The 62,895-nt window shown below is 50.5% G+C and overlaps 1 protein-coding gene across 1 annotated transcript; it reads right to left on the reverse strand.

Moving 5' to 3' along the window:
* Nucleotides 1–39,986: 39,986 nt before the first annotated feature.
* Nucleotides 39,987–59,162, reverse strand: CYP26B1 (cytochrome P450 family 26 subfamily B member 1). The gene is made up of 6 exons (XM_081157317.1): nt 58,669–59,162; nt 54,999–55,223; nt 46,076–46,351; nt 45,674–45,829; nt 43,847–44,131; nt 39,987–43,446 (listed from the first exon to the last, which is right to left on the reverse strand). The coding sequence occupies exons 1-6, from the start codon at nt 58,870–58,872 to the stop codon at nt 43,054–43,056; spliced, it is 1,539 nt and encodes a 512-aa protein (XP_081013443.1). The 5' UTR covers nt 58,873–59,162; the 3' UTR covers nt 39,987–43,053.
* Between the last annotated feature and the right edge of the window lie 3,733 nt (nt 59,163–62,895).

A 62,895-nucleotide genomic window follows, 5' to 3' on the forward strand; every position in this document is an offset into this window, starting at 1 on the left:
TGAAGGAGTTTCCCACAGCTGGAGAGTCCCCGGCACGTGGCCGGGCTGCGGGAGAGGGAGGCGCAGGCAGCCACCCGAAGCAGGCCTGGAGGAGAGTGAGGTCTTGGGAGGGGGGCTGGGGGGAGTTTCTGTTTAGATGGAAAATTGTCAGAAAACCCAGAGCTTCGGTTCCAGTTCAGACCGGCTTATTGGTTTGTTCTCTTTCAAGACGCTGTCTTTGTTTATAAAGAGCATTTGTATTTGTTTCCATTTGGGATTCAGCAGATGAGTGGAGTGAATTCCAGGGTCCGCTTCACGGATCAGTTCCACTTGAACACACGCACATTCCACCCTCAGACTGTGCTGTCTCCTGTCTGTCTGCTCCCCTGGCAGCCCCACGATGGAGGGTGCCCTGAGCAGCCAGGAGACAGGGCTGCCCCCACAGGAGCATCAAGCCGTAAAATACCACAGACACCATTATGGAAACTGCCAACGTGCCCAGCTCATGCATCACTATTTAAATCCACCGTAGCACCATGCAGTAGGCACAAATTAGCGCTATTTTACCAATGGAAACAGAAGTTCAGGGAGGCTAAAAGCATGCCCACAGCTGCTCCTGGACACATGCAGAGTGAGGATCTGAATGCAGGAACCAAGCATTCTGGCTCCAGCGCCTGTCCCAGACCATCAGGTAATACTTATTCTACACGAGGCCTTGATGCCCACAGAGGGATGTGGCCCCAAGGGCCTTGTCCGCCCTTGAAAGTGGATGTGGGCTAAGAGTCAAGAGGGACCTGCATCCCCAGAGCTGGGTGACCTGTGGTGCCCTGTCCAGGAGGTGGCTTGCCTGGGGCTGCCCCAATGAAGGCTTTTCCTAGGCAGGCCTGAAACACAGGAGCAGCCAGAATTCTAAGGAGGGATCATCTTCTTTCGTCCCCCAAGTCAGGACAGCTGCAGAGACATGGGACTTAGGCAAGCCCCAGGTTATAGAGGCAGAGGGTGGGACCCAGGGCCACCACAGCCCTGGAAGGACATCTCACCTGCCAACAGTTCCTTCTCAACACCTCCTCATGAGGACTCTGCTCAGGAGCTCCAGCAAACCCCCCGGGGCTGCCCAGTCTACTGTCCCCCAAGCCCATGTTTCATCCAGAGTGTGCCTTGGGGATGAAAGAAGACCCAGTCTTGGGGAAGGAAGCCATGTTCATGGACATAACTTGCGTGCTCCAGAAATGCCAAGGTCAGAGCGAGAATCAATAAAGTGGCAACACGAAACAGCCAGCCCAAGTACTGGAAAGCAAGGCTACTGGGCAAGTTGTAAGCTATGCTGGATCCCACTAACTCCCCACCAAGCCAGGAAACCTGCCTGGAGGAAGTCACCTTTTGGGTGGTGTGGGTAATCCCCAGCAACGCTGGGCTCTATTCCCAGAGGCCCCTAGCTCCCAACAACACGGCAGCTCACCAGGAGCCCCCTCGAGCCCCTGAAGCCCACACTGACGGGTAGGCAGAGGAAGAAGAAAGGTCATCCTCAGGAGCTGTGCCGCCTCTAAGCCTTCAGTTCTGCAGTCTCCTGCCCGACTACAACCTCACTCCCACCCTGCTCTTTACTCAGCAGCTGACCTTGGCTAATGCAAAGGGAAATGAGGCGTAGGGCCAGACGCCCGACTTCCTGCCTCTCTGGGGAGAGCAGCACAGGAAAGGGGCACACAACAGCATCCACCTGTGCTTCAGGTCCACTCTCACAGCTTGGCTGCCTCCGTCATCTGTCATCCTCTCTCCTCTACCTTCCACCGTGCCTCTGCTTCTGACTCTCACCCCACAGCCAGCAAACATACTCAGATCTCCTTTGGAAAGACTTTCCCTCCTCCCAAGCCCCTTCCTTCTACCCTAAATCTCTCCGCTTCCTTTCAAACATCTTGGAAGAATGATCCACACTAAATGCCTGCTGGTCCTCACTGCCCAGCCGCTTTTAGCCCCCAGCTCTCTCCTCTGTGCCCTGCCCTCACTGGGAAAGCAGCCTTGGCCTCATAGTCTCCTATCCTGCCTCCTCTCCCTCCATCAGAGCTTTCCACTCTGGCGCTCTGCCCTGATTCTTGGCCACTCCTCAATCCACTGGCCCTCTTGAATGTTATCTGCTCCCCAACATCCCCTTGTCATTCCCCTTCCCTCTTCCTCCCCACCAGGCCCTGGGTCACCTCATCTAATTGTACAGCATTAGCTTTCTATCCATGTCAACAGTTCCCAGTCCTAGAGCCACCCGCCCCCTTTCTACCACACAGGAGTTTTCAAGGGCCTGCCAGACCCCAGTGCCACCTGACAGCTCCAAAGGGGCACTCAACTGTCCCAACCAACTCATCTTTCTCCCAAGATCTACCCTTTCCCAATCGCCTACACAACTTCACCACACACTCAGCAGTTGTCCTTTACTCCCTTCTCTCCCTCACCTCTCACACCCAGTAGGATACCAAGACTAATTGAGTCTACCTCCCAAATGCCTCTCTAACCCATCTCTTCTTCCCATGCCAGGGCCAGTGCTCCAGCTCAGGGTATATCACCTCTTTCCTAGGTTATAGCAGCAGCCTCCTTCATTGCTCAGGATTCCGCAGGCTATCTGGTACAGGGTGTCCAGTAGAGACCTTAACTAAGTAGGATGTTGAATACTGGTTCTTTCATTTACCAGTTGTGTGGACTTGGGCATTCTCTGTGCCCAAGTCACTTCAATGCTCTGTGTACCCATTTCTTCATCTGTAAGGTTTAGGTAATAACCTACATGCATTACCTGTATAGATAATAATACATGCAGTGATTCTTTCATTTCCCCATGAGGTTATGATGAGAAATTTAAGAATCAGTGCATGCAGATGTGTTGGGACAACACATTAAATGTTAGCCACCTCTATCCACAGGAGGCAGCCAAAAGGCAAACAACCCCAGGACTGATATTAGGGCTCAGGGTCAGCCTCACTTTGATTCTCATGGCTTATTCCTATAACATGTAAGAGAACTGCCATGGATCCATCACCTCCTCACAAGACAAGTCTATATGTAAATAAGACATTTTCTTCCTCAGTTTTCTCTTTGTCAGGGAGGATTTTTTCCCCTGGAAACCACTTTCCCCAAGGGTATTCCCTTGGATTCCATTGGTGAATTCAGGTCATATAGCCATACCTAGCTTCGAAGGAAGCTGGGAAAGCAAGTGTCTGATGTGTTTAGCCCTTTACACAGAGGGTGGTTTCTGCCAGCAAAGAGACAGGATGCTACTATTCTGGTTAACTGGATTACCTGCCCTTGACTTTTTTCCTCTCCAGTCCACCCTCCATCCTGCTTCCAGAGTAATCTATCTAACCTGAGATTTGGTTGATCCCTGCTTTAAAACTTTTAATAATCAACCTCAGGATAAAGGCCATAGTCCTTCATATAACATAGGAAGTCTTGCACTGTATGATCATAGCTTCTCTTTCAGCCATTCCCCAACTTCCAGGCACTTCAAATGTCTCACCATCCTCTCAAACAGGGATGTCCTTCCCCCCACCTCTCCCCATCTTAAATCTGTCAGACAAAAGTAAACTCTTACTCATTTCTCAGGAAACAAGCTTCTCTGTGAAACTTCTTTGGCCTTCTTGTTAGGTTAGGCCAAATACTTAGGAAGGAAGAGAGGGAGGGAGGGAGGGAGGGAGGGAGGGAGGGAGGGAGGGAGGGAGGGAGGGAGGGAGGGAGGGAAGGAGGGAGGGGGAGGGATGGTATTTCACCCCTGGCCATTGGTGAAGACTGAACTAGAGATCATACTTTCATTATCTTAAGATTCAAGCATTTTTGACCTTTGGGACCCCCTCACACTGGGGTCTGTTTCTCTGCAGTCAATGAGATGTGCCAAGTATTTTCAGAAGAGCTGCAGGGCTGCAGTCTGAGGGGAAGGAGTGTTTCCCATGTCCCTTGGGTGTCATCACATTGGATTTGGCCTATTTCTCCAGACTGACACCCATTCACTGTCCCTCTCAGTCTAGGTCATGCCCTCATTTAATAAATATGTCATCTATGTCTTTATCTCCTTAGCTACTAGAGTCATTAAATAGGCCAAGACAGTCTGCTGGAACTTCCCTGCATCTGACCTAAATCTATTCCTCAATCAACACCGTTTGGGTGTGACCATTCACCCTTGGAGAGGCTGAGTAGAAACAAAGCCTGTTTCCTGTAAACTCAGGAGATGGAGAAGGGAGAAAAAACTGCCCCAAGAGGGGCTCAGCCAGGCCGGGCTGAGGGGAGAGGGTTAGGCCTGTCTGGAAGGCTCAACATGACTGCAGAGTTCTGTCTTCCCCCATCAGCTCCAAAGCAGGCTTCCCTCCTACCCCTTCCTTTGCCTTTGTTTCTCCTTTTTACAGCCTGACTTCTGTGAATTATCTCACTTTTGAAATTCCTTAGAGAAGATCAGATTGGGCCTGCTAGTCACTGTCCAACCAGGAACACCCTTGTGGGCAAAATCTGACCACCAGAGTAACTCTTGGGCAGTTTATCCCTCCTGTGTCCAGCAAATAGATGATTTCCTTGGACCAGTCCTGATTCTGGGACCAACCTGTTGTGGCCACAGAGAAGCAAGGTCTCTGACCACACACCCAGCATTTACTTGCAAGGAGCTGCCCAAGGCCGTTGTCCTCAGGATGGGACACTGGGGTGGCAGGTACTTGAAATCCCTGCCACAGACAGTACTTTCAGCTCCAGCCTGTGAGAATGGGAGCTCAAGGCTTGTAGGCTGCGGGAGAGCTGAGATCTGGGACTAGACATGACCTGAGAAGCCACTTGCTAGGGACACACCGACTGTCTTCAGGGACAGGAAGTATAGTTGGGCCAGGAAACAGGGAGCAGATTGGCTGAGAACACTGCTGTCAGTGTAAGAAATGTCCAAAGGAGAGAACTTTTATGAGTTTATTTGAGCCAAAACTAATGAAAATGCCAGGAAGCAAGGTCTCAAATGCTCCCGAAAAGGACAGTTTTTCAATTTCTTTTATACATTTGTAATTAAGGAGGGAAAGTAAGGGAGGTTACATGAAGGTGGTAGAAAGCAAGGCAGGGACCAGGTTACAGGATAGTTAACAAGATATGTGCTCTCTTGAAGGTGGTTGAGCTTCTGAGGAAGAGACGCTTCAAAGTGTGTTAACCTAGATTCACAGAAACAACAATAAGGCTTGCTGAAGGAAAAGATAGACCTTTTACTAAAGAAGTTATATGCCTGGGGCATGACTACCCATGACCTGCCCAGTTAGGAATTTATAATCAGATCACCTTGTGAGGTTACTTTCAGTTAAATTTATTGCAGCACCCCATTTTCGCCCACATTGCCCAGGCAGGGTCAGCTTGGAGAGGCCAGGCAAGAAGGGCTAGAGGAACAAATAAGCAGGGACACCTGTGAGGGTCCTGACAGGCCAGGTTGCACAGTATTTGGTGTTCACTGTGAAGAGAGGGTGCAGTAGATTGGCAAGGACAAGACACAGACCCAACAGTTGAATGGACTGGAGTTCCTGAAAGGGCTGAGGGACAAGACAGACCCTATATTAGACTGGGTTCAAGGCAAACCCTAGTCTCTGGATCTGGGGCCTTAGGTCAGAGCAAGGCCAAAAATGATAACTGTGCTGCCTATATTTGTGGTAGGCAGTTAGACAGGAGCAGGGCAAGGACCATGGGCCAGGTCAGATACAGAAGGTCACCAGGTGGAAAGTCCTGGGTGCCTAGCAAAGGGCAATTATAGGGTTGGACCTCACCCTCAGGGTGACCTTCCCTCCCCTAGTATATTGCTGGTCATGCAGTTTGGACCCCTGACCTTTCCTTCCTAGAGATAACATCTAGGCCTCAGTTGTATTTCAGCTACAGGTTCAGAAAAGCAGTAAAACCAGACCAGTGACGCCATGGCTGGCCTCAGGACCAGCTGCATTGGATAATGACCCTCCTGGTACCCACCAATCAATCAGTGGAGACTCTAGACCCTGAAAGGACACACCTGGAAAGCTGTTGGATATTTTATTGAGATCTTCCCCTGGGATCTCCCCTAAAATCTCCACCTTTAAAACCCTTAGGACAGAGGACCCAGTGCTCTCTCCCTCCTGGGAGCACAACTGTACCTTTCCCCCTCTCCCTCCTAAAGGTACCTCACCTTTACCTTCCTCGCTTCTAAGCTCCAAGGGCCCTTCCTTTACTTGTTTCCTAAGCCCATTTCTTCTACAAATTACTTCTTCTACTTCTATGATTTTCCAAATAAATGTTCTCATAGCTTGAGTCTTGCCTCTGAATTCTTTCCTAGCCAAAACTCAAGTACTGAGGTTGCTGAACCCAGGTCCGGTCTGACCTCACTGGTCTAACACCTGGTGCCATTCTCATGGCCCGCAATATATCCAATTCCAGATGGAGTTTCTACATTTCCCAAAACCCTGATAGGGATTTATTCCTCAGTCAACATCCCAGGTAGCTGGACATCCACCTGGTCTCAACTATAAGGGAGGAAAGAGTCAGAGTGAGAGACAGGCCAGGTCATCCCAGCCCTTGGGTCTGCATTCAGCCCACTGCCATGACTTAACTTTGGGTGAACAGACACACCTGCCCCCTGCCCTCCTAATCCATAACCCATCAAAAATGAATGTGATTTCACAGGTTTTTTGAGCAGAGCCAGGGCGGTTCCTGGTGGTAACCACTTTATTTTCTAGATTCACAAACCATATTTTTACCCATCCAGTGAGGAGCCTCCTTGGACATGGTGCCTTCTGCCATGATCCATCTTCTCTCCCCTTTTTAAGTTAAGAATGTCATTTGCCCAAGTTTTCTGATCCTCTCCCAGCTTTCGTGACAACTTGGAATTGTGCAAGTGCACAGTTGTCTCCAGGCCTGCCTGTCATGACCCACAACTTACCAACAGGATATCAACATATCCATTGATTACCCTGGGGCAATGTTGGGTATTGTCTGAGTAATTAGGTTCAAAAGGGCAGTGATGAGATTGAACATCTGAATTATCCTGGATTATTCTCCTACAGGAAGAGGAAACGCAGGCCAGGAGCCACAGGAGGAGACCTGCTTACTCTCCTGGGGTGGTTAACATGGAAGCCAATTTCTCACTTGGTAAGATCAAGTCCAAACTACTCAGTCTCATAGGAGGAAATGACTGTACTATAGTCGATGGTTTTTCAACTTATTGCTACTGCACATTTTGAAACATGAATGTAAAATAGTAGTGATAAAATTCTAGGAACGATCTCATTTAAAAGGTGAGAGGGAGTTTTTGGGCATTAGAGAAGGCTGGTGACTTTGGCTGGCAAGGACTTGCTCATCCTTTGTCCTTACTCATCTCTTCCTAAAGACATGTAAAAATTAGAAGGGACCCTGGGCTAGAAGCAGGAGACTTCAAGGTCATAAAGGGCCCATGAACAAGGCATCTCATTCTCCCCTGGTTGGTGATCTTCTCCCTCCACTAACTCTCTCAGCACGAAAGTTCCAACTGTCTTATAAGCAAAACAAAAATAACTTTACTAATAAAGAAACAATTAAATAAATTATAAAATGATTTAATATATATTAAATTTATATGTATTTACTATATCCATAAATTATATTGAATGTAAAATACCATTTTATTCTACAATTAAAATTCAAGTTAGAGTTTTAAGTAATGTGGGGGAGGAACAAACTTTCCTCTTCCCTCAAGGATCTTCTGGCTCAGTGATTGAGCATTGACCTAGGATCCAGGAGATTGAGGTTCAATTCCCCATCAGGCCACATGCCCGAGTTGCGGGCTTGCTCCCCAGTCGGGGGCGTGCAAGAGGCAGCCGATCAATGACAACTCTCTCATCATTGATGTTTCTATCTTTCTCCCTCTCCCTTCCACTCTCTGAAATCAATAAAGATATATATTTTTAAAAATCAAATAGACATGAAGCCAATCAGCCACAGAAAAGAACAGAATTTAATTCATGCATATATATGGGAACCCTGCCTACATGAAAGAGTCAGAGAACCCACATGCATGAGAGTTTCAGAGATAGAAAGGGGAATTGAGGTGGAAAAGACATCCTGAGCTAGGACTGAGGTCATACACCTTGTGGGCATCAAAGAGTTATTGCAGGATGATAAGATCAGACATCTAGCAAATAGAAGTTTGCCCTGCCCTATAGATAAGTAAAAAAATAAAAGTTATCTTTGATAATCTCTTATTATGGGCAAGGCCCCTAATTCAAGTTCTTCTGGGTAGTCAAAGGGAGGGGCAGAAGTTGTTCTTGAGTCTGAAGCTAAAATTACTTTTAGTTCAAAGTTATCTGCACATCACTGAGGCACATCTTGGGGTGGCTGGTTCTGAACCCCCACAGTATTATGTAGTTTTTATAATAAGAAAATATCAGATTACTGAATAAAAGCTAAAAATATTGGTTTGAAAACATTGAGGGGGTTCTTTAGTCTATATTAACACTCATTTTTTTTTCATTCAGTGAAAGCCCTGTGTTAATGTAATTGTCTAGCTCACTGTTGTTTGGTTTTTAATTTAATAGAAGTAGCTTTCAGTTTTCTGAATCTGCTGTCTGTCTCATTTTCACTCCCTCCTGCCACCATCTCCTTTTGCTCCCTTCCCAGTTGAGCTTCTCCATAGGAGGGTCTGGACTCACTGCCCCATCTCCTCACCTCCCATCCTCTCCCCCGTGCTTTGCAACCTGACTTCCACCTCTATCACTGCAGGAAAACCGTTCCCCAAGGTCACAAGCAGCCTCTGGAGCTAAATTCAGTAGACACTTTCAGGCCTTATCATACATGATTGCTTGGCAGTGTCTGATACTTGGCAACTCCCTGCTTCTTCCAAGTTTCCTTCTGCATTTCCTCCAGGCCCCCCTTCAGACTCTCCTTCTAGCGTCTCCTTAGATGTTCGCATTCCCCAGCTTTCTCTCCCTTTACATGCAAATCTCCTCCCACCAATTTAATTCTACTGATTAGGTGATGACTCTCCTGAACTCCAGATACAAATCTCACAAGCCCTTCAAACCCAACAGATTCAGCCCCCCCATTATCTCCTCCCTCATCAGCACCACCCTAGCCCCCTTCCCTGTTGCTCATCTCTATTGGTGGTTCCACCACAGAATCAGCAGTTTGAGCCAGAAATGTGAGAGGTATGTTGACTCCTCCCTTTCACTTACCTCCCACTTTCAACCCATCTCCAAATCCTATAACTGCCTCCTCATTAGTAGTTCTCAAAGTCACTTAACCCTCTACCTCTTCTTAGTCCCAGGTGTCATTTCACCTCACCTAGGACACCGCTATGGTCTCCTGACTGGCCTTCTTGCTGACTGTCCTCCCAACCCCATGCCCCCCCCCCACCTTTCTACTCCCTTTCATCTTCCACATAAGGAGTGGTGTTTACAAAACGCAAATCTGACAGTGTTGTTCCCCTTTTTGACATTCTCAAGGGATCCTTTCTACCCTTGAGAGGAGGCCATCCCTGGCTGACCCGCAGCCCTCACGTTCCAAAGCTGCCCAGCTCTACAGCTCCTGCCCTGCACCAGGTCTCTGCCCTGGTCCAACTTCCCCAACCCAAGACTCCAGGCCTTATTCCAAATCCCCACAATCATCTAATCTGAGTCGGCTGAGGCTTTACTAGCCTCTGGGCACAAATGAAGTTGCCCTATTCATAATAACCCCAATCTCTCTGGTCCACGTCATGTAAGAATATGTCATCTTATAATCTCCACATTCACTATTTCTGGGAGACCCCGAGAGTGTCTCACCTATGTCCACATACAAGGTCAGTTGCCACCCAGTGGGCTGCTGGGCACCTGTGGAGGGTACCATGCTGCCTTCTCAGCGTGTCCCACCCTTCCTGCATGTGCGGCAGCCACACAGTTTGAATGGTCCTGCCTGACCCCGTTTCAACTCAAGCAGGCCAGGGTTGCTCAACCTCAGCACTATTGACATTTTGGGAAGGATAGTTCTATGTTGGGAGAAAGGAGTGGGGCTGTCTTGGGTACTGTAGGCTGTTTAGCAGCATCTCTGGCCTTTATCCACTAGATGCCAGCCACACACACACACACACACACACACACACACACACACACACACATCCCTGGGGCAAAATGTCTTCAGGCATTGCCAAATGTCCCCTGGGGAGCAAAACTGCCCCTGGTTGAGAACTGCTGGTTTAACTAATAACATAATGTCGTTCCCTTCCCTAGTTATTGGTTTGGATATATGACCTAAATTGCTTCCAATTAGAATGAAGTTCAAGAACTGTGTTCAGTGGTTTTGTTTTCTCACCTGTTTGATGTCAACCTAGGAATTGAGGGCAGCCCTCCTGCAAACACAAGGAGAGCCAACTGTAAGATGAAGCTAATTGCATGGAAATAAAACAGAGAGGTGAAAGAAAATCAAGCCCTGAGTGACATTCCTAGACCTCCAGATCAAACTGCCTGACGCTCAATGCATTGCTGAGCATTTCCATATACTAAGCCTATAAATTCCCTTTCTTGTTTATATCATCTGTAATCTTGTTACTTGCAACTGAAACCATCACTGCTACATCATCTGCTCCGTCCAGACCCACAGTCTAACACAGGACCCTGCACGATCACTGGTTACTACTGCCATTTCCCAGAGGGCTCTGGTTTCCACCCCAAGCACTTGCTACCAATGTCTCAGAGCCCTCAAAATGCAAAGCCATCAGAGCACCCTGGACAAAGTGAGATAGAATCTCTCTCTCCGCTTAATGTTATACTCTGAGAGAGGACCTTAAAGCTCATTGCTCTGGCCACAATACAGTTCAGAGTTTTAGTGAAATGGATATTTTGATTTTACTGGCATTGACGCTCTCTCTCCCCCAAGGACAAGCTATGACTTCATGGGACACAGCCAAGGACATTTAAGTAATAAACACCACCCTATATTAAACTCCCTTAGCCTCTCCAAAGCCAACCAGGATCTTTCTAATCTTAGAATATTCTTTCCCAGAAGGCCCCTCACTCCCGCTCAAATAGACTCTCAATTATTAGACTAATATTAGCTTGTTCTTGTCTAGCCTGCAGTAAACAAGCAATCTCAAAATCTCAGTGGTCTGCAACAAGGGTTTTTACATTATATTAATTATTTAAATATAACAGTTCTATATGTAAATTTATTCAAGATTCATCACCAACCCTTTAATAGAATGGTTTCTCCATTCTTTATTTAGATTCAGCTCTTGATTAACTGGATTCCATCATCAGGTAGTTTTTCAAGAAGTACTTAGCGGTGCAACAGTCCCTGCATATTTTCATGTTTGTGAAAGGCTGTTGCCTTTAGACTTGAATGACAATGCGGCTGAGTGAACGCTTGTTGGCTCATACTTCCCTCAGAACTCTGCGGACAATGCTCCACTACCTTTTGCTACTGAAGGTTACTGGGGACAAACCTCAGGCCAGTTGACATTGTTTTCTGCTTTGTGAGTGACTTACTTTTTCTGCCTGGATGCCCATATGATTTTTTCTTTAGCTTTAATACTTAATTACTCCACTAGAACGTGTTTTTCTGGAACAAAATGTGCCCTTTCAAACTGTACATTCGGGTCTTCCTTAAGAGGAGGGTTTTCTTTCCTTTTCATTTTTTTCTACTCCATTTAGTCTGTCTGCTTACTGGAACGACAGTCACATATATGCTGGAGTTCTTTGGACTATCATGAATATCTACTTGTTTTTTCCTATCCGTTCTCCATTTCATTTTATGAGATGTTTCTCATACTTACCTATTGTGCATCTTACTCTGCTTTCAAATATCTGCTCCATTTTTGTGATTAACAACAATGTCCTTATCTTTCCAGCACATTTATGACCTTACATTTTTATTTTTTAATCTTTAATGACTCACTTTTTAATCTCTTTGTTGTCTTAATGTTGCTTCTTCAATCTCCTTTATCTCCTCCCTGGGCTTTTTCGTTTCCCCATTAAGAGTTCTTGTTCTCATTAATTTATTTGAGCTCATGGGCAGAGTATTTTTCTGAAATGTTCCTCTGTTTCCTGAAGTAATTCTTTTTCTGATATGCATTTTTATCAGCTTTTCATTTGCTATATATTTTTTATCCTGTTTCTGTTGTAACAGCTTTCTTGATGATCCCTTTCTGTTTATTACCCATCATTAAATGGAGAAAATTCTATATAGGTTGGCATTTTCTTAATAATTATGTTGGGGAGGTATAGGGGAGTGGGACAGAGCAGGTGACAGCTTCCATTTAGGCATTAATCTAAGACAAGTTTCTCACCAAAAACACTGTGTTCTCTGTCTAGGGACACAATATTCCTCAGTTTGTGGTGATCCCCTCCCACACCTTGAAGATGAGCCAGAAATTTTTTTGCAGTTCCAGCTTCTTTGAATGTCCTTCCTATTTTATTTTATTTTATTTTATTTTATTTTATTTTATTTTAGTGTTACCTTTTTCCTGCCATTTTAAAAATCAGCTTTATTGGGGTATAATTTATACAAATTAACATTCATTTTAAGTGTACAGTTCAATGAGTTTGAACAATTGTATATAGCCATATAACCACTGTCAAACCAAGATGCATTTCTATTTTCTTAAAACGTGTCCCTGTGTCTCGTTGTATCAATCCACTCCTCCAGCCCCACAGCCCAAGGCAATCACTGATCCACTTTCTGTCTCTATAATGTTGCCTTTTCTAGAGCTTCGTGTTAATGGAATCATAATCATATTTATGTAGTCTTGTACGCTTTGCTTCTTTCACTTAGCCTAATGCTTCTGAGATTCATTCATGTTGTTTTGTGTATCAGCATTTTGATCTTTTTTATTGCTGAACTGTATAACATGGAAATTTTATAGCTTGTTTACTCATTTACCAGTTGATGAACATTTGGGTTGTTTCCAGGTTGGGTCTTTTATGAATAGAGTTGAAGTGAACATTCACATACAAGTATTTGAGAGGACATATGTTTTTTTTCTCTTGAGTAGCCAGGAATGGGATTGCTGGATTGTATAAGTGTGAACCATACTGCTTTGCAAAGTGGGTTGTACTATCTTACATTCCCTTCTAATGTACCAGCTTTCTAGCTGATTGGTAATAATGCTTTGTACTGTCAATCTTTTGAATATAATTCTGGTAGGCATGCAGAGATATCTTATTGTGGGTTCAATTTGCATTTCTCTAAAGACTAGTGATGTCAAGTATCTTTTCATGCGCTTATTGGCCATTCATGTGTCTTTGGTGAAGTGTCTCTTTGGATATTTTACTCATTTTTAAATTGGGTTATTTGTCTAATTTTTTAATTATTAGAGTTCTTTAAATATTCTACATACAAGTTCTTGGCCAGACATATGTTTAGTAAATATATATTCTTCCATTCTGTAGCTTGCCTCTTAATTTTCTTCATGGCATCTTTTGAAAAGCAAAATGTTTTAGTTGTAATGAAGTTCCTGTTACCCATTTTCTTCTTTTATGGTTTATGTTTGTTGTGTCCTTTACCTTATCTTTTTTTCACTTGGATTTGATTGGTATTAAAGTTTTCATATATTTACTGGTCATTGTATTTCTACTTTGTGAATCTTTATCTTCATGTCTTTACCTGATCTTCTTTTAGCATGTTTTTCATAATGATGTATACCGGCTCTTTATATATTAAGGATTTCTGTTATATGTGATACAAATATTTGTCTAATTCACCTTGTACTCATCTATTAAATAACTGTTGAGCAACATACTGTGTGCCAGATACCCTATTAGATACAGGAAAAATCATCAGTGAACAAAGTAAAATTGAAAACCATGTCAAAAAATATTACAATTTTGTATGATGACAGATGTTAACCAAACTTGTTGTGGTGATCATTTCACAATATATACAAATATTGAATCATTATGTTATCCACCTAAAACTAATATAATGTTGTATGTCAATCATACCTTAATTTTTTAAAAAATGTCCTCATAAAGCTTATACTCTTAAGCAGAAGTCCATAAACTTTTTCAGAAAAAGGATTAGACAATAAATACATTAGACCAATAAGTAAATTCAAGGTGGGTTACTTATGTAACAAGAGATAAAACTCCAGCTTCTCTCTGCCCCACCCAGGTTGCCTGAGTGGTGGGCACAGTTTGTGTTCCTGGCTGTCCAATACAGATGTTTTTGGAAGGAGAAGTGTCCATCTGGAGGAGTAGGGGGTGGCATGCAAGAGGCACAGCTGCAATTGTCGGTGTCACTCTCTGCCCCAGTGACAACCAAAACTCCACACATTTGGCTCCTTCCAGAGAGCCTTGCCATCTCACCTAGAGCAGCTGGTTAGAGGGGAGGCCACTTGCTGAGTCTCTGTCTTCTGAGCCAGAGTTAAGAAGCAATGGTGTTGGGCTGTGGAGGCTGCTTTGAGGACTTGGGCTACTTCTCCAAAAGGTATGGTAGCCATGCGGGAATTTCAGAATAATTCGGAGGAATAGGGTGACCCGATCAACTGACTACTCTGTTGAGAAGAGATCATAATGAGGCAAAGGCAGAAGCAGGAAGTTCAGTGAGGAGGCTGGACAATGATCCAAGCGAAACAGCCTGGAGTGGTGACAGAGGAGGTGATGAAAAGTGATCAAAGTCTGGATATATTTTGAGTTAAAGTTGGCAGAATTTGCTGTGGATTAATGGTGACAAATGAGAAAAAGAACATATTTAGGAATGGCCCTAAAATTAAGGCCTGAGCAACTGGAAGAATGGAGTTGCCATTAATCGCTATGGAGATGACAGTAGGAAGAGCACGGGGGAAGGAAGAGATGTTTGGGATGCATAGGGGACATCTAAGTGGAGATGTTGAATGGGGAGAGGAGTATACAACTTTGGGTCAGAAGAGAGGTCCAGCCTGCAGATGTAAAGTTGCTAATCATAAGAACACAAATAGTCCTAAAAACCATTGTATTGAATGAAATCACCAACGGAGCGAAGTGGACAAAGAAGAGCAGAAATTGAAGGAATGAGCCTAAGACCTCTCAACATTTTGTTTATGCTGATTTCCTATAGAGGTTCCTAAATTAGCATGTAGTTAAATCTATGGGTTTTGCCTTTGTTATTATATTAAAAAGTTCTTTCTTACCCAAAGAGTATGTAACTATTTATCTATGGTTCTTTGTGATTTAACTTTTTTATTTAATATGCCCGAATCTTTGTTTCTTAACACCATTTCCCAATTAAAGGAACCAGAGCTCCTCAGAGAGATGGCTGATTCCAAGTCTGGGGCAGAGAAAGTACAAAATGAGCCTGGAACATCTTGTTGTGCCAGAAAGCAAAGAAGTGCTCAACGATGATGGGAACAGGTCAAAAAGTCACAGGACCCACTAGCCAAATCTGGAACAATTTTTGCATCAAAATGAGTAATGACAGTAATGGGCAATGAACAATATAAGAATCCATGAGTCCATGCTGATAGGAAAGAAACAGAGAGAGGAGAGAAGGGAAGAAAGGAGGGAGAAGAAAGTTCTTCCTTATAGTAAAATGCCAGCCAATAAATGCAGAAGGAATGATAGAGTTATCAATCACCACCTTAGAACAACTCTAGCAACAATTCATTTGGGCAAAAATGGGTAACAGATATTCACACAGCTTCAGAATACCCCTCCACAGATGTTGGTGTTAATCACAAAAGAAAATAGAACAACTTCATTAAACACTACTTAGCCAAGTGATGGGTCAAAGTTGACATGACCAATAATGGAACAAACCCTCATCCTGTGCCTCCTAAGTGATGCACTGAGAAGGACACATTTCCTATGCAGTATTCTTACAAAAATGCATAAGCGGATTCTAATTATGAAGAAATGCCAGATACACATAAAGGAGGGAGATTCTCCAAAACTACTGGTCTGTACGTTTCCAAACAATATCAGTTCCATGAAAGACAAAGAAAGGCTGAGGAATTATTCCAGATTAAAGGGGGCCAAAGAATGACAAGCAAATGCAATAAATGATCCTAGATTGAATTCCAGATGGGGGAGGGGGATTGCTGCAAAGGATAATTACTGGGAAACTTGGAAAAATTTGAATATGGCCTAATCATTCGGTAATAGTGTTGTGTCAACGTTAAGCACTTTGAATTTGATCACTGTAATGTGCTTGCATAAGAGCTCGCCCTTGGTCTTTGAAGATTCTCACTGAAGTGTTTAAGGGTAAATTCTACATTCACGTATGCACATATATATGATAAAGCAATCGTAAAGTGTTAGCAACTCGTGAATCTTTGTGAAGGACATGATGGGCTTTGTTATACTATCCTAACACTTTCTGAAAATTTTAAATCGTTTTCAATACAAGAGGTCGAAAATAAAAATATACATAATTCAAAACTGAGATTTACTTTTATGTGCATTTTGAGGAAGGGATCTAACTTAGCCAGCGTTTATTGAGAGGTCACTTCCCCACTCTGTGAAACACTTTCATGATCAATAAGAAATTCTCACACACTCTTGGATCTTTTCCTGCCTCAGGCTGTCCCATGAACCCATCTGCCTGTTTTTATGCACCTGCAAATTGGATTTAATGGTTGGAATCTTTTAGTTATATTTAATACTGGTAGGGCAAGTCCATCTACCTTGCTCTCCTTCAACATTTTCCTCTCCACACGTCTAGTCTTTCAGAGAATTTCACAGTAACTTTATTAAGATTTTCTTCAGATAGAATCTCTATTGAGGTTTTAATTGAAATGTATTCACTTATAGATTAATTGGGACAACTGAAAACTTACATTGTTGGTTCTTCTTAGAAAAGAGTGTTTGTCTCTCCTTGTGGTCAAACACCAGTTTGAGTTTCTCTGTTAAGTCTTCTTGTTTTATTTACATAAATCTTGCCCACTTCTCCTTAAGTTAATTCCCAAGAATTTTGTTGCTGCTATAAATACAATATATTTCCAGGATGTGTTCTAATGGCTTACAAATTATCATAGGAAAGGTATTGGTGTTTATATCTATATTTCTGTATTTTGTGATACTATCCTACTAAACTCATTTGCTAGTTCTCTGACTTCTTCAACTGATTTTTCTGAGATGTTCTAATTACAAAAAAACATATCCCATGAAAATGACTATGATAATATTTCCTCCTTGGGAATATTCATGCTTATTTTATTTTCTTGTTTAATTCCATTGCTACAATTTCCAGAATATTAATACATAATACTGGAAACCGGAGGCATCCTTATCTTGTTCCTGAACTTAATTGGGATGTCACTAGTGTGTTCGCAGTTAATTATGATGTTGTTTTGCTTTGAGAGAGATTATCTTTGTAATATTAAAGGAGTGTTCTTCAGTTCTTGTTTTATTTACAAAAACATCCGAGGAATGGATAACAATGTCTTATGATTTTTAAAAAGCTATTATTTCCTGAGGTCTGATTATGTGCTCAGCTCTATACTGAGTTTTATATTCATTATTTCATTTAATATGCACATGACCCAACTTTAGACAAATTTTCCAAATTTGAAGACAAGAGAAATGTCCCCAGGTCTATAGTGAGGAAGAGAAAAAAGGAAGGATTTCTACTCAGGCTTTCTGACTTCAAAACCTAAGCTTTTGCCCTGCCCTGTGTGGTTCGGTTAGTTGAGTGATGTCCCTGAACCAAAAGGTGGTGGGTTCCATTCCCTGTCAGGGCACATACCCAGGTTACAGGTTCCATCCCTGGTACGGGAGGAAACTGATCGACATTCCTCTCTCACATCCATGTTTCTCTCTCTCTCCCTCCCTCCCTCTCCCTTCCTCTCTCTCTAAAATCAATACAAAAATAATAATAATAAAAATTTCCAAAAAACCTAATCTTTTATGACAGTGATAATGTGGATCTTCACCTTGATCTAGTAACATAACTGATCATGTTAAGAGATTTCCTGATACTGAACATTTGTATTGCTAGCATCATTGCCTGCTTGTGTGTAGTGTACTGATATTTTAAACATATGGCTTTGTTCAATTTTCTAATATTTTGCGTCTGTATTTGTGAAATTGGGCTGCAGTTTCTCTTTTGCCCATCTGGCCGGTTGGCTTGTGTGTCAGGGCAATGCTAGCTTGGTAAGGTGACTTGGGGAGCTGCTCGTCACTTCCCACACACCAACCCTATTTAAACGACACAGAAATAACCTGTTAGAAGGTTCAAAAGCATTTGCCTCTGAAATGGTGTGGGTTTGGTACTTCCTTTCGACAACTCTTCAGCTTTGTCTAGAGTTATTAGTCTACCCAGGTTTTCTACCACTCCTTCAGTCAAATTTGGTCATTTACATTTTCCCAGAAAACTATCCAGTCCATTGAGGTTTTCAAGTTCATTAGCATAAACTTATAAAACCGATTCCTCTCTATTTTTCATTTACTCTGCATCATTTCCCATCTCTGAACTCATGTTTTCCCTCTCTTGATTAGGCTTGCCGATGGTTTCTCTAAGTCAATGGTCTTTTAAAGAGCCAGGCTCTGGAGTTATTCATCAATTTAAGTTTCCCATTTTCTAATCCATTAATTTTGGGGGTTGGTGATTAGCACCTCCTTCTTGTTTCCTTGGGTTGTGTTGTTGGTGGTGAGTGTTTGCTCTTCTCTCTTTCTGGCATCTGGAAATAATCGTTTGGCTCATTTATTTCTCTGCCTTGTCGCTATCATCATTATGTTCTATACAGCCTGTTACTGACATTCTTATTGCCTTTCAGACCCAAGAATTACTTAGAAAATCGATTTTTAATTTCCCAAGTGGTTCAATGTTTTTGTTCTTTGCTCCTCCTTTGATTTCTAAGTTCTGGTTTCCTTGGACTCTGGTCAGAGAGTGTGACCTGTACAGCCTGTACGTGTTAGAGGTTATGGACAATGTTCTTGTGACTTGGTGTAGGGATAGTTTTTGAAAATGTTCTCACCAGTGATTGAAGAGAATGTGTCTCCTGTTTGTAGAGTTTGCTCAGGAGGCATCTGAGCAAGCTGGAAGGATGGAAGACAAGACTTAAACCATCCCTGTGGCCCAGTCTAATGCAGAGGGATGAAAGAGGCCAAGGGTGGGGTTCAGTGGATGGCAAAGGCACCGGAGGGAATGGCAAGATCACCCCACCCTGTCCTCTGCCCTCCTTGAGGCAGGACTCGAGTGTGGCCTGGAAGCTCTCCCTCCGGACACTTGTGGCAGGCAGTGGTTTGGGTGCTGGGACCCTTCTAGGAGCATTGCTTGGGTGCTTGTGGTTCCAATTTTGTCTGTTTATTGGACAGGAAGAGGCACAGAGGCCTCAGGAGTGTCCTCTGAACCAGCCAGGCTGGCTGAGAACAGCTGCTCCTCACTGGCCCTTCTCTCCTGTGTGACATTGGAATGGAGGGGGGGGGTCATTTAATCCTGTCATAAACTCAGAGAAAAGAGGTCCTGATGACTGGTGGCTCAATTGCTTTGTCTACTTAGAAAAAAACAAAGTGTAATAACACAGTTCTAGAAACAAAACGTGCGTGTGGGTGGCCCTTACAGAATTCTCTCTCGTTAACCTCGGAGCAGCACCTCCCGGCCTGTTCCAACCATGGCCCCGGGACCAGCCTCCGGTCTCCTCCCCATCTTCTCCCTCTCCTCTCTCCATTGCTCAGTTGCCACGACGCAGAAGGATGCTCAGCCTCCTCCCCCTGCTGCTTCCAGACTGAGCCCGGGGCCTTTCTCCTGCAGCCCCCACATGGAGCCTGGCTCCTGGGATGGCATCAGGCGGCTTCTTTACTCCTGGCTCCCGTCATTGTTCAGTTAAACCTTATTGAGAGACGTCACTTAGTCCCCTAACCTTGGGTTGAAAATTGGAGCATTGCTCTTCCTTTCCCTCTCTCTCACTTTCAGACAATAAAAATTGCTTCAAGTCCCAAATGCTGAGTGGATTCAGTAATGGAAAGCGTCCAGGCCCGTGGATAATAAAAGCCTCAAAGCTGATTTTGGTTTTCTCGCCGACCTCAGCAAGGGCGCCCGTTTACATGGGGCGGGTGGGGGGGGGGGATAGGGGGAGTCTGTAGGGGCCAGTTCGGCGGGTGGGGGTATTGGGCATTAGTCTTTCTCTCTTTTTTACTGCCCTGCATTTTTCTACCTCTCCCAACTCAGTAACTGAGGTGCCGGCCCCCTCCGGGGCCGGGGTCTTTGAGGGACAGAGGGAGAAGGAGAGGAGAGTTCGCACCTGACAGGTGCTATCATGCGACGGCTCTGTGCCCGTGATTTAAAGATGACTCTCTGGGCTGTGGGGGGCCAGCCACGCAGGGAGCAGCTGGCTGCACTTGCTGTGAAGGTGGAGATGCACTTTCTCCCCTGGCCCCTTCCCATTTCCACAGTCACTCGCAGGGGCTCATAGCTTTCCCAGGAGGTCCCCTCAGGCAAGGGGACAACAGCTCTAGGCCCGTTCCGGAGCTCCCGCCTCACAGGCTCGCTCTTGCCCGTGAGAAACGGGGGCCCCCAGGCCAGCCCTCAGTGGAAGTGACCTCAGTCCCCATGCAGCCAATCTCCCTCCACCCTGACGTCAGCCTGAAAACCGCCACCTCTTTTCAAGCAGATGTGTGATCCCGGTCCCCTGTGTCCCCAAATCCAGACACACAGACCAAGTTCTCCTGAGGCTTGCTCAGTGGCCATAAGGTAAGGGGGAGACTGAGGCCCACTCACACACTCTCCAAAGAGACCACCCCCATGCAAACCCTCGATAACCCCAACAACCTGGCCTCAGTGGTTTATGCCCTTGATGTGAGCAAAGGCCCCAGGAGTCACAAAACGAGGTTTATTACTAACTTATTGGTAACTTCCACCTACAGTCTCAAACAGCGGTTCACAACTTGGGCGCACATTAAAATCAATGAGGGGATTTAAAATATACTAATACCTGGGCCCAGCCCCCCAATTCCCATTTGATTGGCCTGGGGTGTGTCCTGAACATTAAAATTTTTAAAAACCCTCCAGGTGATTCCTATGAGCAACCAAGAATGAGAGCCCGTGTCCCAGGCGAGCGCTGCGCAGACTTCAGTGTGTTGATGGGACGCCCAGGACGTTATTAACTGCAGGTTCCAGTTCAGCAGGTCGGGCATGGGGTCAAGAGGTTGCCTGTCTGAGAAGCTCCCAGGTAGTGTCGACACCTCTGATCCAAGGACCACACTCTGAGCATCGAAGAGCTAGGATATCTATGTGCCTTGATACAATCTTCTTTTTTTTTTTCTTAATAGGCTTTATTTTTCAGACCAGTTTTAGGTTCACAGCAAAACTGAAGGTAAGGTATAGAGATTTCCCATCCACCCCCGTCCCCGCACATGCACAGCCTGCTCCATCATCAACACCCCAGCACAATCGGGGAACCTATATGGACACATAAGCACCCAAAGTCCACAGTTTATTAGGATTCATTCTCGGTGTTGTACAGTCTGTGGGTTTTGACATGAATAAGGGTAGGTATTCACTACTATCGTATCATACAGAGTAATTTCACTGCCCTCCAAACCCTCCACACTCAACCTGTTCATCTCTCCCTAACTTTAGCCTCTCTCAGCCACTTGAAACTTTGATTTTTAACTTCTTATTACATACTTCTAATTTTTAAAATTCTAAGAAAGTTTCTTCCCAAACAAAGAAGTCAGTAACGGCTCCAGAGCAGAGTTTCCCAACCTCGCTGCTCTTATTTGCGGCCAGCTGGTCCTTTGTTGGGGAGACTTTCCTGTGCATTGGGTTGTCACCAAGTTGTGACAACCAAAGTCTCTCCAGACATTACCAAATGTCCTTAGGAGGTGAAAATCACTCCCAGTCTCAACAACCACTGATTTATAGCAACACAAAGAACTTGCAGGAGTTTAAAATTTTTTATATTTAAAATTTCATTCATTTATGAATTATACTATTGAGCCAATACCATTGTGTGCCAAACAGAGTTCTAGTACTTGGGATACAAAGGTGAACAAACAAACTGCTCATGTAATAATATAACATCGAGTAGTGATAACTATGTGCAAATCAATAAACAAACAAATACATAAAGCAAGATAAGGAAACAGTGATGCTGGAGCAGGGCTGAGCCAGCAGGGAAAATCCCATCATAAAGAGGCAAGGAAGGGCTCTTTCAGGACGTAACTTCTGAGCTTTCAGTGAAATGAAGTAAGGGTGAGTCAGGTACATGTGGGTGAGGCAGAGGCCAGGTTGCTCCAAGCTAAGGGAAAGCTGGTGCAAAGGCCCTGAGGTGAGAGTGTGATTTAGTCCCAGAACATAATCTTGGGCTGGGCTGAAGATGAAGTGTTTGTGCTCCTTCCTCCCCCAACAGTCTCTGAAGGGAGCCCTGCAGCCTTAGCGGGTGATTCTGTCCTGTTCAGACGAAACCTCAGGGATCTCCACTTTTCCCCCTTTATTGTTAAATCGATGTTAATAAATTTCTTTATAGCTTTTTAAAGTTTCCTTGATCTGTCAAATACAGGGATTGAAATTTTAAATCCCCACTAATATATGGATTTGTACATTTCTTTTGTTTATAGTAGTTTTGCTTTGTTTTTTAATGAGATTTTATTATATGGTTCATAAAAGTCTATAATGTGTCTTTACTGTGGATTGCCATTTTGATCAAAGTAACACTTTCCTATTTGCATTTTCCTTTGAATTCTACCTCATGCTCCTAATCTTGCTGCTTTTTTCTTTACGATTGCATCTTCTGTGTATATTATCCCATTTGTTTATTTTTCACTTTTTCATTAACATTGTATGTTTCTGAAAAACAGAATATGCTGTGATTGCTTTTACACAATCTAAAAGTTTTTATCTATTAACAGTAGAATTCCATACATTTATATTTGAATTAAAATTTATGTTTGGCATTGTTCTTTGCAATATTATCTTGTGCTTTGTTTTATGTTCCTTTGCTGTTTCCTTTTCTGAATTTTGCCTTGTTAATAAATGTTTCTTGGCTCCCTTTTCTGTAATAATCTCAAGGTTGTGTGCCTGCTAGATAAACAAAATACTTAAAGCAAAGGAAAATCTGCCAATGTCAAGAATTAAACAATATCTATAAGTGCATTGAAGTTAGATGAGACATTTAGGACACTTTTATTTCCTTCTTTGCCTTTCCCTCATCTTAAATTTTTGTCAGAAAAATTATATGTTTAGGATTTACATTTGTTTCCCCTTCTAGAATTACTTTTGACATTTGCATTTGGTTTCATAATCACGTTCCAAACAATGATTTAGATATTAAGTGCTCTTTACTGGCTTAATTACTCATGGCTGCTCCTTTCCTACCACTTCTTCCATTTTTGGTTTCTTGGTTTTGACTCACTTCTCGGTTGATGGATGGGCCTTTGGGGGCATTGTTCGTCAGGCAGATTGCGTGAGTCCTTACATGTCTGAGGATGTCTTTCTCTTGACCCATACGTGAATGACATCGTAACTACGTACAGAATTCTTTGTAATTGTTGCTCCTCAAAATTCAACAGGCATTGCTTCATTATAGAATTTAGTCACACAAATAAAGTCTGGGAAAGCCCACCTTTTTTCTTTGTGAGTAACCTGTTTCCTTCCCATTTAGATGTTGAAATGTTTTTCCTTTATCCTTGAAACTTGAGATTTCATCAAGATATAAGAATGCACAGTCCCTTTATATTCGGTGTACCCCTTACACCTGATGGCTCACAGCTTCCTTCACGTCACAGAAACGTTCTATTGTTTCTTTGACTATAGAAGTAGTAGATTACAGAAAATAATTAAACAAAATCTTTACCTAGAATCTTTAAAAAAAAAAATGTGTTGAGTTTTATGGAAATAGAACTGATACACAGCGCTGTATAAGTTTAAAGTGTACAGAATAATGACCTGATTTTCATATATTACAAACTGACAACCACAATAACCTTAGTCAACATTTATCACCTGATAGCAATGCAAGAAGAAAAAAGAGAGGGGAAAAAAATGTTATTTGCCTTGTGATGAGAACTTTTAAGATCTACCCTTCTCACAACTTTCAAGTCTATGTTATACCCACAGCATGTATCTCTCTTATAACAGGAAGCTTATACCTTTAACCACCTTTATCCAGTTCCCCCACCCCCGCCCCCCAAGCCTGGTAACAACAAATCTGATTTCTTTTTCTATAAGTTTTATCTTGTTTTGGATTCCGCATCTAAGTGAGATCATACAGCGGTTGTCTTTCTCTGGCGTACCTAGAAAGTTTAAATGAGTATGTAAAATCTCCATTAGCGGTTGGCTCATAACAGGCTCAATAAATATACGCAGAGCGATAACAAACGAAGGAATCTTTTCTGCTGCTTCGCGTTTTGTCTTCATCTTCCTGCCGCACAAATGCCGTGTCACTTGAATTCGCCATGTCTCTTACGCTTTCCCTTGTCTCTTCAGCCTTTTCTTCTGATAGCTATTAGGAATTTTCAAACTAGTTTTTTAATATCATGTGGTTTTATGCTATTCATGGCTTATACTTTCTAAATTTTTAATAGCGATTCTTCAGAGGAAAGGAATTTTTGTAACTGAGATGATTAGTTTCTCATAGATGCAATAAAAAATGTAGAAACTATAAAGAGAGATATAATATGTTATTTATTTTCATTTTGTTTTCTTTCCTCTTGTTTCTTGCAGTAACTCTGGTCCATGGGGGAACATTCATTCAGTTTCCTTGCGTAGTCCTTGCAGTAGCCAGCCCCCCCAAATGGCCCCCAAAGAGCCCCACCTTCTGCTACCCCGCCCCTTGTGTTCCCCTCCCTCCGAGAACCAAGGCTGACCTGTGAGACCTATGGAGTCTCGCCACTATGCGGGTGTGATGGTGTGTGACTTTCGAAACTAGATCTTTAAAGGCACTGAAGCTCCCTCCTTGTGCTCTGTGGAGGACCACCCCCCTGAGAGTCCCCGGGCCGGAACCACCCTGCTGTGACTCCCCCAGACTCCTAACCCACAGAAACTGAGACAGATCCAAGGTGTTTATTACTTTTTTAAGCAACTAGGTTTTGGGTCAATCTGTTAGACAGCAATAGATAACTGATACTGTCTTCTTTCTAACCACTTGGTCATTTTAATCAATGTCACTTTCCCTCTGTTTTCCCAGTATATTGGGATGTGAGAGCTCTTCTGCCAGAGAGCACGTGGGTCTCTGCTCAACCCTTTCATTCTTGGGGAGGGAAAGGAGAGAGGCTGAGCTGAGCTGGAGCTTTACTTTGCCTGCGCAGAGATCTATTTGTTCATGATAAGCACAGAGGCTTCTATGGCGTCGGAAGCCTGGTACCAGGTGTTTCCTTGCTGTGTGGAAGGGTTTCCTGCTCCCTACCATGAGAGCCAGCAAAGTCCCAGCCCTCCTTTTCTCCATCTCTGCGAGCGACGGGGCCGCGTCTGTCTTCTTTCTTGCTTGCGTAGGTCTCCCTGGCACCTGCGTCAGATCTTCCAGGGACTGCAGCTGGCCCAGGAGTCACACTGCAGTCAAGAGCCAAAGGCCCCCTTTCCTGCTATGAAGCCCATCAATCTCCATCAATCAACCTTCCTGACCCACAGTTCAGACCATGCTCTCAATTGTGAACAGCCACACAGGAAGGACAGGCTTCAGGAAACAGCCTGGCACCATCTTGCGAGGTCAGATACTCACCCTCAACGTGTCCTACACACACATCCGAAGAATATTCACAGCAGCACTGCTCGCGATGGAAAAACCCTGGAAACAAAGATTCATCCACTGTAAAATGGACAAAGAAATATATTGTGGGCTATCACACAATAGTGAAAAAATGAACACCTCCACGCATCGGCACAATTTTGTGGCATCTCCAAGTTCATAATATGCAAAAGAAGCAAGTGACAAAAAAATGATTCCACTTAAAAATGGCAGGTAACGTGAAATGTCATTTCGTTTAGGGCTGCATTCCAAAGTGGGAAACAGAGTAATAAATTCGAAACGGAAGGTGATGGGAAGAAAGGAAGTGCGGTCGAGGCAGGTTTCCCTGGGTTGGCGCCAGGCCCAGCGGAGTCCTTTTTCTCATCCCGAGTGGAGGATCCACGGTACTTGCTCTATGTTACTCTTTAACTTGCACGCGCATTCGCAGGCTCTTCAACACGTAAGAAATACTTCACAGTGTAACAAATGGGAAAGAAAAGCTTCTAGCGGCTTCATGGCTCAGGCCTTTACAATAAGGGTGTCCTTTAGACTGGACATTCACTCCCCTCCTCCCCCCTTCCCTCTGCGAGTCTCAAAGGCAGCTCCCCCTCCCAGTGCTAGGAATCCCACCTTTTCCCCACCTTCCTCAGGAAGAAGCCCCTCTGTCCATCCAGATTGGCACCAGATTGACAACTCTTGGGCCTGGGTCAGCTCCTCCCTAGACTGCTTGAACATTAGGCACTAAATTCCTTCTTCTATGCTGTACACTGGAAACTAATACGAAATAATATTAAATATAAGTAGTAACTGGGAAAAATTTTTAAATAAAAAAATAAATTTTTAAAAATTCTTTCTTGCACTGTTGGTGTGGCTTGGCAAATTGAGCCTCATGCCATGTACCAAGAGGTCGCCGTTTCGATTCCTGGTCAGGGCACATGCTCAGGTTGTGGAAGCAGCCGATTGATGTTTCTCTCTCATCATCGATGTTTCACTCTCTCTCCCTCTTCTTTGCTCTCTATCTAAAAAAAAAAAATTAATAAAAAACTTTTGTTTTTTAATTCCTTCTTGTGTGTAAACTAATTTGAGCGAGATTCTGTCACAACAGGAACAATCCTCAACAATCCTGCATAAGGATTATTTTAATGAGCTCTTCTCAAAAGGCTCAGGGCCCATTCTGACATGTGTGCCAAGGTCTGAGAATTTTCTTCTAGATCCTTCACGCAGCTGGTTGCAGAGCAGGGGACTCACTCACTGCCTCGGTACTCAGGGCAGTGTGGGGAGGCGCTGGCCTGAGAACCAAGACAAGCCAGGCCTCAGCAAGCTGACTGGGGACAGGCCAGTCACGGTTCCTCCCTGGGCCTCAGTGGCTTCATCTGTGAAGTTGAAAGTCTGGACCAAATAATGCTTTAGCATCCTGCTCCCTACGTTTTAGTGATTTACAGAATGAGAGAGTCAGTGATGAGTGATGAGGTGACCTTAAGAGGCTTTGTTCTCTTTAAAGAAACAGAGCCATGCCCAGTACCCAGTCAGAGAGCAGGACCAGGGGCCGAATTTCCTGGAGGGCTCGGACTCACACAGGCACCGAGAGAAGTCCCTGGGAATGGGTGGGAGCAGGGAATGGGTGGGAGCAGGAGCCAAGTATACAGCAGGTTCCGAGAAAGTAAAGCAGGTTCGCCCTGCCTGTTTCTGCACAGTGCTGGGAGGCCCAGCTAGGACCAAGGGTGGGTGGTGGAGAGGTGAGACGGGCAGTTCACACCTGGAAGACCATGGCAGGCTGGGTGGAGAATCAGTCCGGCGGGGGAGGGGAAATGCATGGAGCCTATGGTGGAGGAGTTTGTGAAGCACGCCAGCCCAGCTTTCTGGGTGTCTGCTCTTCGAGCCGGGGGCCCTCTTGCTGGATACAGGAGTACAGACCCCCATGACACTCCTGAATATTCGGTGTATAGACCCAGCGGTGGCTGACAGAGCACAGGGCAGGGAACACAGCGGGCTCTACCCCACCTGCCCCCTCCATCTGGCAACTGGCAGTGTGTTTGGAAGATGGCTGTGCAGGATCTGGTGGTTTGTGGCTGCTCCAAGGTGACGAGGTAGGAGATAAGAGTTAACTTATTTAAAAAGGAGTCCCTGTGGCCTGGCCTCCCAGAAAGGGAGCTGGCCTCCTGCAGACCCTCCCAAAACTAGCCTCAGGGCAGCCAGTCTCACAGAAGGTGGAGAGGTGGGGAGCTCCATCACCCAGTGGGCAAGGATGGGTATGACCCTGACATGCAGCCTAGGAGCTCCAAAACCTTGGTCCTTCTTCCAGATGCCACCTCTGGTTCTGCTGGGATCCTGAGTGCTGCCTCCAAAAGAGACTGGTGACAAGGACTGGAACACCCCAGCTGTCCCCATAGAAGTTCCCCACAACCAGCTGTCCCAGGAGGCCCAGCAAGCATGTACAGCCTGGTCACACGTCTCTATTTGCTGAACACACGGGGAAAAGAAGTCTCCCCGTGGGAAGTTGTTTGCCCTGGACTGGATTGAAATCCTCTCTGTTGTTACTAAGACACCAGTTCTGCCAGTCTCCCATCAAGTGCCCTCAGTCTATTATCTCCCTGAACCTTTAACCTCGAAGAGGGTCAGGACTCCCTCGGTTAACAGCTAGAGTGGGTCAGAGCTACAAATGCCGGTCTGTGCGGCAAGCTGAGCACCCAGAGGGAGCTGGGAGGCATGCTTTGCCACCCTCTTCCTCCTCATTTGTGAAGTTCCTCTCCCATTCTAGGTATTCATGGTGGGGCTGACATCACATGTCCCCGCCATCACCCCACAGGGGCAGGCACATGACCCCATTGGACAACCAAGTACTCAAGTCCCTGCCCGAAACCAATCAGAGCCTTTCTTGAGATTGTTGTGTGAACGATGGGAGAGAATTCTCTCCCCATGGGGCTACATGGACTGGGACAGCCCATGGCCAACCTGCCTCCTGCTCACTTAGAATGGAGCCTGACAGGCAAATCAAGGACAAAGAGATAAAGTCAGAGAGACTACCCGGGGGATCCTACTCGAACCCAAGAACCAGCAAAGTCTGAACCAAAGCCCCTTCCAGACTCGGCAGCTCTGGGAGCCAGTGGGTCCTGTTTCTTGTTGCTTGTAAATAAAAGAGTCTCTACTGACACAAGTCCTAAACACAGGATGCCGTGTGCCACCTGGACCTTCACTCCTCACAGCTGTTCACACTAGCTCGCTGGCCCCCCTCCGCCTCGGCCGCCTCGGTCTGCCACCAGCACCGCGGCCCTGCAGCCCCAGCCTCAAGGCCGGGAGGAACTCAGCCCCCGGCCCGCCACGCTGCAGCGCCTGCCACCCCAGGGACTGGGTGTCATTTGAGTTCAGCTGCCTGGCCTCAGCCCAAAGCCTCAGGTCCCCATCTTGGGGATACAGCTTCTGTAAAGAGTCGCTCCATAGCTCATAGACTCGAAGGCTCACTCCCTGTACAAATCCTTCATTCGATGTAATTCTCAGGCACTGTCCTTGTCACTCAGCATTTTGTCTCCTTAGCTTTCAAATGTGTGTTTTTCCTCATTCAAATAAAATGTGAGATCAGAGTTTATGCTTTAATGGGACTAAACGGGCGTTAGGAAATTGCTTTTAAGAGTCACAGAACAAAAGTTAGCGTAGCATCTGCAGTCTTGTGGGACTGAGGAAGCCAGGGGCCTGTGCGGTCCTGCGTGGGCTGTGGAGGGCTAGCGTATCATTTTCAGCCAGCAGCGAGGAGGGAATCATTCATTCATTCACCACATGAGTGCTGAGCAACATATATGATTTGTGCCAAGCTGGAGAGTGGGGAGAAGCTCCATAAGGAGGACCCTTTGGGCAGTTGAGGGCCCCAGTGGCAGGGGGTCATCCTTTCCAGAACAGAAGCCCGTATGTCACTTGCTGTGGGAGGAGCTGCCCAAGAAAGAGATGCCCGGGTCCCCAGTCCTCACCCCATCAGCGTGTTGTGACAGGGAGGACAGAGGCTGGGGAACCAGTCAGCCACTCTCAGTGAGTCAGGCCTTTGGCAGGCGGCCCCCAGCCCCAGGGCATCTCTGACTCAGCCTGCTGACTGACAGACGGGATCGACAGACAGCAGGCAGTGAAAGTGCCAGGAAAGGGCGGCAGGGAGGGCAGACTACTCTCCCAGCTTCGCCAGAAACCTGTATTAGGCATACTCCACGCCTGGTCCCTGCGGGGCCCTCGGTGTCTCGCCTCATCTCATTCCTCCTCCTCACACCCCTCCTCCGTCTGAGAGGCCAGACATACGAGCGAGGCCAGAGAAACAGAGACCGGCACCCCTTCCCAGGCACAGGCAAGCGGGTGTCCGCAGTGGTCCTTGAAGTCCAGGGCAGACACTCAGGTGAGGTGGAGTTGATGCTGAGGGCAGAGGAAACACCACTTCCTGCCTCTCCAACTTTCTACACCCCGTCATGGGCCCCACCCTACAACCAGCTCCCTTGAAGTGCCGCTCTACCAGCTTGGGGTCAGCCCCGATCCGAGGTCGTTTTCTTAAGCAGGTATGCCTCATCAGCTTCTCCCACCCTGATTTAATGCTGCCAGTTTGGCCCCTCGGGATATATCTTATGCTCATTTCCACAGTCTGAGCCCACACATGCCCTGACTCTTCACGCTATCATCACTCTTCCCAGCCTCCCAGATGCAGATCCCGGCCTGCCACGGCCAGGGAACCCCCCAGCTCCAGGACCACTTAAAGGACAAAGAAAGGGCTGCATGGAGTTGTCCTTGTCCTGGCTGCCTCAGAGCCCTCTGAGGGGCCTGCTTGTCCCTTTGTTCAGCCCCTTCTCTGCCACCCTACGGGAGAGAAGGGAGGAAGCCACACCTGACAGCCTCTGCACCAGCACCCCAGGCCCATCAGGCAGTCATCCCACCCCCATACTCTGCCGTCTGTGCTCTGAGCCAAGAGAGGCCCAGGTCTCCCCAAAAGCGGTACACTGGGGCCCACCCTGCTCCTCCCCTCACCAGGAGAAAACTCCAAGAAATAGCCTCTGTTTGAGGACTACAGCTTCTGAGCGGTGGGAACCTGGACAAGTCAGTTACTTAGCACTCTGAGCCCCAGTGGGGCCTGGGACAAAAATAAGATGAATAAAGATTTCCTTTTCTTCTTTCACTGTTACTGACTTAAATGGAAAGCACCAATCTTAACCTTGCTCTAGATCCCTAGACCCCTCTGAAAAGCTCTGGGAGCTATGAACTCTCACCTCCAAGAAAGCATATCACACAGATATTGTAAATAAAATCTAGGGTGAAAAGACCCCTGCAGCCGCTCATGGACCTGGGTTAGAAACCTGTGCCACAAATGCAGTGTGGGCCCGGGCTCAGGGCTCAGTCTGAAGTCCGCATTTGTGGTCACTCTGCCCTGCAACAAGCTGCTTTTCCTACTCCACTGTTTTGCCATCAGGAGTTGTGCTCTCAGGTTGTGCAGGGCAGGAAGCAGTCCCCTGTGGCTTTGGCCCCCATTCCAACCAAGGCCTGGAGGTGGCAGCACCTTCCCTGGCAGGAGGCCAGTGAGGTGCGTAGCCCCTGCCCTGCCCCACAGGCTGAGGTCTCCCACAGGCTGCGGGGTCCTGCAGCCTCGTGGTCTAGGAGCATTCAGGTAGTGTGGGTGTCTTCAGGGGGACTTGGTCCCACGCAGTCCTCACTTCCCTTGCATCTCTTGCCCAGGGCCAAATCTCACGTACTTTTTTTAAGTTTTGTGAAATAAAACAGACCTACGGAAACAGTACATAGAAATATATACATATATAGTATGGAAAACACATATAAATCACACACGGGTGTAACTACCACCCACATTCTCAAGCACAAAACAGAGGCTAAGGGAGGCACCCCAGAGCATACTGAGGTTCTCCCACCACGTGGTCCTTGCAGTTCAGACCTTAAGGCATGGCCCCTAACAGGTAGATTAAACTTGGCTTTTAACCTTGGTTCCTGGGTGCTGAGGAGGCACCTGTGTATCTGCCCAGACCAGGGGCAGCAGGAGCTGCACAGGGAGTGAGGGAAGAAGCATCCTGGGTGGTAAGTCCAAAGCTGACTCTCAGGTGACTTTGGCCTCGGATTCCCCACTGGCAGAGGGGAGGGGCGCATGTGTCACTAGTCAGTGAGGACTCTTGGAACCTTTGACATTTTCTAGGTGAGGACATCAGAGAGCCACTCCAAAGCTGCTGGGTTTTAGCCAACCCTCCTGCCTAGGTGACCTCAGCACGTCCCAGCACTGAAGTTCATGAGCTGTGTCTGGGAGTGGAGAGCCTGGGAGGTGGCACCAGCAGTAGCTGCCTCCCATGTAAAAGTTGGGAGGCTGTGGAACAGGGCATCTGGCCTCAGGTGTCCCCCTGACCCAGGCGGGGAGATCTGCGGGAAGGATCTCCCAGCCTCTCCAGGTGATGGAAGGTTGGGTAAGAATGGGTGCAGATTGTGTGTGTCCCAGGTGGAGCAGCTCTGAGCCCTGCTTTATTTATTTATTTATTTATTTATTTATTTATTTATTTATTTATTTATTTTAATGGATTTTTAGGTAGAGAGAGGAAGGGGGAGGAGAGAGAGAGAAATTTGTTGTTCCACTATTTGTGCATTCATTTGTTGATTCTTATATATGCCCCAAGTGGAGATCAAACCCAAAACCTTGGTTTATCAGGATGACACTCTAATCAACTAAGCTACCCGGCCAGAGCTTGAGCCCTGTTTTAGAAGGGAGCTAATTGGAAGGGCATTTTCCATCACACATGATACCTCTCCATTCTCGGGAGATCCTCCAAGCTACGCACACCTCCATAGTCTAAGGGCAGCAGGAGCAAGCCCTTCTTTGGCACTGATTTGCCCAGCCCTTTGGAATGCATGGGAGGGTATCTAGGCATCAAATACCCCAGGAAGCCAGGAGGGACCAAGCAGGCTGATGACCTGCGCTGAGCTCCTGTTGTCAGTGTTTCCTGTCTGTTTATCTCTGCTTCTGGATCTTTCTATGCTGGGCAAAGATTGGTTTGGGCCTCTCCCCAGCCTACCCTGATCCTCCCAGGACTGCCAGCCTAGACTCAGAGTGCCAGGGTACCCTTGAGTGGCACCAGGCTCCTGCACATCCCCCACTTCTCACAAGACCTGCCCTGAGGGTTGACAGTGGAGGAGCAGAAAAAAGCAGGGGGCTCTCGGGGTGCTGTTGGGACCCTGCTCTCCTCTGAGCCAGCGCTGTTCTCACCTGCAGGCCCTGAAACCATCTCGGCTGGCTAAGGAGCACATATTTGCACCTAGAAATTTGTAATACTTTCTCAGCAATAAAAAAGAATGAAATCTTGCCATTTGCGACAACATGGATGAACCTAGAGAGTATTATGCTAAGCATTCGAGAAAGACAAATACCGTATAGTATGATCTCACTTGTATGTGGAATCTAAAAAAAAAATAAATGAAGAAACAAAACAAAGATATAGATATAGAAAACAAGCTGATGGTTGCCAAAGGGGAGGGGAAGGGATGGAATTTTTTTTTTTTTAGAGTGAGCCAACTCAAAATTTAATGAAGACCACCCCCCATGCATTATACACTATGAATTGTGTCATTGCCGTCTATGTCAGCCATGCCCTCGGCTCCGTGCAACACAGCGGAGCTGCTTCACAGGCCCTCGGAAAGGAGTCAGTGGCAAATCTCATCGCTTCTCTGGACTTCAGTGTCCTCACAATTCTGGAGGCTACGAAGTCCAAGATCAAGGTCCTGGCAGATTTGGTGGCTGATGAGGGATCACTTCCCGGTTCGTAGATGGCCATCTTCTTGCTGTGTCCTCACATGGTAGAAGTGGGGAAGGAGGGCTATGGAAATTTTTAAAACAAAAAGAAAATATTAGAATTTTAAAAAATCAATTATGGGTGGGGGTTAGAGCAGAAATTAGGGGTTTCCAGTTTTGCTAATATAAATAAATAAACAAATAAACAAATAGTAAAAACTTCCTTGGTCAAAGAGCATTAAAAAAAAAAATTGTAATTTTTTAAATAACCAATCCCTGCCCTAGCTGGGGTTTTAAGTTATTCACAGCTTATGAAACTGAATCTAAGTTTGAGTTATGAAATAATAAAGAAGAGGCATCTGGATTACGACAAGATACGGTGTGCAGGTTGTGTCTCGAGTCCACGCAGCAAGCTCAGCATCTGTTGGTGTGAACACCTTGAGAGGCATCCCAGGTGACAGCCCTCACACAGGGGGTGGCGGCATCCTCCAACCCCCACCCAGCAGGGTGGAGGCCGCAAGGTAGGTTAGACCTTGAGGATGACTTTTTATTCTAGCTACCAGCTCCAAAAGACAGCCTTTTTTTTTTTTTTTTTTTAATGGAGCTGGACTTTGGCCTCGTGGAGCTGTGATTGGGGTGTTGGTGCCTTTGGGCAGGACCTGGTGGTCTGGAAGTTTAGTTGGGGACGGTGGTGGTGATGGGATTGAGTTGGTTCCAGCATCTGCTTTTCATTCTCTAATTTCCTCAACCATTCGAAGGTATTGAAAATGGGTCCTAAATCCTGGAGTGGAGATTGAAGAAGTGAGTGTGGCAATGAGAAAGTACCTGTGGAGGCAACTTGTAAGGTAAACCTTCCTTGCAGACAAGGGTGACATTGCCTCTCCAAGAAGAGTTGAGAAAACCAGGACTTCTGTACAGTCCCCACCCATCCATGGCCTTTTCTGTCCCTAATAGAAGTCACTCTGCCACATCTGACTGAATTTCACCTTCCTTTTCCCCATCCACTTTTCAAACCGGTGGAGGACTGTTGGGGGAATTTCCAACTCTAGTTGTTTGCACAGCAGCACGAGAGGGAACCACAGTGTCAGTCAGGTTCCTCTGCCCTCCAGAGATAGGTAAAAATGACTCAGCATCTCCCGTTCCTACTGCCTGCACAAGTGACAAGCTCTGAGGTCCCCAGAGGCACACATTCTGCGCATCCTTTGACCCTGAACCCTGGTCCTGAGTCCCTGGACTCATTTCTGTGCACCTGAGCACCCCTGTATTTAGGGACCCTAATGTGAATCTCAGCGTGCACACAGTCACACAGCATCTCACAAAGCCCTTGGCACATGGCAGACTATAATTTGATGGGAGGATATTGATTTTCCCATCATAATAACTTAAACAACTTCACATGGAACAGCAGCAGCTTCATCTTAGAGCTTCTCAACTATTTAAATGTCATTTCCACCTCCCCCATCCCACTCACTGTCCTGCTGTCTCCTTCCCCTCCCTCTGGGATAACATTAGCTTCCATCTGTCCCCTCCCTATCCCCTCCCCATCTTGACTTTGGGCTGCCAAGATGTCAATTATCCCCAAATTGATATACAGATATAACGTAACTTCTATCAAAATCTTAGCAAGAGTTTTTGTAGATATAGACAAAATTATTCTAAAATTTATATCAAAAGGCAAAAGAACCAGAATAGCTAAAACGATGTTGAAAAAAAGAATAATGTGAAAGAATAATTCTACCGGATTTTAAGACTTACATAGCTGTGATAATCAAGACAAGCCCCCAAGCTTGGGAGTACCTTCACCCCATAGGCCTGATACTCCCACCCCCAGCCAGAGACACCAGGAGTCTCAGTGGCACCAGCAGGGTGATCTTGCCACATCTGGCAGCCAGCCTGGGAAACTCTCCTTGGCTCAAGGCAGGGACTCTCCTGCCAGCAGCAGTGCCCAGCGCCTGGAGAGCTCTTTACCCCTGCAGGCCAGCCTCCCTTCTCCCACCTAGAAGCAGCAGGCAACCCAATCTGAGGAGGCTCCCTCTGCCTCTCAAGCAGCACCAAAAAGGCCAGGGGAAGTCTCAGGGCACTAACGAAACTATGCAGACCAAAATAACAGAAAACACTCTGAAAATTACGTTTTTATTGGAGCTACAGCCCATAAAATGAAGCCAAGACCTTCGTGTTAAACCTAAACAGAGTGACTGACTTCTAGAATGAAAAATATATTCAGGACCTAGGATGTGTCCTAACGTAATACCAAAACATACAAGATACAATAAAGAAATTACTCCTCATACCAATAATTTGAAAAATCACAGCTTGAATGAGAAAATACAATCAGCTCATGCCCACAACAAGGTGAAATGATATGGCAAGATTTTCAAAGTATTCATCATAAAAATGCTTCAACAAACAATGATAAATTCTTGTGGAGCAAATGGGGGAAAAAAATAGAAAATTTCAGCAAAGAAATGAGGGATAAAGGACTACCAAATAGCCAAAAACTGAAAATGACCCAAATGTCTTTCAATGAGTGAATGGGTAAACAAACTGTGCTACATGCATAGCACATAATACTACTCAGCAGCAAAAACACGCTGTTGATACATGCAATAATTTGGGTGGCTCTTCGGGGCATTGTGCTATGTGAAAGAACCAATCTCAAAAGGTTACATACTGAATGATTCTGTTTATATAACCTTAAAATGACAAAACTATAAAGATGAAGAACAGATTAGTGGCCGCCGGGGGTTAGGGAGAGAGGAGGGGTGGGGGAAGTTGGTGAGTGATGATTATAAAGAGCGAATGAGATCTTTGTGATGAAATAATTATGTATCTTGATTGCAGTGGTGATTACACACATCTTCAGGTGTGATAGAATGGCATCAAACTATACATACACATTGTGCCAAGGTCAATTTTCTGGCTTTGATATTGTACTAAAATTATATAAGAAGCCTTTGGGAGAAACTGGGTGAAAGGTATACAGTTGACCCTTGAAAAACCTGGGGGTTCAGGCACTGGCCCCTATGCAGTTGAAAATCTGTGTATGCCTTTTGACTCCCCCAAAACAACTACGGTGGTCCCTCGTTACCCATGGGACCCTCAAATACCCAAATCCTCAGATGCTCAAGTTCCTTATATAAAATGGCAGAGATTAATGTATACAGTAGGCCCCCCTCCTACGAAGATTTCCAACTATGAATGGAAAATACAGTTTTCTAGCTGCAGTTGGTTAAACCTCTGGATATGAAACCCGGAGATACAGAGGGCTGACTATATATTTATTGAAAAAAATTCATGTGTAAGTGGACCCATGCAGTTCAAACCTGTGTTGTTCAAGGGTCAGCTGTGTTATCATCTCAACTTCCTATGAATCTATACTTATTTCAAAATAAAACACACACCCAGAGTCACACAAAGCCTTTGGGAGCATAATAGACTATGTTTTTGTTTTCGTTCTAATTAATTATAGAGAGAAGAAAGGGAGAGAGAGAGAAACATTAATGTGAGAGAGAAACATGGATCAGCTACCTTCTGCACGCCCCTCGACCGGAGATCAAACTCACAATCTGGGCGTGTGCCCTGACCGGGAATCAAACCACCCCCTCTCGGTGTACAAGATGACGCTCCAACAGAGCCACCCGGCCAGGCGTAGACTCGGTTCTAATGGAGGAAGAGATGGCATCATAGTAATGTGAAAAACCTCATATGAAGCAGCCAAGGCTTCCACTTAACAGCTTCTCCACTCCTGAAATGTCATTCAACACCCACCCACCTTTTACATTCCTGGCACATCACTCCAACAGCCCTGGTCTTCCCCTGCCTTGCTAGCTCCTTCCCTCCCTCCTTGGCTGTGTTCTGTCCCTTCCCACACTTCCTTCCCACCTCTACTTTGGGCTGCCAATCAAATGCCACCTTTCCACCCCACCCCAGGGCAACTAATCAGAGGTAACCATCCTTCTTCCCAGGGAATGGGCATGTGACTCAGATTGGACCAGAGTCCTTGCGGGGGTTGTTATGTGACCACTGCGATTATGGGTGCAGGTGAGGCTTTCTTGCTACACACTTCCAAGGGGCACTACTCACAATGTGTTCTCCGTACTTTGGGCACTAAGCTGGATACTAAGCTGGAGTCCCAGGGGAAGAAGCTGAGAGACAGAAGGACTTGCCAAAATGTCATCTACACTAGGCAAGGCAAGAAGGGCTTCTGTAAGTGTAGACAAGCCAGGAAAGAGGGGGCCATAGTCCAGCAGGTACACCTGCCTCTCACACCACCCACATTTCTTCCCAGGGAGCCTGTTACCCTCAGGAGGGCAACTGCCAGCCAAGGAACCCCCATGTGCCTCACAAAACCTCCAGGGCAGGCCCAGCTCCCTCCAGGGGTGGCATCACAGCACCACACTTCCATGAAAGTCCTGGGGGTTCACCTGTCATTCACCTATTGTGCAGAGTGAGGGATCAGTTGGAGGAGACCAGAGTCCTAGAGTACAGGACTTAAGGGGTAGAGAGGAGGGGTTCTTATTACTGAGAGGAGGCCAAGGCTGGAATAAATATTTCCTGGGAGGCCAGAGTCCCTGAGGGTGGGCAAGGTCAATGAAGGCCGAAACTTGGGCCAGACCCCAGGTCCCAGACCACAGTCTCACCTCAGTGCCTCCACAGGGTGCTCAGCACCCAGAGCCTCTGTGCGGAATGGAGGCTTGCTGGTTCGGACTGAAGACCCCGAGGCAAGTTGAGTTTGTGTTTTCTTAGCCCCCAGCACAGAAGCACAGGCCTTCTCCCCCTCTCTCTCCCCTCCAAGGCAAGTCAGAGTCGAGCAGGCTGGCACTGGGGGAGCGCTGTCTGCCCTCACCTGGTCACCTCATGGCCCTGGCCCCAAGGCCCTCTCTCTCCTGCCCTGCTCCTGGCTCCCAGCCCTAGGCCACTCCTGGCAGCCAGGCCTAGCCAAGGCCAGGCTGTTTTGGAAAAATGCTCGGAGGTGGCAGAATGTGCGGTCTTCGAGTTCCCTCCAAACTGGCGCCCCAATCCCTGGACAAACAGCTGCCGTGTTTGCCTGTCCACAACAGCCTGTGTTCTCCTTCCAGGCCAGGAGATCCCGGGGGCAGCCAGCCTTGTGGGGGGCGGACGGGCAGGCAGGCGGACGTCACCGACCTGCGGGCCCGCTGGAGAGAGGCATGGACAGACTGGGTGATGACAGGCCTGCCACCCGCCAGGCTGGCCCTCCCACCCTGCGGCAGGGCGGTCAGATTGAGGGCAGCCTGAGGACCGCGCTTCCTTCGCCTCGGCTGCCACACAGGACATTCCTCCACATGGAATTCACACTCTGAGAAACTACTACCTTCCGCTGGCACGCTTCCCCGTGGAGGCTGGGGCTTTGCATGGCTGCCTCTGGCCGACTCTGGAGACCTCCCTCCCAGGGAGCCCCTCGGAGTGGGCACATGCTGGGTGGGGCAGGTGGTCCGCTTCTGGTGCAGGGACCCCCCTCTGATTCTTTGAGGCCATGGGGAAGTCTCTGCCACTCTGAGACTCTGTCTTATGGAAAACAGAAGAATCACCCTTGCTCCCCTCCCCCCTCCTCTGGAAAGGGTAAGGGTAGGCTAGGATTCAGGGAGAACAGGCCTGGGTGCAGTGGGGAGGGGGCAGGCTAGGCAGAAGACAGAAGAAAACACAGGGCAGATGATGGGTGGTCAGGGCCTGCTGAGTGTCCTGCCCTGGTGGCATTCTTCAGAAGATTGGGTTTCTCTTCTTGGTGGCCAGGCTCCATGACCCAGGTTGGGAGAGGCCTTGGGACCCAGGCTGTGTCTGTGTCTGGGGGCTCTGAGCAGAGATTGGGTATGATGGACTGAACCAAAAAGACATGCTGCAGCCACAAAAAGGCTCATCTCAGGCCAGCTCAGGGGAGCTTTCCCTCTCTAGGCTGTGGGGAGGAGATAGGGCACGGCAGAGGCTCAGACCAGCCGAAGCACTGAGGCCTGTCCCTCCCTTGTTCCTGGTGCAAATCTGGGACCCTGGCTCTGCCTCTCACTGCCATCCCTCCCCGCCCACAGCCCCTTGGTCCTGGGACCTGCCCTGTGCCGGTCTTGCCTTCATCCTCTGTGACAGGTTGCTGAGCTGCTTTTCACAGTTGATAATCGGCATAGAGTACACAGTTGGTCATCAAGTGGGCTTGGGGAGCCCAGCAGCCTGTGCCCACTCTGCACCTGTTGCCCTTTAGTGTGCCTACCCTCAGGTGCAAAGTGAGGGAATCTGCCTACCTGTTTAACCCCTTTTCCAAACCCATTTGACCAGGGCATCTGTTTGCTTCATGGAAGAGCCTCTGAAAAGTGCCTCATGTGACATAAGGCTGGGAGTCAGGAGAACTGAATTCTGCCCCTCAATTCACTCTGTAGCTGTGGACATCAGTGTAAGCATTTTGGACTCTGAGGACAGGCCTTGAGCACTCTGGGTTGCCCAGGCCATGATGGCCACACTCGGCCGGGGGAGCTGCCTCCAGCTGTTTCATCCCCCAACAGGCCTCTGGGGCCAGTGGCTGTCCAGATACATCTTTCCTTCCCCACAGGAACCTACTTGTGGAAGGACACTGCCGAGGATTCCTCTGTGCCCTCGCACAAGGAATGGTCTCACAGGACAAATGTTTCCAGGAAGAACCTCCTGCCTAGCAGGTGGGATTGGGTGCCGCTGAAGGGAATGTGGGGAGGGGGGGCTTTCAGTGAGGCTGAAAAGGCAGAGACCAGAGAGCCAAACGAGGGTGAGTCCCCACGGTTTATTATGGAAGCCTATAAAAGAGCCACATTGAGTACTTTCAAAATCACAAAATGCACAACATTCATTTTTTTTAATATGCAACATGGAATATTATATACAGATTAAGACCACGTGACAGCAAAACACTCACACGGCACCAGTTTCATATCAAAACAAAACACACAAGTGCTTTTTCAATATTAAAACAACTGTGATAAAAACATATTAATATTTTGAACCATGTTTACAATAGAGAAAAATTCATATTTTACTAAATAACAAATATTTAACAGCAAAAACTTTATACTAAATATCTATTTTGAATTATAACAAAAATAGTACTTATAATAGTTTATAAAGACAGACACAAAATTATAACATTTATGAAAAAAAAGTCTTGTGTATAAAATAATATCATAGCGATCTGGGCAGGGTCAGGATGGTGCCCAGAACACAAACGCCAGCGCCCAACATCGAAAGTGCTTCAATCTGCAAGCCCAGGGCAGGAAAAGTTTTGTGGAGTTTTGTCTTTTTAATGTCAAGTTACAATAGTTAGGAATGGTAAGTGAGAAAACATCACCCATCTATGCTACGCCTATAAAACCTACACACAAACACACGGACACAGATGGATGCACAGAGGAGAGATGGATGAACTTCGACATTGGAACCCTTCGCTCAGCCAGTCAAGAGCTTTCTTCATTTCTCTTGTTATCTTTGAGGCCCAGCAGGGCAAATGATCCTTCTTTCCTCCCTCACAGGGATCCTCCTCAACCTTTTCTCTGCCCCTCTCAAGCTGGTCACCACAAATGGAAAGGCCACCTAGGCCTCCCAGAGCCCTCCAGCCCCCCACCCCTCCCCAGGGCCAGGCCCAGTGGACTTCCTGTCTGAAGCTGCATGCCTAGCCACTCAGTCAAGAACGACTGGTTCAGAGCAAGCTGGCTTAGCTTGAAGGTGCAGAAACCTTCCAGACACTGGGCATTTTTGTGGGGCACCGATTCTGGTGCACCATAGCTACTTTGCAAGCTTTGATGAGTCTTAACACATTTTTGCCTGTTTTTCAGAATGTGGAGAGAGGTTTTACTATCCTTCCCCATACTCACTAGCCAAGTGGGGCGCCCCGGGGAGACAGTGACTATGCAGGAGATGATGGCAACCTCCAAATCCCCACGTTGCTGGCAGAGCGGGGAGGGAAGCCGTGGGACCATTTCCCCATTTTTTTAAATGTCTATTTTTGCCAATAATGTCTGTTCCGCACTGTTTTTTAATAGCGAAAAAGCAGGAACCAAGTGAAACACTTGAAAACAGGGAGTTTTAGGACAGTCTGGGGCACAAACCCATTCCTACAGCCTACCACCAGGTGGGTACATGTCGGGCGAGAGTGGGGGTCCTGTCTGTCCACTCAACACCATCAGAGGGGGCCACTGAATGGTCACAGTGGTCACCTCTTAGACAGACAATTAAAATGATCAATGTCCTACAACTTCTGTGTGTTTCTGATTTTCTTGTAAAGAGAATTCACTGGTTTTATAACATCAAAAGCCAATAGAGAAACACAGAAAGCAAAGAAAAATCCGAAAACAGACAAAATCACTGAAGACTCATCAAAGGCTCCAAACCAGCCCTGGGAGGCATCCCAAATTGCCAACACTCAAAATGCTGGTGGCAGAAGCTACTCCTCTTTCCCCCAGTCATCCTGACGGGCCAATTTTCAAGCAAATCACTTCTGACAAATCGCACATACTCTCCTCAGCTCTCCCTGCAGCCTCCCGGCAGCTGCCTCGAGACCAGGGCAGAGGCCCGAGTCAGCTCTGTGGAAGGGCTGCCTTCTACGCTCACCTCCCCTTGCTTTCATCTCGTCCCCACACCCCTGAGCTGGGCTGAGCAGACAGTGGCATAGAGGTGGGAAGGGACTTCAAGGACACCTTTCCAAGGGCTAAGGGTGAAGGTTAAGGAAGGGACAACGGAGCCCCTCGCTCCCTGTCAGAGAAAGAACCCGTATCCTTCCCCATACTCACTAGTGGAGTGGGGGGCCCCAGGGAGACACTGGCTATGCAGGAGATGGTGGCAGCCTCCAAATCCCCATGTTGTTGACAGAAGGGGGAGGGAAGCAGTGGGCTATTACCCCACCTTCACCAGGGGACAAAGGCAGAGGTGCTGGATTTCACCCCAGGAGTGCAGTTGAGGTTGAACCCACAGAGCCTGGGGGAGCTGCTCAACCTCAGCCAGAGGGCTGGGTCACTCGCAGAAGTCAGTCCCCGGGACAGTGGGACAGAGACTAGGGGATGGAGGAGGTACAATTCCAGACCCCAGTAACACCAAGATTCGGTTATATCCGTGAATAAATATGAGCCAAGGGCCTTGGGTGTGTGTGTAACAGAGAAGCAGGGTGGGCTGAAGGCCACCTGGCAGGAAGGTGGGGATGTCATTGCTGTGTGCATGCCCAGGGCCACCAGAGAGGATGCTGGGAGGACAGGGCCTGGAGCTCCTTTGCCCCAACATCAGAGGAAAGAAAAAGTAGCAGCAATAGGTAATTTCAAATGTCCAAACTGGCAAAGGGGTGGACTCCTCTAGAGGAACACTGGGAGAGTCACATGCCTCAGTCTGGGTAGAGGCAGGAGGGGGCGGGTGCTGAAGAGGCCAACTCTTCCTCCCCCCCCCCCCAAGTCAACCACTTGATCTCAAACTAAAAAAGTCCAAACGAAATGGGAGGGGAGGGACCAGTTGGGAACATCACAAGCAAATGCTGCAGCGTGAGCTGACAGTTAACACTGTAATAGGCATGCGGAGCCCCTGGCCACGCCCTATCCCAGGAGCTAAGCTGGTGGGAACTGGAGAGAGACTGGGAGAAGCAGGAGCAAGGAGGAGGGCCCTGTCCCCCGAAGGAACAGGGGCCCTTTTGGCTTTGGGTAGGGTCTGCCAGGGAGGGAAAACGGGAGGGCAGGGTATGGGGGCCGCTCTCCCTTCCCCGGGTTCCAGCCCCCTCCCACACACAGGTTTTTACCCTTCCATCGCCTCCTACCCCAGGGCCTGGCTGGGCTGAGGCAGGGGTGTGGGCCAGGCCCTGTTAGACCGTGGCACTTAGCATGGCCTCCGTCTCTGGCAGGATCTTGTTCTGGTTAGAGTCCAGGCCAAAGAACTTGACACTGAGGCCGTCCACGGGGTGCAGGACAGGGACCAAGGTGATGCGGGGGAAGGTCCGGGTAGCCAGCTCAAAGCGGCTTGTGCTGGCCAGCTCCACCGCCAGCACCTTCAGGAACAGCTTGGCCAGGTGCTTGCCCAGGCAGGTCCGGACGCCGCCGCCGAAAGGGAGGTAATGGAAGCGGCCGTCCTTGTCTTCACTCCGAGCCTGACCGAAGCGGTCGGGGTCAAATACGTTCACATCTTTGAACACAGGCGCTGTGTCATGCGTATCCCGAATGCTGTACATGACACTCCATCCTTTGGGGATCTGGAAACCCTGGAGGCAAGATGGGAGGAGGGTGTGGTGGTGAGGGCCAGGGGGGACCTGAGAGGGCCCTGGACACAGTGCCTGCCAACCCCCGACCCAGATGTTCCTAGAGAAACCATATTGTGATCGCCCCGCCTGGCTAGCACCCCTCAGCATGTTAGTCCAGTCTCTTATTTGTAGAATGTCCACATGCAGCTTCATATATGACACCCAGGCTGGCTTCATCTGACCCAGCATTTGGGATGAGGTCTCTCCCATCAGACCAAAAGCTCCTTGAAAACAAAGGGTATCTCCCCATCAGCCTGAGGTACTTTGAGGGGGGTCTGTTTTTTCCCATCAGTCACCCCCCCGTGCCCAAGGCAGTGTTCCCATGGGTTCCCTGAGGCCCAGCCCCAGGACGCAGGCTCACGTCAAGCTCGAAGGTCTGCAGCACAGTGCGGTAGCCGCCGGAGATGGGTGTGAAAAGGCGCATGACCTCCTTGATGACGCAGTCCAGGTAGTGCAGCCCGCTGAGGGTGTCGAGCCGCAGCGTGCCCTCACAGGGGCAGCCGCCGCTGTGCAGGATGCCGTGGGCCCGCAGCTCCTCCCGAAGCTTCTCCAGCACGGCCGGGTGCTTTAGCAGCTGCATGATGAGTGACGTGCTGGCGCTCGCAGTGGTGGCATAGGCGGCAAAGATCAGCTCCAGGGTCCCATCCTGCAGCGCAGAGAGGAGAGGCACCATTAGGGATCAGTCCCCCCTGCCCCAGGGCCATCTAGCTGGGCCCTGCCTGCTTCCTCTGAGCCTCATGTTGCTGGGGCATTTGGGCCACAATGGACACAGGTCAGAGGGTCAGTCCCCTGACTCGGCAGGACATACAACTGCTACAACCCAGGGCAGGGGCACTAGCCTGAAGTCCCTTGCAGTGGGGCCACTTGTCACTTACTGCTGGGTTCTGGGGCAGTGAGCCCCAGCAGCCTAATCAGTGAGGTGAGCTCACAGAAAAAAAGAAAACAATCCCAAGGAGCCAGGCACTATGCGGGTGAGTAGGGTGGGGGGGGATCAGGGTCGAAACCCCAACCATCCAAGCCCAAGCTCCTTCCTCCACCCCCAGGAGGACATCAAGATTTGGGAGGCAGTCTGGGGCCATACCCACCAGGACCTAGGATGGGACTGCAATGAGAAGGCTGAGGGGACTCCAGGGGACCCTGGGGAGCAAGACACATGAGTCATGGGTGCCCCATGGAAAGGCCCCAGAAGGTGGTCTCATTCCAAGCTCTGCATTTTACAAATGTGAATGCCAGCCCCACAGAGGGGAGTAAAGGGACCTGGGTCCCTTACTTGCCATGGCACCACCTATGAGTCCAAAACTTCTTGTGAAATGGTAAAGTCATTCTGCTCTTTCCGGGCTTCCCGGGAGAAAAACTGAAGCGAGAAGAGGGGGAAGCAAAGCTGGGGGTCTACAGCAAGTCTTAGCTGGCAACTGCCAGCTATGTGGGTGGCGGAGTCTGCACGAGGATGAACTAAGGGATCCCTTCTCAGGTGGAACACCCACCCTAAAAAATGGCGGGCAAGAAGCCCTTCTTGGAGCCCTATGTGGACAGTCTTGGTGCCAGCAGCCCAACTGGGCTTCATCAGTGCCAAGCAGGCTGGGAGACTTTCAAATGCCACCAACTTGAAAAGGCCTGAATTAGGTCCAAATCTTCCCAGCTCTTCTCCAAGGATTGGGCTGCCCTCCAGCAAGTGGCTGCCCCTTATGAGTCTGAGTTTCCCTAGGTGACCTTCCAGGTCCACTGGGGCCATTAAAATGCACTGAAATAGTGAAGATTTGGGGGCGGAGAAGAGGGGTCAACAAACACCACTGACACTGAGTCCCTTCAGAGGCTACTAAGGGTCAATTTCTCACATCTTTTCCAAAATGGTGGAAAGGACCATGGGCGGGATGGAGAGCCTGCTGCCAAGTATCATGGGTACCATTCATCACCAGGACTGGGTGCACAAGCCGTGGGTGGAGGAAGGGCAGCCTCACCCACTGTGGGTGCTCCCCGTCCTCCCACCAGACCGTGTGCACTGCATGCAGGGACATGGTCTCTCTTCTGGTTCAGCCCCCACCCAGTGCGGTGACAGCCACAGCAGCTGCTCACAAAGTCCCTGTGAAATGGGACCAGAACAGGTGGCAGGGGCCAGCACCATCCCACCCTGGGGCAGCCCCAGTGTGGAGCATGGGGCACTCGTGCTGCCCGCTGGGGAGGCCCCCACCTTCAGCTCCTGCATGGTCATCTCCTTGCCGTGCTCCTTGCTGCTCTCAATGAGGATGTCCAGTGCATCGGAGTAGTCCTTGCCCTGCGTGCACTGCAGCTTCTCCCGGATTGCCTTTTCCAGGCCCTTCTGTAGGGTCTGTCGTGCCTGAATACCCTGGGGAAGAAGAGAACCATCCTGTCACCCAAGGGGAAGGGCAGGGCCACCAAGGGCCTCCACCCAAGGTGGGGCAGGTAGGGGATTCCTACGAGAACGTCCCCTCTCAGACTCAAAGACCAGGGTTGAAGACTCCACTCCGCCCGCCCTCTGTGTGACTGGTGACTGTCTTAGCAGTCAGCCACCCCCTCCCAGGGTGGGTTCATGAATGCCCATCTCCTCTCCTCCCAGGCCCTGGGTTCTCACCCGCCGGTAGCCACTGAAGGGCAAGTCGACAGGCAGGGAGAAGACATTCTCCACAAACTGCTGGTAGACCTCAAAGAGGTGCCCAAGGTCCTCTTCTGGGATGCTGAAGCCCAGGAGTACACGGATGGCCATGCGGAAGGTGAGCTTCTGTGCCTCCTGGTACACATTGATGGCCTCAGGATGGCTGCTCCAGGCGCGCAGCGTATCCTGAATCACCAACTGGATCTTGGGCAGGTAGCTTTCCAGAGCCTCATGGCTGAAGATCTTGGAGAACACCTGGAGGGCAGAGAGGTGGGCAAGCTGGTCAGATGGGCTCAGGCTGCCTGTGAGGCTTCGGGGGGCCTGGCTGAAGCACAGGTCCCATGACTGACTGGGGAAAACTCCAGGTCCTCACCCTCACCAAGCTCCCCCTCCATCTCCGAGACACAGTCCCCTCTCTGGCTCCCCTATTCTAAACCCTCCTACTGTCTATGCCTTGGTGAAGGGTGGCAGGGGAAGGACAGCATTAAAACATAGTTCTTAAGTATTTTTATTCGAAGTCGAGACCTTCCACATCGCTCACATGGTGACCTGACGTATCACCTTCTGTCCTGACCTCCAGGAAAGCATGTGCTCCAAACAATGGCAAAGCCTTGGGACTGGGCATTCCAGCTGCCAACAGGTCTGTGGCTGATGTGGCCATACCAGCCACGGGGCAACACAGAGAGGGCTAAGCAAGGCTAGAGGTGAGGCAGTGGCCCACTCCCAAATTCCCAGGCCACAGGGCAGAAGTGCCCAGGAGGAGCAGAACAAAGGTGAGCAGGCTGGACAAGGAAGAGGTGGAAAACAGTAGGTGGCTCTTCTACTCCACCGATGGGAGAACAAGAGAGTCTGAGGCTAGACTGCAAGTAGGACTTCCTGAGACCCAAATTTGCTCGGTCCCTGGAAATCGCCTACTAGGTGGAGATCCTAGGGAGTTCGTTAACAGCTTTGCCACCAAAATGTCTTCAGTGTGGCCAGATCTGGAGGCAGAGGATGGGGGCAAGGTTTTTCTACCCCCAAAGATCACAAAGGCAGACAGAAGCCCCTTTTCATTCCTTGCATCTTCCTGGTCCGCTTTAAGTAGCCAATGAGACCCTGTTGCCACCTCCCCGGCCTTTAGCCCTCCTGATTCCTGGCAATCCCTCCTGCCCCTCCTCACCCAGATGCCCCTGCAGAGGGGAGGATGTTAGTTTATTTACTGATGGCCTGTGGGTCTCACTTGTAACCGACACCCTCCATTTCCCCCACCCCAGAGTCTGGAGCAGAATGGGGGGTGCCTTCCCACCAGCACCAAGGGGAAGGTCATGGGTAAGGGAGGGGGAGGGGCAGCGCAGGGGAAGGAGACAAATATTCCTCCAGCCCCCCCACCCTGCTCCATGCAAACCACACACACGCGCCGCCCTCCCCTCCTGCCCCCCAAACACAACCACCACACAAACTGTAAATGTGAGAATTTCCCCTGCAGTCAGCTCGAGGAGGAAAAGGTAACATTTTCCTGGCCTGGGCCCTGCATGGCTAATGGGAGGGCTGGTTTGCAGAAATAACAGTGCTGGCCCTTCAGTGGCCCAGCCAGGCGTTCACAATAGCACTTTCATTCCGAAATTCCCGGTGGGCAAAGGGAGGGAGGAGGGAAGGAGGCCGCCAGCGAGGGGCAGAGAAGCCGCACTGTTTGGGGCTGCTCCTGCTACTAAGGGACAGCTGAAAGGGAGAAGGACTGTGAGAGGTGGCCCAGGGCAACCCAGGCCTGGACGGGTCACTCACACTTTGCTCAGTTTGGTGTCCTGGGAATTTGGGGGTGGGGGGTGCTTCAGAGAATTTCTATGGTTATGCATAAAGCCAGAGCTCTCTGCCTCAGCCCTCCACCCTGGTGTCCTTAGGATTCCAGGTTCAGCTCTTGGTCAAAAAAAATCTTATGGGGCAGCAATGGGGGCCCTGTCTCCAGACTCCAATGCTGGCCAACTAAGGGGACTTACAGAACAGCAAGGAGCCCACAGGGTGAGTAGGAAGTGGACGTGGGGGCCAAGCAGGCTTATTGGGGAACCAGAAAGATTAACTGTGGCTACCAGGCCTCAGATAGAAGGCTGGACGTGAGGACAAGCAAGGACAGGGAGGCCACACTGGCCCAGATCAGCCAGCCCAGGTCAGACTGAGGGGTACTGTCATGGAAGGGATGGGGGCAGGGGCTGGCCAGGGCCCCCAGAGCAAGGGAGACCTGGGCCCAAAGGTGGGCATGTAGAGGGGGCAATAGGGCAGAGGCCACACTGACCGGAACCAGCCAAAGTCAAAGTGAGCTGGGCTCTAAGATGCAGTGGGGTGGTGGGAAAAGGCAGGCTGGGTGCCCAGAGATCTGATTTTAACCCCAAATCATCCACCAACTTACTGTGCGATCATGGCTAAGTGATGCCCCAGCCTCAGTGTTCTGATCTAAAAAATGGTGAGATTGAGCTAGATGACCTCTTTTTCCTTTCAATGTACACAGCACATAAACACCAGTATCTGTATGTCCCTAAATAGATGTTGCCCCCTCAAAGAAGCCCAGAATCTGGCACTGTACGAGTCACTGGTAAGTGCCTGCCAGGCCCCCACTCACACACCCTACAAGGGCTACAGTGGTCTAGGAGGGGCCATCTCAGTGTTACCAAAGGAGGAGCTCTCAGGGCTCCCAGTGCAATCCCAGGAGTGGCCATACTGGACCCACTGACAAGCCCTGCCCTGCCCTCCCCTAAAGGTTACATTCCCTGCGCCCTCTAGCGATAGCTGCCTGAATAGCTCCTTCTCAAGCCTCCAGGCCAAGGAGGGCAGGGATGATTCAAGGAGACCTGGGACTGAGCAGAGGGACTCCAAGGTCAGGTGGTCCACACCTCACCTCTAGGTGGGAAGGGGTCCTGAGCAAGGTCAAGAGCTGGAATGACCCCAGGAAGCCCACAAACACCTGGTACCTGCAGGCCCCCCAAGGCTGGGGTTTCTGAAAAGAGAACTGCAGGCAGGAGCAAAGCTCTTATCTTGACCCATCAAGAAGTCTAACTGGATGTTCTGGAGTCCCTTTTTACCTAGATGTCCCAGGATTCTCCCCAGAGCCCCCTGAGGTGGAAAAACTACCCAAATGAGAAGCCGAGCAAAGGGAGATTTCAGGCACTCCAGGACCAAGGGGCTTTGCTCGAGAGTCACCAGGTCCATGCTTCTGCCTCTGGCCCAGCTGTTCCGTAGGCACTGGGCCTCCTAGGCCCCAGGAAAACTCCAGGGCCTCATCCCTGGGTCTGTGCCCAGGGTTAACAATGGGGCACTTCCCGAAGTAGGGGCGGCCCCCACCACACAGGCCAAGAGGAGGCGGAGGTGCTGGCCAGGGCAGAGGGAGGCTGCAGCGGGGCGGGCGGGGTCAGGACTCGGGCACGTGGGAAGGTGCCCAGTGGAGCCACTCAGTGTGAAGAGAGGAAGAGTTCCCGGCTCCCAGAGCCGCCTTCCCTGACCACACAGTTAACAGGAACCAGGGTGGCTTTGTCAGGGTGGCTTTGTGCCCCTCGGGGGCTTCCCTTGGAATTCCCAAAAGTGTGCCAAGAATGCTGAACAAAGGTCATCGGAACCAGCCCTGGCCCAGGCAAAGCCCTGCAGGAGGCAGCAGCAGGTATGGACTTTCCACCGGGGTTAATGCCGGGGAGAGCAGGGCAGAGGCTCAGGGAAACCTGGGAACCCCCGGGCACAGGCTGGGGCAGGATGGGCTCCTGCCTCTAGGATGTGCTTGGAAAGCCTCCCCCGTCCATGTTGGTTTCACCAACAACACTTCTGGCTCAAGAGCCCACGTTCCCGGGTTCTCCTTCTCCCCTGAATGGGAGGTGATGCCACAGTGAAGTGGGAGGGGGAGGGAGGGGGGATTACCAAGCGGCTTGTCAAGACTCAGATCCCCCATAATTGTTTTTACAAATCCTTCCTCCTCCCCCCTCCTGCCCCTCACCCAGTGCCCCTGGAAGGGGAGTCACTCGATGAACCCCCACGGCCCTGCATGCTGATCCACCCAGACAGATAACCTCTTGTTCTCTGCTGGCCACTACAGACGGACAGATGAGATGGACAGGCAGCCTCAGGAGCTGGAAGAGCCAGAGAGGGAACCCACTCCCTGGGCCAGTGACTCAGACTGGGAGGAATGGAAGTGGCTGCCCGGGAGGGTGGGGGCCTGGGCAGGCCACCCCGGCAAGCCACTGGAGCCGTGGCCTTCAGAGTGGAAAGAATAACAGAGGGCAGGCAGCCACCGGGGCAGCTGTCCGCACAGCACAGGGGTGACGCCAAGGTGTGTATTTTACACTCAAGTAAGAGGAAGGACAAGAGAGGACGTCATCCTCCCAGCTGCCTGGCATTTCCATTGGGCCTGGACTTCACCCTGGCTGCCTCCTGAGCCAGTCCCTACTCAGCCCCTCTGGTTGGGAGGGGCTAGCCCAGACCTCCCAGCCTGTGCGTGCCCCTCTGGGTTCGCAGCATCTGTAGAAACAGAGTACCTGTCTCCCACTTGCCTCCAGCTCTAATCATTTCCCCTAACTCTTCCACACACAACAAAAGCACCCAGTGGGAGAGAGGAAGGCACTTGGCAGAGCCACAGAAACTAAAAAGGTTTGCTCACTCATTCCTCTTTCAGCTATAGTAAAAAACCCCTCAGAAAGCTGAGGCCCAAAGGGGAAGGGCCTCCCAAGGTCACAGTCCAGGGTATGACTGGCCACATGCACCAGGGTCCCTAAACCCCCCTGCCTCCCGCCACTCTTAGCCCCATCAAGTGGCCCTGTACTCAGCCTGAGCTCTCTGACAGAGCCCTGAGGTGGACCTTCCTTTCTGGCCCAAGCTTATTCTAAGAGCAAGGCCAGCTGTTCTGGCTACTCTGTTTTGCTCTCAGCATTTCTCAGTCCCTGGAAATATGCCCCCAACCCCTGCCTTTCTGCCTGGGAACCTGGAATGGATACAAAAATGGCAAAAGGGGCTCAGGGGCCAGAGCAGACCCCAGTCAAGCTACCCCACTCCCACCAAGGTCACAACTGTCTCCCAAGGCTGAAAGAGTGAACAAACACATCACCATCACAGGCTCAGACCCCTCCCCACCCTGGGAAAAGGACACAGAAAGGAGGGAAAAGGGAGGGGGTGGCCCCCACTCCCAGCCAATCCACCCTCCCACTGTTTGGCACAAGGGCATGCAGAGGGAGGCACCCGCTCCCAGGCGCCCTGGTGGCTGGCTGTGGGCTCCCTCCCCCACTGACCTTCAGAGACATCCGCTCCTGCCACCTGCCCCCTCAATGGCCCCTGTGCCCACTGGCTGGTGCTACAGTAACTTTTGGGTGAAGGACTTCAGCTGGTGGAACAAAGATCTATGCCAGGAGGCCCTCCCAGTAACAGGGCTGCCTGGCCATGCATGCCACCCGCCTTCCCATTCAAAGCAGGTGGGAACTTCTGCCCTGAACTGAGCCTGGTGGACATGACTTTGAAGTCAGAGGCTATGCACCAGTCCAAAGGCCACCTAGAGATAGTCCTGGTTGGCCTCCCCCAGCACCCTGTAACCATGAGCCCTCCTGGCTTTGCCTGCCTGCTGAAGCACCTCCTGGCCTCTCCATCCCAACATAAATGCATGGGGTTTCTTGAAGGAGTGCAACGACCCAGAGCCTAAGCTCCACCCCCACCCAGGATGGGGCGCAAAGGCTGGGAAACCATTTGTGGGTCTCTTAATCCCTGCCTCTAAAGCCCGGGAGCTCTTCCCCAGCTCAGCCTCTGGCACAAAAGTCCTTATAGCCATGGTAGGAGGGCCAAGAAGACTACCCCTGGGTCTCCCCAGTCCAGGGATCCCAGGCCAAGTGCATCCCCTGGGATGCTCTCTAAGTTCTGGGAAGGCCACTGCCTGAGGTGTCCTGAAGCTTCTGGCTCCTTGGTGCAAAGAGGCCCAGCCCTATCTCTGAAGGAAAAGAGGAAATGCCTGATCCTGATATGTGGGGCTTGGCACTGGAGGCTTTAAGGACCAGCCCCGACTCCTTCTCCGTGTGTCCAACAGTCCTTCCCCCAATCATTCCTACCAGAGTCTATCCACCTTTCCAGGACAATACCCCAGCCTCTCTGCACACAGAAAGAAAAGGGTTGGGGGTCCTCCATCTATCAGAGTCACTCCAGGTGGGAGAGGTGTAACAAAGGAGGAGGGACAGAGTTTGGTGGTGGCTATAGGGACACAGGCCTGGCTTCTGGAGAAGGCTCTTTTAGACTGGGCAAGACTTTTTGAAGTTTCTCCCTGGCAACCCCTCCTCTCTTGGCCCTAGACAACCAGGACAGCCAGTGATGGCCATGAGGAGCCCCTTCCCAGAACATCTGGTCAAGCCTGACCAGCCCCAATGGAAACAGTGATACTCCTAGTTACCCGGACAGCTGGGCCTCAGCACACCTGGGCCTTACTTCCTGCAAATGCAACCTAACCAAGCCCTGGCCTGGCCCAGGAGCCCACTCTCCAGGCATGCCCCTGACTGTAGCATGGGCTGGACACGGCAATGAGTGGCACCTGGCAGCCCCCACCCTGGCTGCATTGGGTCCGCTGGGCATTAGGTTCAGCAGATTGGCCATTCTCTCCAGGACTAACATGTGCCCCTGAGTAGTCACCCCTCATCCCTCTGGCTAGACTCCACTTCTTGAGAGCAAGGACCAAGTTTCCTGCTTTTTGTTTGTACCTAACCCAAAGCTTTCTATTTAGTTCAGTAAACTTAAGTTCATGGAACACCAATTAAAGAGATTTGAGGGAAGGATCCTTTTATCCATGCACTTACTATAGGACCATGTGTACACATGTCACATAGCAAGCACACAATTAGTGTGGGAACCAATGCAGGGTTCCCAAACCTGTGTCAGGATGAACTTTGTTCTGGCTGCTCTCATGCCCAGGAGGTAGAGGGCAAGACAAGAGTGCCCCATGTATGCCTCGTAGGGGTCCTCAGTCTCTGCCTTCACCCCGTCCCCCCAGCCATCCCTCCCCCTTCCCTGTGTATTCCTCTGACTGGTCATCTATGCCATCTCCTTCCTCCTCCATGCCTCCCAAATGAACCATGTAAGCCAAAACCTTGGGGCTTTCCAAGCAGGCCCTTCCCACCTGGAGGTCCAAGGCCAAGTCAGCCAGAGAGTGGGTGGAACCACAAGACAACAGCCTCACCCAGAAGCTCTCTGTATCCCCAGAGACTCAAGATCAGGTCTTGATCAAGCCTTCTCCCTCCCAGGATCCCCTCCCACCCCTGCCCCCCAGCTTCCCGCAGTCCCAGGTGGGCAGGACTGAGCAGTGCTCTGCTAGGTAACCCAGGACACCTCTTCCCATGGAGGAGTGTTGGAGGCTCCACCTGCCTTTGCTTTGTCTCCTAAACTCTGTGAGTCTCAGTGTTCTCTTTTGTGAAGGGGAAAAGCCTCTATAAAGATAAAATGAGAAGCAATCACATCCTTTGGAGCTGGGTTTCTGAGCCTCAGGCTCCCGCCACATTCTTTGGGATGAGCTTTTGGTGGAGTCACAAAGACTAAGAAAAAAAGTGCCCAAGAAATTTGAAAAGCCCCCGTTCCTAAGCCTACAGCCCCCTCCCAGCCACTCCCCAGAACACACACACTCCAACCTGACTCAGGCCCTGTTAGCTGCGTCCTGCTCTAGTGAGGCAAATAAGAGAGAAGATTTTAGGAGAGAAGATTTCAGTCCCTGAAATATATATTTTATGGGAGGAGGGGCGTTGGGGGTACTCGCAGACCAGTCCACTCCATGCGGTTTTAACTCCTTTTGTCTGCGACGGAGAACTACTCTTCCCAGGCCTTTCAGAAGACATGAAATACTATAAGATGAATTCCTCCGTTCCCCGAGACCACCTCGCACGCAGACTTCCGGCAGAGGGGGCTGCCGACAGTTGCTCCCTCCCCTCCCCTGGGCTCTGCCACTCTTCCCAGACAGAGATCAGAGGCTGCTTCTCGGTTTCCTTCAGGTTTCAAACCTGGGTGAGTACTCTGACCCAATGCAAAAAAAATGGAAGGAGGAGAGGTCGTGCAGTCTCCCCCACCCCCTTCTGGACACTTTAAGCCTGCAGGCCCGCTCCCGCCCGCCGGCGGCTCAGCTTTCGGGTTACTGCAGTTCAAACAGCACGTGCCGCCCGCGCTCCGAGCCGCTGCGGCTGCTGCGGCGGCAGCTCAGCCCCGGGAGGGGGCGGGGAGGCTCGCTCTGTGCGCGCTGGCTCGCCTCCTTCGCGCCTCTACCAGGCGCTCGGGAAATCCACAGGATAAACACCCACTTTCTCTTCCTCTTTATGGGAGGGGGTAGGTGCGCTTTGATCCCCAGCCGCGCCTCAGCTGCTCCTCCACCCCCTCGCCCTTCCCCCACCGTCCAACCGGGTGAGCGTAGAGGCCCAAATTTCACCTCGCTCCTCCCAGACAGGGCCCTGCAACCGCTGCGCACAAGGTGCCCCCAGCCCCCGCGCCTGCTGGCGTCGCTATTAAAGCAATCTGTGGCAGGCATGCCAGGTTTGATTTTAGATTGATCCGTCGGAATTCCGGGGGGAGGGGGGACATGGCAAGAAGGGGAGACCCAGCCATCGTCCACCCTCTTCTTTTTCCAGTTTTGGGGAGCACCTTGAGGACAGGCATTAGAGGCCTCAATCTCCTTATGTTCAAGCTCTGACCAAACCACCCCTCAATCAGCCACCTGTTGGACCAGCAGTGGGCCAGCAAGAGGGCCGACCCGGAGGAGGCCTGTGCAGGCCCTAGATCCGGTATCGCAGCCGTCTAGGCAGGGAACCTACTGGATGGCGTGCAAGCAGGGGCACGGATTCGGCTGGAGACGTCCCCAGGGCTAGAAGAACTCCTTACCCCAAGGGGGGGGGGCACAGAAGGAGAGAGTCAGAGCAGGGTTGCAGGGCTCTTGGTCCTGGGTTCTTACCTTGCGCTTGTTGCGGTGGATGTCACCAATGGAGTTGGCCACCGTGTTCGGGCCCAGCAGCATGCGTGTGCTGCGCGGCCACTCGGTGCTCACCAGGTGGTGCTCACCCATGAGGATCTTGCGCACGTTCTCTGCGCCAGTCACGCGGATCAGCGGCCGCCCCAGCAAGTGCGTCTTGAACACATTGCCGTACTTCTCCCTCCGCGACGACTGGAAGCCAGAACCCTGCGGGAGCCACATGGGAGACCTCTCTAAGGACCCTCGTCTCCGAATGAGACTTACCAGGGGCCCAGCCTTGAGGGCCCGTGGGACAGGGGCGGAGGACACTTCTCAGGGCACCAGTTCCCTGATCGCCCCCCCCACACACACACACACAAACACGCGCGTAGGTTTTATTTTTCATAGCATGCACAAGAACTGGGAAGTAGGGCCCAGAGGATAATAAATAACGTAAGGAGGCGGGAGGCTCAGGGGCACCCCGCGAAAGCTGTTTTTTAGTAACGACTGTCGGGAGGAAAGAGGTATCCCGGTCGGCCGGACCCGAAGCTAGAGCCGCCGCCACCCTCCCTACCACCCCCAACTCCTCCGCCTAGAGCTCCGGAGCCTCTTGGAATAAATATTTCCAGGCTCCGGGCCACGGGCTGGCGAGACCCCGCGGGGTGGCCGTAGGCCAAAGATTATTTATAGCGGTGAGCGGTCGGTGCCCGGAGGCAGTCTCTACAGATGGGGGCGGGGGTTTCCTCGGTTCTTGGGTGTGGACCGCCAAAGGCCCCGGTGGTCTTCTGCGGGCTCTCAGGTCTGGTCACGATCTGAGAGCCGAGGTTTTCCTAATGCAATATGCCCTGGAAATAACAGAAGGACTTTCGTCGCCGCCCTGTAGTTTGGAACGGGAGCGCGGAGGAAGGCGCGTCCCGCGAGGCGGGGCGGGGCGGGGCGGGGCCGGGCTGGGCGGCCGTCGCAGGTAATTGGATCCCCGGCAGCGGCAACGGCAGAGAGAGCGGAGGAGAGCTAGGCCCCGGCCGCGGTCCGGCGCTCCCGGGAGCTGGCTGGGGCAGCCCCTTGAGGGTACCGGAAACCGAGGGGACCTCCGAGCGGCGAGGGCGGGGGCGTCCCGCTCACCTTTGACGTAGGCGCTTGCTACCCCACCCCATATTAACCCTTCTCCTGCCAAGGCAGCACGGGGTGACAAGCGGAGGGGCGCCACCTGTCCGGCCTTCCCTCCAACAATAGTGCGAATGCGGGCTCCAGACCCTCGGGGTCAGGCACGCCCGAAGGGACAACTTGGCTTTCCCTGGTCCCGGTTGGACCCCTCCTCATTTTCCTTTCTTCCACGGAAAAGTGTTCTCCGGCTAGATGTGTACACACTCCAGCACTGCCGAAAAGTGACTCTGCAGAACCCAGAGTACTAATCACTTTTCCACATGCGCCTCCGCCCTGGCCCGCGACTAGGAGCGAGCCTGGAGCGCCCGCGCCTCCAAGAGGGGGGCTGGGCCGCGGGGACGCCGCCCCACTCACAGGTTGGCGGGTCCGGGAGAACAACCCCCACCCTGACGCCGATCTAGACGGCGTCTACCCCTTTAAGAGAAATCTAGGAGAGGGTGGAGGTGCGACAAAGGGGGGGTGAGGAGCGGAGTTCCCTCCCTCCGTCTGCTATACCCGTCTCGCTCGCTCAGTCTGCCTCTCCGTCTCTCCTCTCCTGCTTTTCCTCTGTTTTTCTTTTCTTTCGACACAAAAGTTGGGCTGTGAATTTTCCGAGGTCGCCGCCGCCTCTCTCCCGCCGCCACCCCCCTCCCCCCAGCCTCTGATCTGCCTAACTATAATTAAAGTGCGTTTTTTGTGGCATTAATAAAGAGTTATTTGTCCGCCGTTTCCACGGTCTTCACAAAGAGGACTTTCATAGGGGCGGCCGCTCGGGCCGCGAGTCCAATTTATACAAAAATGTTGTATTTTTAGCCCTGGGCTCTGTTTAGATGGCGCACGGTGGAAACGGAGAGCCCTTGGAGGTCCCCCCGTAAAATCTGATAAATGACTCCGAAAAAATAAAGCTGGGATTCAGAAGGCTCCCATTAACCCCTTCAGCACCCCTCTGCACGCACCCCCCCCCCGTTCCCTCCCACCTCGGAGTTTAGGGCCCCAAGGGCAAATGGATGGAGAGGCGTAGGCCTGCTTCCTCCTCCCCATTTTCTTCGCTGGTTGGACGCTGAACCCCAAGGGCCTTTGTGGGATTCAGAGAAAAGGTCAGGGGGACTTTGGGGGGCAGAGAGAGGTCAGGAAACGGGTGGGGGGCGGTGACAGACCGCGGATTCCGCAGATTGACTCTAACGAGGCAGGAACCGATGCCCATGTGAGTTATTTTATTTCCTAAATTCTCGGCCAAAAGCCTAGACCACCGCTGCAGTTAACCCTTTAAGCGTGGTGGCACGGGATATGCTCTGGGGATTTCTTTATGGAGGGGGGGTAGACTCATTGGTTAAAGTGAACCCCACCCCGTTGCACGAACAGCCCCCCAAAGAAATGGGATGATTCCGGGATTTTGGGGAGACCACAGCGTCCCCCTCCCCGCCCGGGATCCGCTGACACTTGGCGCCCAGCGGGGTGTAAGTGTGTGAGCGCGGATTGCACGCGTCTGTTCATTTCAAGCCAAGCTTTCTCACTTCTAAATCCACAGGTCTCGGCGCTCAGCTCGCGCCTCACCTCTCCCCGCCGGGGTTGTCCGTTTCAGGACCTTCGTGCCTCTCCTAACCCTCAGCAGAATCCGCCGGACACACACTCCTGCGTGCGCGCACACAACACGCCTCCAGTGGGAAACCCAGAAGGGCCCCCCGCCCCAAGAAAAAACCTGGTGTGGATCAAATCGCAAAAGAGATTTCTAGCACTTGACGAGTTTAATTCCAGGTTAATCTCCCCATTACCTACCTGGGTCCGGTTTCCGACGCGCCCACCCCCATTATCACCAGCAGTGCTGGGCTGTGCGGCGCGCAGCAACAAGTACACACGCACTCCATGGGTCTCTCGCACACCTCTCCCGAGTTTCTCTCCCCTGCTACGCGGTCCTCACCCAATAAGTAAACAGACCCTTTTCCCCGAAAGCAAAGAACCCTCGGGTCTCAGGCTTCTCATTTTCCTTGGGTTACCTCCTTCCTCTCCCACCACAAAACACACACTTTCTCGGACCGTCGCCCAGGGTAGTTGTACCTGGAGCAGCCGACGACGCGGCAGGAACACAGCCCGGGTCTTTAATAGGCAGCTCTGGCTGCCTCTGGCCCCCTGCTCCTCTCCCCGACTCAATTTTCGGGTCTAATGACGCCACCAAAGCCCAGGAAGCCAACGGAGACTGGGGCCTGGAGGGCAAAGGGGAGGCGAAAGCGGACGCCCCACGCACCTCTGCTGAGTAGCCTGCGACTGCAAAGAGTCTGTCTTGGGAGCCCTCTCAGGTCCGGGGACCTCTCGGATCAGCTCCCTGAACCTGCGCACCCTGCGCCAGTGGGCTCTGAACCGCGCCGCGGGCGGGCAAGGGAAGCCCTGGAGGCGCAGGGAGATAGGAGGGAAGGGGCGTGGCGGGGACCGGTGCCTTCAGGCTCCCGGCGCCCCCTGGCCGGCCCGCCGCACCGTCAGCCCCGCGCTCGCCGCTAGCGGACCCCGGAGAGCAGCGGAGCGAGTGCACCCTTACCTGGAGCAGCCAGTGGCCGGTCTCTCCGATGAGCGGGAAGCCCATGGAGCCCTTGGGGATGGGCAGCTTGCAGCTCTTGTCGCGGGTGGCAGCCCAGCGCAGCTGCCACAGCTGCTGCGACACGGCCAGCAGCAGCGTCACCGACACCAGGCACGCGGCGAGGGTGGCCAGCGCCGACACCAGCTCCAAGCCCTCAAAGAGCATGTTGGCGGCCGCTGGGGGGATTGGCTGTGCCGGCCGCGGCGGGGGAGGGGAGGGCCGGACGGCGAGGGACGCGAGCGGCGGGGGAGGGGAGACTGCGGCCGGGGGTCCTGGCACCTCCAGCCGAGACAGAGAAGGAGGAAGGGGCCGAGGAAGGGGAGAAGGGAGTGGAGGCTTCGAGGGGAGAGCGGGAGAAAAAAAAAATGCCTGGAAGAGAGAGAGAGGAGACACGAGACGACTCGGAGTGTAACTTTGTTTGTTTGTTTGTTTGTTTGTTCCCTTATAGCGGACTTAGGGGCTGCTCGAGGGGTGGTGAGATGAAGCCGTGAATCAAGCTGGTGGATTAGCTCTCCCCGCAACAATCACACTCGGAAAACTTTGGAAAACTTTGTCTAGCGGGAGCCTCTCTTGTAAGCCCCTTCCCCTGCTCAGAAAAAAAAGGGGGGGGGGGAGAAAGATAGCAGAAAGAAAGTGCGATCGATTGGTCAAAAGTTTTCCCCTCAAATTCCTAGGTTAAAAAAAAAAAAAAAGGAAAAAAATCCTGAATCCAAAAATTCCAACGAACCCAGAAACTTTGGGGGCGAGGGGGAAGGCTCCCCGGCCGAGGCGAGTGGAGAGGCCCGAGCGCAGCGTCCCTGGGCTGCCCCGGGCGGCGCGCCCTGGCCGCAGAGCCTCTGCTGCACCCCCGAAGCGGGCACGGCTGGCGAGGAGGCGCGGCGGCCGGAGCGCGGGTGCGGAGCCGGCGGACCGCGGCCGGGATGGGACCCAGCCGGCGACAGAGCCCCGGGCGAGCGCTGGGGCGGCGGCGGCGGCGGCGGCGGCGGGCGGGAGGGGTGAGGCGGGGTGGGGTTGGGGGAGGAGGTGAAAACCCGAGCTGGGCTATTGTATCAATTAGGAAAAGGCAGTCCGTCCCGGGACGCAGGCTCTCGGCTCTGGAGTTGCTGCTGGGGGAAGAAAGGGGGGAAAAAAAGCAAAGGAAGGCAAAAGGAATGAAAGAGGGGGGAAAGCAGGAGGCAGGATTTCAGGGCTGGTGGTTTTAAAAGCTTCTCTCAATGTGAATTTGAGTCCAAAGCCAGGCGATGCGTGTGTTTATATAGAGGCGGGAGGCTGCGCCGTGGGCTCTCCGCCAGCCCCCCTCCCCGGCGCGCTCACAAAGCCGGAGGCGTGGTGAGAGGCCGGCGGACGGAGCGTGTGAGCGCCCGCCGCCGCCCGCCCCGCCCCGGCCGCCCGCCGCCCGCGCCCGCCGCCCGCCCGGGACCCACTTGTAGCCGCCGCAGGATCAAACTCAGTTCACCTCTCGCCTCGTCTTCCTTCTCGCCGGCGTCTCGCTGATCGCAGCACCTACAGACGGACGAGATGAGACACACACACACACACGCACGCACACACACGGTGCGCACTCGCACGGTGCCCGCTTGGCTGCTAGGCTACTTCCCTCCCTCTTTTCCTCCCTCCCGGGTCCCTGGCCCCCTCCTCCCGCCCCAGGCGGTCCCGCGTGGGCCGTCGCCCCAGCAGCTGAGGGCTCGGCCGGACCGCCCCTCGACTGAGAGGCGCCAGAAACCCCTGAACCTGCGCTCAGGGTCCCGAGCTCCTATCCCGCGGAACCCCGCCGGCTCCTATCTCCAGGGACTCCTTCGTACTCCCATTTGTCACTCCCAGACCCTCCATACCACGTCTGTAGACCCCCCAAACCTCCGATGACAAGGTCTTCCCCCACCCCCAAACGCCTTACCCTACAAGACCCCGACGTTCCCCTCTACCCGTCCGCGTCCGGGCAGCCGACACCGCCGCCCCTCCTCTCGGACACCTAGAGACCCTCTAACTTTGAAGTCCCCTCCGCCCCGCGCAGCGTCGGAGGAATTCCGTCGCTGGTCCCGGTGAGTGTCCCGCGCGAGGGACAAATGCGGTGGCCCCGGCCTCCGGAGGCGGGAGGAGTCGGATACAAACGTTCATTGATACAAATGGGTAAATAAACACGCCGGGGGAGCGCAGCCACCTTCTCCTAGTCGGCCTCAGAGGGCCCAGCGCGCGTGCCTGTAGGAGGTGTGCATGTGGCCCCGGGACGCACCTGTGTGCGCGCGCGTGTGTGTCCTTGAGTCGGACCGACGTCTGGGGAGCTGTGTCGTGTGCCTGAGGGTTTGTGTGCTCTCTGTTGTGTGTGTGTCTGTGTATCCTTGCATCAGTCTGTCATTTGGCCTCTCCTCCGGCGTGTCTATGACACATGGAGCTGTCCGTGCCAACCCCGCCATCGTCTAGCTAGTGCCTGGCTCACCCTCTCCCGTGCGTCCTGTTTCCCTAGCCCCTTGTCTCTGTCTGTCACTTTCGCACTCCCAGAGCGGACGACTTGCTATCCCACCTTCAGTTTAGGATGGTGTGTGTGTAAACGAAACTAGACTCCCTTTTGAAAACCTCACATGCCCCCAATACGAGTTCTATTTTAGAGTTCACTGGGAGAGAACGTGTGTGAGCATCTAAGTTGCGAGCATATGTGCTGTCCCTCCCCGAGTGAGCGCTTCCGAGGCTGATGTGGCTGGGCGCAGATTTTAAAGCTGGTCTCTGGCTTCCAGCGCTGGGTCATCTCGATTCTCACTCTCTGCCCTGGAACCCCACCTGGTGGACAGTTATAGTACTACAGGTTCCGAGGGACGCAATTCCGGCTCCCCCTTCCCTCAACCCCCTTTCATAGTGGGAGATTGCCCCTAGAGGGCCTGCTTGTAGACTCCCAGAGGACTCAGACTTCCACCCCAGGCAGCTTGGGCTCAGCACTCGCAAAGTCCCTGTCAGGACCACTGTGGACCCAGAAATAGAGAGCTGGACACACTCTCACAGCAGGAACGTTTCACTGGACGGTCATCTCTGGACTGGGCACCCAGAAGAGGCAAGGCCAGGCCACCCATCCTCAGTCTAGAGGTGAAGCTCACTGAGAATGGGGCTGGGAGAGATTGGTGATGCCCTGTTGTTTTGAAGAGCCCTAAGACTCCAGCCTGACCGCCACCCCCACCCCCACCCCCCTCAGACATGGTGCTGACCCTGAGGTAGTGAAATGGGCAAGATGACCCTGGTGAACCCACCTGTGAAGACATCCGACTCTGAAAGGATGGACACACAGCCTTATAGAGATGCAAATAGGTGCACAGGCAAATACTGAGCACACACATACATAGGAAGGAACATATACTTAGAAAATCATTGCCAACAAATTCAAGTAATAGCAGCCGCCAACTTCCAGAGTCCACAACAGAAGCCTCCCTGAATGCATTGTCTTCCTCTCCCCCTCTCCTACCTTCAGGGAATGGCTTTTGTGCACTCCATCCCCTACTGTTCAGGTGTGCATTGGGGGTTGGGATGGGCATGGGAAAGTCATTCTGAGTCCTTATTGCCCAGCCACCAAGGGGACCCCTGGGGAATGTCCACAAGGACAGCACAGTCCCACAGCAATAGCTGCTGGATTTCCTAATTGGATCCATCTCTGCTTAAGTCCCAAAGAGTACTTAGGAAAAAAGAGAGGGAAAGTGGAGAGGAGGAATGCTAGGCTGTGGAGCAGGTTCTCATTTGGAGGGGCTAGGACAGAGAAGGGTCAGCAACCATCTTCACCAGTCAGACTCCATCAGAGAACGTTCTTTCTTCTACCTCAGATGGACTTCTGACCCTGGGCCCAAACTGAGCCCTGATCTAGTCCTTAGTCTCATCTATAACCCTGACCTAAAACAGACCCCTCAGCCTACACCTAGATTGACCCTTAATCCTGGTTACAGGTTGACCCTATCGCTGATGCCAGACTGACCTCCAGTCCCACCAAGCATCACCCAACTTCACCTTCAGTCAGAGGAGTGTGGCTGGCCTCTTGTGGAGTCGCCCAAAGGTGGCTCTGGGAGCAGGAGTGGGCTCTAAGACAGAATATTTTTCTCACTCTGGCCTGAGAATGAGCTGCCTGCTCCCCTGTGAGCACTCCCTTCCCCCATGCTGGCTATAGCTAATGTCCCAGGAACCTCTGGACACCCTCTGCCTACAACCCTTTCCCAGGGG

This window comes from Miniopterus schreibersii (genome assembly GCF_964146895.1).
Source record: "Miniopterus schreibersii genome assembly, chromosome: 13".
Lineage (NCBI taxonomy): Eukaryota > Metazoa > Chordata > Mammalia > Chiroptera > Miniopteridae > Miniopterus > Miniopterus schreibersii.

Coding starts and splice junctions, on each gene's coding strand:
- CYP26B1 (XM_081157317.1), bottom strand. CDS start 58,872: ATGCTCTTTGAGGGCTTGGAGCTGGTGTCGGCGCTGGCCACCCTCGCC. Junction 46,352..54,998: donor TCCACCGCAACAAGCGCAAG/GTAAGAACCCAG, acceptor TCTGCCCTCCAG/GTGTTCTCCAAGATCTTCAG. Junction 44,132..45,673: donor TGACCATGCAGGAGCTGAAG/GTGGGGGCCTCC, acceptor TCTGCGCTGCAG/GATGGGACCCTGGAGCTGAT.